Source organism: Pinus tabuliformis, chromosome 2_1 (assembly GCF_031772625.1).
Source record: "Pinus tabuliformis cultivar Carrire ecotype Pingquan chromosome 2_1, CPIR1, whole genome shotgun sequence".
NCBI classification, from domain to species: Eukaryota; Viridiplantae; Streptophyta; class Pinopsida; order Pinales; family Pinaceae; genus Pinus; species Pinus tabuliformis.
In genome coordinates, this window is record NC_142299.1 from 743,303,755 (window position 1) to 743,375,843 (window position 72,089).

The window sequence follows — 72,089 nt, forward strand, 5'->3', positions numbered from 1 at the left end:
TATGAATAAAATGTTGATAGAGATTCAAAAGAGTGGCAAATTCTTTCTCGAATAGTTCCTCCAAACAATGTAGACATCTCTGACCTTCATAATATTGGTAGAAGGGATTTTGATATTCATCAAAATTAGCAAGAAACAATGGTTTTGAAGGAAATTACTGAACAAGAAGTCCATTTTATAAAATATGCACATTCTTCAAGTGTTGTTATTACCAATTAAGTTGGGGAGACAATTTTGTTTCCTTCCTCTTTATCGGACAAGCAATGAGCTACTTTTGAAAACCAAATCGGCACTTTGTTGATGGTGGGAATGATGATCCTTTGAGAATGATTATTCAAGTAACCACCATAATGAGAAAGTCTTCTCTTATTCATTTCATTTTTCATGCTCTTTCTGCTTCAATAATGGATGAGAGAAGTTCATTATCATTGCTTGCTACAACTGGCATAATCACTTTTAATATACATGGAAAAACAATACACTATGCTTTGAAAATTCCTATAAAATATATTGAAACACTGAATGGATATGCTCTAGAAATATTTCAGGATGAAATTAGGCACATTTGATATATTTTTATTGATGAAATGAGCTTTATAGACCCAAGGTTATTCATGTAGATAGATTCTCGTTTGCAAGAAGCCTTTCCTGAAGAAAAAAAACTCCTCCTTTTGGTGGCAGGTCCATGATTCTTGTGTGTGGCCTAGGGAACTACCTCCTATTAACGATAAACCCTTGTATGCAAGCAGAACAAAAAGGAAAGTATTATGGAAAAGTTTCAACATTGTTGTCACTTTGGATAAAATTTATGGGAAACAAGGAGATGATTCAAGACAAACATATTTTCGCAATCTTTTAACGAATATTAGAAATGCAGAGGTTTTTTTGGAAGATTGGGATCTTCTTATGACACATGTTGATAAATACTTGGATCATTAGGAAAATAGTTTACTTGATTCTTTAGTTCACTTGTTTGCAACGAATGATCTCGTCAATTTGAATAATCAGAAAATGCTAAAATCATTAAATTTCCTAGTTGCAAGATGTCTTGCAGAATGTGCTACAAGATCAGAAATTGTTGACAGTGATGATGATGTCTTAGAACGTGAAGTGTTAATGTGTCATGGAGAGCATGTCATGCTTACATGTAATTTTTGGTTTGAAGTTGGGTTGGTTAATGGTGCACTTGGATATATTGAAGATATCTTCTATTCGCTTGGTTCAAAGTTATTGCAACTTCCACAATTTGCTACAATTATTTTTGAGAAATACAATGGTGTTCCATTTGACAAGTATTGTCCAAACATTGTGCCCATAAAACCAGTCATTAGAGGGAACCTTAAACATATTTCTTTGAAAATGGCATGGGCCTTGACTATATACAAGTCACAAGGGATTAGTTTGCAATGAGCCATTGTATATATTGGAGGTAAAGAGAGGTTTGGTTTGACATTTGTAGCTATATAAAGAGCGAAATCCATTGATGGTTTATAGTTTTCACCACCTTTTTCTTATCAACATTATCCAAAAATGCAAAAAAATTCTTATGTTACACTTAAGCTGAAAGAGGAGGATTGATTGAAGTCTATATTATTTTGAGGTTTTTAACTTGAATAGGATTTAGTGCTTTGAGATAGCTTTGAAACTAATATGAATGATTTTTTGTTGTTGTTGTTTTAACTTGCAATAAATTGTGTGGTCATAAATAAGTTATTTGTTTTACTTCTTAATCATTTCAAAATATTTCTTATTTACTAAAGTTATCATATTAAACAATTAGAAAAATACATGAGTAAATGATTTGTTGTTGTGTTATTTATATTTTAATGGTTAAATTATGGCTACTGTTTTGTTTTGTTGTCCTTGTTTTCAACCATGTTAAATTTACATCTCTTTATTTCTTTTAGTTAGTTCATGACTGATAGTTTATCTTCCACTTATATAGGTATGATTATACATTTGTGTTTGTGTCTGTGTTTGTACTAATTTTTACTCTTTTTTTTGTTTTGTTGTTGAAATACAAATAGTGAAAATAACGATGTCCAGTATTATTCCATAGCAATTTGTTCTTTTGTTGAAGAAATGAATTTTATTTCCTATATTTGGAAAAGGCTTGATAGAAAACTAGGGTTTCATATTGATTTTGTTGATGAACATGTCTACGTGTTAGAAGGAATTAAATCATATATGGAATACTTGTTGCATGTGCAGTAGAGAGAATCTGGAAGATAAACAAGAAGGTAATGGTTGGAATGTGTTAAGGGTCACAATCATTATGTTGTTGATTTGAAATGGTGTTGCTTTTGTCATCGTTTTGGCTGTGTTTTGGAAGAGGCTATTTAATAAATGCTTTGTGATGAAGTTTTTAAAGTTCATATTCCTAGTGGAATTTTTTTGATGTGAAGACAAAATAATTATTTCTTGATTTAAATTCTCTTCTTTGGTTTTAATGTTAGAAAAATCGATTTTTTGTCATTGGTGATATTATCTAAAACTTGTATGTTAATGGTCTTGAAATTTTTGATGGTTTTGTTTTTGTTACATTCCAATTTTTACGATTCAGATGTGTTTTTTTTCTTTCATCTTCCCACGTTCTATTCTTTGGAAATACAAATTGTTAGCTTATTCCATTTATGTTCCTATGCTTTAATAAAAATGCTTTGGTTTAATGTTATTCTCTTCTATTTGTAATTGATTGGGATTTTAGTGTCAACCCCTTTAGTTTATTGATGCTTGTGGTTTGTAGAAAATATTTTTGAGGTTTATGGTATTAATGTTAGAGCTTTATGTTTATTTAGCGGTTTACATTGCTTATCTTTCACTTTATATGATTTGGATTTAAAATGTTCATGTCATGGGTTTGTGACTATTGTTTAAAAAATCACCATGGTGAACTGTTGTTGATCATGGTCATAGATGTTCATACTCAACCTTGGTTAATGATGGTGAATCATGGTCGTGAATGGTTAAGTGTGGCTTTCTGATGGAGATTGTTCCAATATGGAAATTATCTATGGAAATGTCGATTTTTGACAAGGATTGTCTCATTCTCAAAATCAGCCATGGTGAAAACGATTGTGAACCATGTTTGTATAGGGGTTTGTAATATTTATCTTTGGGTTTATATATGTTAGGTTTATAAGATTTCTCCCTTCGGTTTGTTATTATTAACTTGGGTTGATAATTCCTTAGGGTCTTAATATTGATCCCCTTCTTTTTTTGTTCCCTTTCGTTAATGGTATCAATTCCTTTGATTTGTTCATGTCATGGTTGAAGCATGGTTAAGAAATGTCCAACGTCGCATTGTGACAAATATTGTATCAAGATGAAAATCAACCATGACCTTACATGGACGTGCATTTTTTTTTACACGACCTATAATATTTATCTTGGGGTTCATATACATTGGCTTTATTGTTTCATAGGGTTTAATATTGTTTCGTTGGGTTAAATAGTTTTGCCTTAGGTTTTTAATCATTTGAGTTTTAAGTATTTATTTCTTGGGTTTATTATTTTTTTTGGCTAAGAATGTCAATCATCATTGGGCGTGGTCATTGGTGAATAATGGCTAATGAAGGCCATCGAAATATTGTTCTTGGCCATGGCTAATCACGGTCAAGCATGGGCCAACGTCGCATTGTGGCAAAGATTATGCCTATATGAAAATCAACCATGGTCAACCTTGTTTGTTTAAGGGTTTTTATTATTTTATCTTTGCATTTATATATATTGGGTTTATAATATTCATCCCTTGGGTTTATTATTAATCCCTTTGATTCATAATCCCTTGCATATCATATTATTCCCTTGGGTTTTTAGTATTGATTCATTGGATTTATTATTGCCTTCAGTTTATAATATCGATCATGGACAACTGTGAACAATGATGGTAAACTGTGGTCTATTATGGTGATTTATGGGTGGCCATATTCACCCATAGTCAGCCATGTTATATAATTATGGTCAACAACGGTCATTCATGTTCAACTGTGCTCCAACGTCGCATTGTGACAAAGATTGTTTGAATATGAAAATCAACCATGGTGAAACATGGTCCTATGTTTCATTCTCATAAATATTGTCTCGATACATAAATGAATAAATGGTCAAACATTGATAACTATGGTTGCATATCGCATTATGACAAAGATTGTCTCAATAAGAAAATGTACCATGGTCTACAATGGCTAATCATGTCTGTTTTAGGGTTTATAATATTTTTGTTAGGGTTTATATACTTTTGGTTTATAATATTTATCCCTTGGGTTTAATATTGTTCCCTTTGGTTCATAATTCCTTGGGTTTTAATATTAATGCGTTGAGTTTATTATTCCCTTGGGTTTACAATTTCAATCCCTTGGGTTTATTAATGGAAGGGTTCATATTGTTCCCTTGGGTTTATTACTCCCTTGGGTTCATAATTCCTATGGGTTTTAATATTGACCCCTTGGATTTACTGTTCCCTTGGGTTTAATGTATCAATTTGTTGGTTATATTAATCTAAGAGTTCATATTGCAAAGGATTAATATTGTTCCCCTGGGGGTTAATATTGTTCCCTTAGGTTTAAATATTCTTCACTTAATAAAAATTATAATATACTTAATATAATTAAGGACTCATATTGCAAGGGCTTAATATTGTTCCCTTGTTTCTGTTATGAAACCAGCTCATAGAAAAGATAGATCAATGACTTAAAAATTATCCTCTTCGAGGGGAAAACCTCCTTTACATTACATAAATGAACAATTCTTGGATGATACAAATGACAAGATCTCCTTTGTATATATAGGAGTCCAAGGGTTCACAATATAATCAGAGCCTACATAACAATAATAATGTAAGGGCACAACAATAACAATAGTGGGTTTCTATGGAGCACAACAATAACAATATGGAGGATACATAGGCACAAAAATAACAATAAGGGAGCTACACTAACAATAACAATAAGGAGGATACACTAGTATTATAGGGACCTGACATGCCCCTCTCCATCAAAAAAGTGTTGTCCATAATTCCTGAGTAGTTCTAGATGCTTCTGTCTAAAATTCTCATCCTCCCATATGGAATCTTTAGCAGGTAAGTTCTGCCACTTAATGAGATACTCTAAAATTGATCGCTTCCATAGCTGTCAGGTTCTTGTTTTCGTAACTTCTTTAGGCTCAAATATTATTTTTCCTTCTTTGTCAAGTTATGGAAACACTGTTTGAATTGGAATCTTGTCACCGATAACTTTCTTTAATAATGAAACATGGAAAACTGGGTGTACTCGGGAAGATGCAAGAAACTCTAATTTGTATGCCAATGATAGTATCAATATTTTGCAACTCCTTGTAAGGACCGTAATACTCAGGTGATAATTTATTATCCTTCTTAGCTTTCTTGAGAGACATTTGTTTTGTATGGTTGTAGCTGTAAGAATACCCAGTCAACTACATCAAAACGTCTTTCACTAAGATGTTGATTTTCCTATTGTTTCATTTGATTATGCAGCAGAGTGAGGTTATCCTTTAAGAATTGGAGTACATGTTGATGCTCTATGTGATCTTCCACTACTTTAACCTTATAATTTTCTCTTAAATATGATGTGATGGATGGTGGATGATATCCATATAGTGCCATAAATGGGGTCATTTTTGTTGAAGTATGGAAGGAAGTGTTATACCACCATTCAGTCAGAGGTAACCACTTGACCCATTGTGTTTGTTTATCATATACAAATCAACAAAGATATCCTTCCAAACATTTGTTCACTATCTCAGTTTTCCCATCAGATTGAGGATGATAAGACAATCTATGAGCTAATTGAGTGCCAAGACAGGAAAATAGTTCTGTCTAAAAATTTCTAGTGAAAATGGGATCTCTATCACTTACTATAATATTTGGGTTTCCATGAAGCTTTTGAATTGTTTCCATAAATGACGTAGCAACTGTATTGGCTTTAAAAGGATGAGATAATGTAGAAAAGTGTGCATACTTGGAAAGTATATCAAATACCACCATGATGACACTCTTTCCTTCAGACTTGGGTAAACCTGTGATAAAATCCATTGAGACCTCCTCCCAACGTTGACTTGGAATGGCTAAAGGTTGTAATAGAACCAGGGTCTTAATCCTTCTTAACCCTATGGTAAGTTTTTAAAAATCCTGAGTGCCCTCCTAAGGGAGAGGTGTGCAATTCCAAGATAATCTTTTGTTTGAGTTGGGAATTCTTACAAAGATATAGCTGATATTTCTACCATAATGAATCATTTTTCCAACTAGATGTATCAGATGTATTGGGATCTTGTTGCAACTTTTGAATGAGTGTTCACACCTATTCACCATTCTTCCATTCATCCCTCTCTTCAGTTATCCACTCAGGTTGTATAGTAGAAATGACACAAAGAAATGCTTCCACATCCTCATCCTTTCTTGAGAGTGCATATACAACAACATTTTACTTCGCTTTTTTGTAGATTATTTCAAAGTCATAACAAAACATATGTGTGAACCATTTTTTCTTCTCTTCTGAAGATAATATTTGTTCCAAAAAGTATTTAAGAATGTGATGATCTGTTTTTACTTTGAAATGTCTTCCCATTAGGTAAGGTCGTCATTCCTTTAGTGTATGTAGTATTGCCAACATTTCTTTCTCATATATAGGTTTGTGTAGATAATTTCCTTTGATTGGACAACTTTAAAAAGTAATAGGTCTTCCTTCTTGCATTAAAACATCAAAATTCCATTTCCTCATTCATCACATTCCATAGTAAAGGTTTCTTTGAATTCTAGCGTAGCTAAGACTAGTGCTTGGCACATTTCCTCTTTAAGATGTTCAAAGGCCTTAGTTTCTTCTAGAGTCAAAGAAAATTCATCTTTATTTAGTAATGATGTTAGAGGTGTTTCTATTCTCCCATAATTATTAACAAACTTGTGATAATACCCTGTCAACCCGATAAATCCTCAAAGGTGCTTTATGGTTGTGGGGATTTTCCATTCCTTAATGGATTTAATTTTTTTAGGGTCTACCTTAACACCCTCATGAGATACAATATGACCCAAATAATCCAACTCCTGTACACCAAAGAAACATTTGGAGGTTTTTGCATATAATTTTTTCTCCTCCAATAGTTTGAGAACCCTGTCAACATGTTGAACATGATCATTCCAAGACTTGTTGTAGATTAGTATATCATCAAAAAATACTAACACAAATTTTCTAAGGAAGGGTTTGAAAATGGAATTCATCAAACCTTGAAATGTCGAAGGTGCATTATTAAGGAAAAAATACATGACAAAAAATTCATAATGATCCTCATGAGTTTTGAATGTGTTTTTCGGAATGTCTTTAGTCTTCATTCTAATTTGATGATATCGTGAATGAAGCTCTAGCTTCATGAAGTAAATTTCTCTATGTAATTCATCTAATAATTCATCAATGGCAGGAATGTAAAATTTATCTTTAATAGTGAGCTTTTTGAGTTCCCTATAATCCAAATAGATATTCCATGATCTATCCTCTTGCGCACCAATACTACTAGAGCAGAGAAAGAACTTTGACTAGGCTGAATTATACTTGCCTTTAGCATTTCTATAACCATGCATTCAATTTCACTCTTTTGGACATAAGGGTGTTTGTAAGGCCTGATGTTTGGAGGAACACTTCCTTGAACCAAATGAATAGCATCATCATGATCAAAAATAGGTGGGAGGCCTTTGGGAGTCTTAAACACCTGGGAATTATTCGTCCAATACTTTTTGGAGATCTGGAGAAATAGATGCTTTCGATGTTTGAACCTTTAGTGAGCATAATTGTGAAATTACGCCCCATTGTTCTTTCTTCAGAGGATTTGTCATGCCATTAGAGCTGATTATATTTCATGGTTTCCCTGCAATAACCCTTAATCCAACTTCCCTTCCTTCCCAAAAAAATTCAAAAAACATTATTGAAAATTGATAGCTATCGTCCCCAAAGATTGTAACCATTGGATTCCTAATACAACATCAACACCACCCATTGGAATGGAAAACATTGGACTATTCAATACATATTCCCCCATGGTTAGCTTGATATTTTCGCACTTTCCTGATAAATTTATAGTTACTCCATTTGAAACCATCACTTGATACTCTTGTGTTGGATATAGGAAGCAATTCAATTCCTTGGCTATCTTACAATTAATAAAATTATAGGCACTACCCGAATCAATCAACACTATTATCTTTTTATTCTTGATATATCTTTCTATCTTTGAGAGTTTGAGGAGTGGTAATTCCTACCAACACATTACAAGATATGGTCGGATTCATTTCTTCTTTCTCTGGGGTTGGTTCCTGGTGTATATCCTCTTCTTTTGATGTTTCTTATTCCTTTTCTTCCTCCCCTTCACAATATATTTGGAATAATTTATTATCAGCACACTTATGACCTTTAGTGTATTTTTTATCACAACTATAACAAAGCCCTTCTGCTCATTTTCCCTCCAATTGTTGTAGTGTCAATCTTGTAGGTTGTGGAAGACTAGGAGAAACAAAATTTCCATCTTTATAGTTATGAGTGGTAGACTTCCTTGTTGCCATAATTTTTCTTTCAATTTTTCTTGCCACCCTCAATGCCTTCTCCAAAGAATTAGGTTCCCAAAGATGAACCTCATGTTGGATGTTATATTTTAAAGTCCCTATGAAGACATCAATCCTATTCTCCTCTAGAATATCAGTTACCCTAATATTCAATTTTTGGAAGTCTTCAATGTGCTCCGCCATTGAATCCCTTTGTTTGAGATTTATCAATTAGCTAAAGAAGGTGTTTCTCTTTTTATCTTCATAATGTGCTATCATTTCCTCCATAAAAATTGACTAGGTGACAAGTGTTTTACAAGATCAAAGCCATCTATACCATGCAAACTGTTTGGGTTCTAAATATAAAGATGCAATATGTACCTTTTGTGAGGGTTGCACATCCTCTAGATCAAAATATTTCTCCATCTATAGTATCCATGTTACTAGATCCTTTCCATCAAAATTCCTCATATCTATCTTTAGAATGTGGTGATTTTTAAACCACACACTGGAGTCTCTAAAATCATAATTCATATTCCTTTTTTCCTCATCATGATTTTCATCGATTACCTTGTCACCCCCAGGAAGCCTTTCTTGCAACAACTTTGTCAACCCTTCCAACTTGACATTCATCGCCTCCATGTATACTGTAAAAACATACATGTCCCATTTTAAGCCATCTATGTTCCCTTTTAGTTCATCTTTGCTGCTCTTTGTGAGAGCGAAATTTGTTGCACTTAGTCCCATAATTTTGATATATCATGCTGCAATTCTTCCTCTTCATGCATCATAGTAGAGATTTCAGAGGGGTTAATGGGTGCAGAATTACTTTTTTTGGGAGGAATTTTAGAACCAAATACGGATATCTATGCTTCAATATTCCCTTTGAATTAGTTCAAACTAAAATTTTGAAACAAAAGTTATGCAAAATTAAAAAATACATACTTTTTTCTTTCTTCTTAGGAGCTCAATATTGAAACTATTGTATCTCTGTAGTTTAGAATCTCCCAGGTCTGGAATTTATTCCTGTGGTAGCCTTCTGAGTCTTATTTCCAACCCCACAAGTAAGGATAAGATTGGATTATTTAAAAAAGAGTTATTCTCGATCTTCCATACTGATTTGATTATAGAATGGTTCAGTAGATATAACTTGTAAGGAGTGCCACGTGTCACTGTTTTCACCTTCAGTCCTAGAAACGTTACAAAAGAAAGTAGAGATTGTACTCTTTCATTCATATTTCAAGAAATTCAAATCCGATACTCAGAGAGAAAGTTATGATAATTTTCCCCAGGTCACCTATTTGAGATTGAATTATGAAGCCTGCAAAAACCCTAACTTCCGTAGATCATATCTCCGAAAATGTAGTGATCCAAGCTCTGAAATTTTTACACTAAGTTCATCGAGATTTCATATCCATGTGGTAAAAAGTTCATCTTCTAAGGCTTCGTAGAAGAAACGTTATAGCGAAAATTCCAAGATGGCACGTTTGAAGAAGCGAAACCCTAGAATCCAAAGCTCTTTTTCCGAATGTTATGCAACGAGCTCACAACAAAAGATAGATCAATGACTTAAAAATTATCCTCTTTGAGGGGGAAACCTCCTTTACATTACATAAATGAAAAATTCTTGGATGATACAAATGGAAATACCTCCTTTGTATATATAGGAGTATAAGGGGTCACAATATAATCATAGCCTACATAACAATAATAATGTAGGGGCACAACGATAACAATAAGGGGGATACACTAGTATTATAGGGACCTAATAGTGTCCATTGGTTTAAATATTCTTCACTTGGATTTAATATAAACAATATTATAATGTAATATTTATAATCAAAATTATAATATAATCATTAAATTATATAATAATAATTTTATATTTACTATAGTAAAATATACTTATTTTTTTAATATAATATAATTGTTATAATTATAGTCTTATAATATTGTTAATTGTAATTTTTTATTTTATAATATTTATTTGTTACATAATGGTTTTTTTAATGTTATTATGGTTATTATTATATATTTTTCAATATGATTTTCAATCTTAATATTAATATTAATTGTATATTAATATACACTATAATATGAATATGAATATTAATATTAAATGTATACCATTAATGCTTATCGACATGTTTCAAACATATTTACTAATTACTAATGTGGTTGATATACACCTATCAATGTATATCAACCACATTTATTAATATGGTTGTACTAATTTACTTATAAATGTGTGAAATTTTTCATGTATTGCTTACACATTCAAACATTCTAAATATTTTCCCTGATGGGGTGGTAACCCCAGGACAACCATTGGTCACGTGATGGAAGCCAATTGTACAATGTTTAAGGCACGGGAGGGCAGGGAAACAGGCCCTCCACCACGCCAGAGTTAATTAATATGAGTCTGCGTGTGTGAACTGTTCATTATCTCATATCTGCATTTTTTTCTACGTGATGGCATCACTCCTCTGGCTATATTCCATCGATGGAAATTCCTTCCTAAATTCTAATGCTTCTTTGTGTTATGCACCTTTCTCCCTACTCGCATCCTTTCCAGCTTCTACTCTAGGGTGGTTCTCTATCCTGTCTTGCTTCGGTCATTCAAGTGTCGTCCTCTCGCTTGCTTCAGTTATATGAGAAACTTTCCTTCCTCAACCTTCTCTAGTAGATGTTGCTTCATTGGTTCTGGATGGCTCCAGACTTCATTTCCTTCTGCTCCCGGGGTTCTTCGCCTTGGTCACTTGGGGGATACTTCTGGAGTGCTTGGTGCAAGATCTCTAAATTTTACCTTCCCAATTTTGGGTCTACGGTAGTGTTGCAGCATTCGGGGTGGTGATTCTAGGTCAAGGGTGGTGCTGGTCTCTGGGTCTTCTCACATCCTTGCTATTGCTTTCTAGGGTTCCTAGTCTTAATTTTCCCCTCATTGTTCTTCTTTGACTCAGGTATTGGGTTTGTATTTCCTTTCAATTATGTCTCGGGTGCTCATTTCTTTCTACTTGGATCTCTCCCCTTGGGTTTCCTTCTTCCTCTTTGGCCTAGTTTGGCTATACTCGAGTGGCGAATTTTGGGTGGCGAGGCCTTTGATGTCGGTTTCCCTATTCTCTCTAGTTTGCAGTTGGTCTTGATTGTTTCTGGGTGGCAGGCAATATCTCTTTGGGTGTCCCTCTTCTCCAGCTTTGCAGGTTCCCTTTGAGTTCCATTATGAAAGCAAGCCCCCACTCCTCGCGCATAATTGCTCTGATGAAGCTGGAAGGTTCTACCCCCCTATCAGTCTCGAGGTGATGTTGTTTCTGTTTAGGGTGGAAGCTTCAGGTAGGGAATGAGATCCTCTCGTCGTGGGGGTCGTAGCTCGTCGGGTACTTCCAAGGCAGGTTTTCACAGTCAAATGGTCACACAATTTAGTCATGGTGCAGGTGTGGGTGGTCGTGGGAAAGGACATCTTCGTGGTTCGGAAACTCAGGGCCGCTCCAGCCAATGATGTTTTGGGTTCACGGGTCAGATGCCATTTAGGTGGACATGTACCTCTTTGGAAATCAATGAACTACTCTATTCTATCTCTGCTTGTTTGGACACCCTTGATCAAGCTCGTTGGGAGGAGCACGAGGCCGTAATGGCTAAATTTGAGCATCTCTAGTACTTTTAGTGCCATGTTTGGGAGAGGTAGGTCATGGTCTGTCACGGTCATAATTTTCTAATGGAAAAGGTTCAAAAACTAGAAACTTGGCTTGCTCACTTTGAGCACCATGCCAAATGCATGTATCGCCCTCCACCTCCTCTAAGTACTAGGCCAGACAATCCTGTCTCAATTACCTCCGACAATTGATTATGTTCACTGATGTGTTTCTTATTTTGTTAATTTTTTGGAATGTTAGGCCTCTCAAACTCTATACCTCTCAGTTGGCGATTTTTCTTTTTGTATGTTGTATGGTTATCCATTGATAAACAAACTTGATCGGAGTGAGATCACATGCATTTTGACATCCCTATATATACCTTCTTATTAATAAAAAAATCAACCTAAAAAATCATTCTAAATATTTAAAATTCGAAATATTTTATGAAATTTAGCATAGATTAATTAAAACATTAAAAAAATCTTGATTCTTCATTGTTAGCTCTCACCCTTTTCGCAAAATAATTATATCATGACGCATCAACTTTTTTTCATTATAGAGATTAAATTTATTGTATATCCATAAAAGTTAATCGATATGACAAAGACATAAAAATTAGATAAATGTGTGAGGCATGCATATTTTAAAGTTTCATAAAAGATACTTCAATTTATTGGTAAAGTGATAAAAAGTTAATGATTCGTAAAAGTTAGTCTATATGATAAAAAGTTAGAGTATAGGATAGAGCCATAAAAGGGAATAAATGAGACCTTTGACGATTATTTTTTAAATCAATGTAATTTAATATATATATATATATATATATATATATATATATATATATATATATAGATATATAATTCAAATAAAAATATTAAATAAAATTTCTATTAATGTGAATATTTTTTTATGTTTATGTGGTATAGAATAAATGGTGATAAGGTGTATGATTAAATCGCTTAGTGATGTGAAGGTCATCGGTTCGAAATTCTATGGAAAAATGTTTAACCATGTTAAGTGTTAGTGTGACTTAGACTAGGTGCGATCCCCAAGTGATTTTGATGGCTTAGATGCCCTTGAATCGCAGTTTCTCAAACCAAAAGTTAAACTTATAATCATCTCAAAACTCAAACAACTTTTGACAAATTAAACCTATAATCATCTCAAAACTTAAACAACTTTATAAGTAATTATTCAGATAATAATTTTATTCAACTAAAAGAGAAATCTATTTTTTTGATATAATTATTAGTTTTTTTTCACTCATTTCAAGTTTTATTGGTAAAAGAAAATCAAATATATACAAATGAGTATGGGATATTTTTTAACAATTATATTGAAAAATAAATTTCTAATACATATACAATTATATAAAGATAAATATTAAAAAATATTATTACAATCGTAAGCTTTCAATATAATTTATAATTGTATTTATTTTAAATTATTTGTTATATATTTATTAATTATTAGTATTAATAACTTTTATAATAATATGTTTTAAAAAAGTTTAAACACATTACTTTATAAAATTTAAATAACATTGAAATAATTTTTATATTAAAAAAATTAATTATTTTTTCATTCTTGGAATCGGGTGACAATGATGTAAAGGGTAGGAGGCGTGTTGTTATCATCCCACAAATTTACATGGTTGAGGGACATGGAAACATGTTCCATTAAGTTGTTATTATTCACCATACATAATTTGGAGATTGGCACATTATTTAACCACCCGACACATTTGGTAGTTAATTCTTATAAGTAGTGGAGGTTAATGAGGTTGGGAGAGGAGTACGAACATATTTGAAGCTCTAAAGGAGAGGTGTACCAGATTGCATGGTTAACCAGTTATTTTGAGACTATGCACCAAAGTGAACCTTAATTGGAAACAAGGGGTAGATGTTTGGGTTATAATTGCAATAATGAGACTAGAAAATCATCAATCCACTTGACACTCGACTTACTTTAGGGACATATCCTTAGGAATAGAAGTATTTCAAAATCCCATAATTCTCTATTTCTTCAAACTAAGTTGCCAGAGGCTAAGAGCTCACCTGCTTCTTCTCTTCATCATACATTTTATGAGGGCACTTGATAAATTAGGAATTTATTTCTAGGTGATTCAAACACATAACAACACTAGGTCAATTGTTTCCCTCAGCTTATGATTTTGCAAACTTATTCCAAGGGTAATTCTTTGGGATGGTTCTGTGAGTGTTGGTTTGTGTTGGAGTGGAAACTTCCTTACACACTATATGGGATAATAGTATCTACACCCTCCTTGATAAGCTGCAGCCAAAAGTCAATAACTCCAAGAGGCCTCGACATGCAACCAAAGATTTTCTATTTGTTAGTGGGTTTGAAGGACCATTAGTTGAGACCTTAGTATCCTTTGGGGGCCTTTAAGTTTGGTCCTACCAAATCAAATTTTCTCCCATGCTTCCCTCGACAAAACCACATACTATTGGAAGAATACCTTAGTTTGGGTGCTCCACGACCTTAGGGTGGCGAAACTCAACATGATTAGCGAGGTCTTCATAAGCTAGTCTAGTCATCTTCTCCAAGAAGATGCCTTTAGTCATTTTTTGCTCTAGGTGGCTCTTGGTCAATTCCTCTAACTTGTTATATCAATGACTAAGCATGATGCCTCGTTAGGGAGCAAGGGTACATTGAGGTATAACATATTACTAGGAAAATGGTCATTCTAGAGTGTAAATCTAGGCCAAGAACTTAACATATAGATATAGGGAACTCACCCCTTGGTTGGTTCAAGTGGAAATGACTCAGGTAGAATGGGAATTAGTTGACAAAATGTGCACTCTCATAGACACAAAGGCTCTAGTAGAAGTTGGAAACTGGGTTCTAGATGTAGGAAACATTAGAGGCTATTACAACCAAAAAATGTACACGATATTCATTCATTAGAGAAATTTTGAGGTCTAAAATGAGCATCAAAACAAAAATTTACAACTAAAATCAAGTTTGTAAGGACTAATAGCATCCAAGATGATGATGTCACACATAGGGGATGATTCACCATTTTTGGAGTAAAAAGGTAAAAAGATTAAAAAAATAAAATTACTTTTTCAAATTGTATTTTAAGCTTATCTCCCTACGATTTAACTCAAATGTCGAGCGGGAGCACTCTTTGGAAGAATAATTTAACTCCCCATTGAAGGAGTACCCATGTTGCATACTTTCGATGGATCCCGCTACATGAAAAATGAGAAATACATTAAAAACTTGATTGCAATAATGTTTTTTCATGTATTTCTCATTTTTCATATAGTAGGGTCCATTGAAAGTATGCAAGATGGGTACTTCTTGCATGAGGAATTAAATTCCACATCCAATGAGTTCTCCCAGTGGAAATTTGAGTAAAATTGTAGGGAGATATGTTGAAAATATGAATTGAAGAAAACTGTTTTTTCTTGTTTCCCTCTAAAATTTGATGATGTAATCTAATCCTATTTGATTATTTCCACTGTTATTTTATAATATTCCTTAGTAGACCCATTTCAGACCTCAAAATTTCTCTAATGGCATTTGAAATTTCTTTTTGGTAGAGTTCTTGTTGACATAAATAAGAACAAGGAGAACATATTCTTGATCGCGAATTAGATGCAAAGGTACATGATTACGATGGACCAAAGGCTCAGGCATATAGACAAGCAATTGAGAATCCCCCTTGATTATGGTTGCTCCCCAAGAAACAACAAGAAGCACATTCCAATTAAAGCCACAAATTCTGAGAGGTTCAATTGATTGTCTTACAAACTTTTCATTTTCTATTTCTATGTTTAAGGTCAATAGCTTTTTACCTATAAATTATCCTAGAAGCCCAACAATTATACTCAACTTTTTTGTTTCCATGACTGATGAAAATTCTTTCTTTTAAAATAATGAAACAATTAAAATTATATATCTAGTTTTATTTCCCACTAACAAATCAAAATAGACTTCCAAAATTATATATATATATATATATATATATATATATATATATATATATATATATATAATATTTAAAAAACAAAATATTTATTAAAAAATAATAATTATTATTATTTTAAATTTATTGCGAGAATCTCCAAACATAAAATCTATATAAAAGACAATGTCGACATTGGATAATATTGTTACATCCATTGCTATCATGTAGCATTTGATTGTTTATATAAAGAAATTGAATATTTATGCTATAAAAAAAAAAGTGCTTCTACTAGAAGGAAAGTGAATATTTATGCTGACTTTGTTGTATACAAATTTGAAATTTTCAAAAACATTCGTAAAGTGCTTCCAATAAAAGGAAAGCGATTATGCCGACTTTGTTGAAATGTCAAAAATATCGTGAAAGAAATTGACCATGCTGACTTCGTTGTATATAAGTTTGAAAGTTTATATATACATATACTTTTTTTTTAATATAAATATTTTTAAATTTTAATATTCCAATATTATGTATATATTTTAATAATAAAAAATAAGAAGGTATTTTATAAGTTTTTTATATTGTAATTCAAATTTAAATTTTAAAATTATTTGATATGAAAATAATTTTTTTATTTATTAATATATTTTTTTAAATATAATTTTATTATAATATAATTATATTATATTATAAAAATATGTAATTGTATTTTAATTTTTTTATATGATAATCAGAAAATAATAAATGATAAAAAAATTAATCTTTTAAATATTTCAACAAAAGTATCAAAATAAGATCTTACATTTTAAGTCAAAAGATATATTTAGTAGATTAGTTCCAATTTGTTTTTGAACTCGTTATAAATATCATTTTGCTAGAAAATAAGTAATAATCTTGAGGGATTCCCACTCTCTATTATCATGAAATAATACTATATCATTTACAAATAATTGATGTGATAGGAAAATATTGCTCTGATTTTGATACATGAATGAGCCATAACTTTTTGCCTCACCAAGAGCTTCTCTAAGACCCTCAAAATAAGAAATAAAAGAGGAGAAAGAAAGCATCTTCACCATAATCTGCTATCAAGTTAGAAAAAAGATGAAGCAAAACCATTAGCTAAAATTGCAAATGAAATAAAGAATATAAATCTCACTAAATAAATTGCAAATGAAATAAAGCATAAATAAATCGACATCCTCTTTAAATACATTTAAATTTCCCTATTAAAAGTTTTAGATGAGTTCAATTTTATAATCATGGAAGAAAAATTCTTTTGTTTTTATAGTATAACATCGCTACTAGACTACCCTCATAGCCTCATGAATCCACCAATCTAATAAGAAACTAAATTATTATTTGAAATGGATTCCAATAGCAACATTTTAACTCTTAGAGTAATCACTCTTGATATGATTTTATAAATGCAATTACATAATGAGATGGGCTTGTGCTTATCAAAATAAATCAAATTATTAGTGTCTGAAAAAAAGCAAGGAAAATAAAATTGAAGGTTATTAACATCTTTTGAGAGACTTTGAATTCATTAATAAACCTCATTAAGTCTTCCTTGGGAGTCTCATAAAAGCCCCAAAATACTTTTACAGGCTACCCATTTGGCCCAGTATTCATTTCTTTTTTAAGGTTATCCATACCAGATGGAGTTCATCCTTAAAAATTTCTTCCAATAGTCTCTACAAATAATGTGATCATATCAACCACATAAAATATTGTAACTCAAATTTATTCTTTGTATAAATTATTAAAAAAATCCATGCCTACTTGAGGACCTAACCGGCTTTGTCGACTAGGCCCAACAATTAACAACGTAAAGTTAGTCATCTGTGAAGGTAAGTGAAATATGCAACTTAATTTATTTGACCATTGGTTCAGGTAGACTAACCAGGGTAGTTAAAGTAGTTGTAACTACCTACTAGTTGACTCAAGGTATAAATACATGATATCATGAATGTAGATGGGGTGTGGTATTGATCATAGTGAAGATATACTTGTCGTTGGTCTCACCATTACTTGTTTCTTCCTTCTCTTCTTGTTTGTGTGCTCGTGTATGTTATTCCATAATTCTCTCTACATATTATATTGTTTGAAGTTATATTGGTAATTCCCTCATGTAATCCCTTAGATTACAAATTTGTTATGTTGTCGATAATACCTGATCCAAGACTATACAATGGATTATGCACATGTAGAAGTTTAGTTTCGAAGATATTTGTAAGTGGTTGCAGAGAAAAATTGATAGTTATTTGATGAATTTCACAAGAACAAATTGACTGACACTTGCACAAGAAAAAGCTTAGTTCTTCAGTAAATCCCATGAGAAGTTCCTCAAAACAATCCCTAGAGAAATAAAAAAAATAAAATGACCACACCACACATGAATAACCTCTCTACCAACTAATGGTTTATATCTAAAATTATCATTAGGGCAAACAAATTTATATGTATGTTTAGAGAAAATTTCTTTTGAATTTTGTGAAGATAATGCAATCAAAGAGCATACATCCCTTGATGATATGAAATGAATATTTTGAGCTGATCTCCATGATAATTTCCTCTACATTATACCTACACTATTGCAAAAATTTCTAATTAAAAATGGAATCAATCACATGACAGAATACATATCTCATCTTGCAACCCTAGTGAATTCCAACAAGAAGAGTGGCAAAAAGTTCTAAACACTAAATACAAAGACAATCAACGAAGTAATTTCTCCCAAAATGGAAGCCAAGGATCCATCATGATTTTTCATATGCCAAATTATATTCACATTATTTTGATGATTTTCAAACCTATAATTTTTTTTGTATTATCACTCCCTAGTGAAATAATAGATTCATGCTCTTAATCCTCCAAATTGATTCTTTGTGTACCATTTTTTTATCTCTTTTGCTCCAAACACTTCAACTCAATTTTAAAAACTTCATCATGGAAATGAGTATGCTCTCTATTAAATATTTCTTCTAATTTAGCTTCCACATCCACTAACATTTGATTATCCTTCAATTTTTTCTTTTGATCCAAATTTGTTGACTCTTTGGAATACTGATCAAAATGAGTTCATGAATCATTTAGAATTTATACATAGTCTTCCTCCCTTAGCCAATTTGAGCCAAATATAAATGGGTAAAATAAACTTTTTCTATTTTTTCAAATTCCAAAAAAATAAGCATAGAATCACACTCTCCACCTGAACCAACCCATTATCTAATTTTAATTGAATCATATATAAAAGCATCGCTAACCAAGAAATTATCATAGCATTCATGTCACATACTTGGTTCCCTTAATGACTTATAGAGGTTATGGGGTACCCAAAATTTTCTTTTAGTTTTTATAGCTTGACAATGAGCTTGATACAACTTTATCTCATACCCCTTCTAAGTTTATCCTAACCACACCTGAAAACAATTTATTTTAATCTCTCATATATTTCTTCAAACACTTTACATGTAAACCTTTCTTTAAATACTTTGTATACAACCAATTAAGTAGTCTTTTTCTTGTAGACATTTTGTCAAACATTTTTTATGAAATCAAATAAGAAACATTGTTATGATTCTACTTGTAACATACTAACTGAAATATACCATACATGTAATCCTTTCTTTAAATACTTTGTATACAACAAATTAAGTAGTATTTTTCTTTTAGAAATTTTGTCAAATACTTTGTTTCAAATCAATTAAGAACATTGTCCTGATTCTACTTATAACATAATAACTAAAATATAACACTCAAACATGCAACTTTTTATTTATGACTATGAGCTATTTTATCAAATAGTTTGTATGAAAATTGTAATAAAACACCTTTAACACATTCCTTTAAATGATTTGCATGAAAATAGCCATAAATAATCTATAACAATACTATCATACAACAATGCTAACATACAACAATACTATCTCCATCCACAAAATAACAACTTCATTGGATCATTTCATCAAATAATTTGTATGCAATGAATCATTAAATCATTTAGGTATTTCTTCAAACACTTTGCATGAAAACTAATATAGAAACTTCCTCGGGAAAAACTCCTTAATTATAGCATTCCAAGTTCTCAAAATTGGACTAGATGAATAGTGGGAGTTACACTCACCATGGTCCAAGTTTCAGCCTCTAGAACCTCCCAGATGGAAATTTATAGTAGAAATACTAACATGACCTGTTTGATGCATCATTTTAGGAGCATCTAGGAAGATCGAATTCCTTTGATAGTATCTCCTAAAATACTGCGACCCAAGATCTAAAAGTCAGAACAAATGATCAACATAATTTCCCCTCATTATAGTCCAAGTTTCAACATATGGAACCTCCTACAAGAAAAGTTATGGCAACATTTCCAACATGGCCTATGTAAAGATGCATTTAGGAGGTCAAACTTCCTTTGATCGTATTTCCTAAAACTTTGTGACATAATATCTAAAAATTGGACTAGAGGATAAATGATATTTTCCATCACCATGGTCCAAGTTTCAGCTTTTGGAACCTCCCGCAAGAAAAATTATAGAATGAATTCGAACATGGCCTATTTAAAGAAGAATTTAGGAAGTTTGTCTTCCTTAACCAGTTCTTTTACAAAATTTAATAAATATAAAAAGCTACAACCATAATAAATTTGTGAAGGGTAAATGCATATACATATAATCTTGTTAAAAATAGAAATTAAATAATCATGCATGTCCATAAAAAGTATATGCTAGAAATATCATTAACACATAAATAAATATTTATCTTTTGTAGCTAGAAAAATATTGGAAACTTAAGTAGGGTGAGTCATGTTCGACACCGCCATAGGCTCAATTGTGCTACAATTTTCACACAACTAGTTACACTCATGCCATACGTTGATTCCTTTAGGAGAACTTAACTTAGAGGTATTTCTCACACTCAGATTCATACTATCTTTTAGCACTAAAAGTGAAGGCCTTTCTCCTTCACATAACCACATGAAAACTCAATGATTAACCCTTCCACCTTTGAACAGGCTCACATTCGCAAAAATACCATGTAGGTTTGCATGGCACAAGGTATTCTTTCTATGATCTCTGCAGTCCCTCAACACTCACCTCTTTAGTACTCTATGTCACACACAAACATGACCGTTCCTAGTCATCAATTCCATCTAGTCCAAAGAAATAGCATTGCAAAACATTCATTCCTTGTCACATAAGATGTAACTCACAACTCATAACTAGTTATAAGGTTTGAACTTGTTTGGGTTATGTTACTAATCCCTTTTCCAATTCAAATTTTCGAAGTGAGAGAGAAAGAGAGGTGTATGTGAGAGTAATAGAAGAGAGAAAAACTAGAAGCTAAAGAACCAAGAAGAAGAACCTCTTTATTGATCCTCCCTATTATTTTTATAATCACATCTTGACCCTTCATCTTCCCAACCTTGCAGCTTCTTGGCTTCAAGTTTTCCACGTTCCCAAGGCATCCCAATTTGTTGCTTGTCCCATTTCTTTAGCTCTAATATTTTTATTAATAAAAATAAACATTACATCATATAATAGAGTTTGACATCATAGCATCAATGTTGACACCCCACCATTATATGTTCATAATTAAATTACAAAATTTGGGGTAATGAAAGGAGTGTCACAGTTCCGTTATTCCTCCTCCTATATGAATATTTCTCCATGTAGGATACAACTTCACCACCTCTTTGTCATATAGACACAATTCATCCTAAATTTTCTCCAAAAATACTCAAAGGGTAAAACAACATTTTTACTTTAACTCTATATTTGCCCCTCACCATTGAGAAATTTATATCTCCTCCAATAATAAGAAGCCTATGTATGAGAAAAATCTCAAAAAACACATTATCCCAATAAATCAATCATTCTACATGTGAACCATATATGTTTGAAACTATAATCTCTTCACTAAGATTTTGAGCATAGATCATTGTACCTAGACTTAAATCAAAAGAGAAAATATTAGTATTATTTAAAATTCTTTTCCGAAAATCAAACCCATAAACTGATATATAGGTCCAAATAGAAAAAAATCCAATATCTAAGACTCATATCCAATTGAATAACACATGTATGTCTATTCATCATTGTCTCTTACAACAAAAGTAAATGTAAATTATGAAAATATACTCTATGGAGGACTTGTTTCTTTGAGGGGTTTCCCATTCTTCTAACATTCAATGGAATCAAGATCATGGTGCACACTTTTAAGGGATATAGGATTCTTTAAGGTCCCCATTAATAAGACATTGTTTTCTTATCACAACCTCTTTATTTATTTTTTCTTAAGATATAAACATAAATGACTTCATTGTTAGGTAAAACTTGGCTCATTGAAAGAGTCAAAGTTTCTCGGTAAAAAAGTGCTGGTTTTGGGCACATGATTTTGGTTGCCCATGGATTGCATGTAATAAAGCCCTTAAAAGGCTTGTGAATAGTTCATTGTAATGTGCTAGGAAGGTGACTAGTGAGGGGTCACTTGGTTTGTTTGGCTAGGTTTTGGCCAAGGGACTAATATACTTTTGTTAGTTGGTTGGAATTTTTCCATGATAAGAATGACATACATACATACATACATACATACATACATACATACATACATACATATATATATATATATATATATATATATATATATATATACATATATATATATATACATATATATACATATATATATATATACATATATATACATATATATACATATGTATACATATATACATATATATATATATATATATATATATATATGTATACATATATATATATATATATATATATATATATACATATATATATATATATATATATATATATATATATATATATATATATATATATATATATATATATGTATATATATATACATACATATATATATTATTTATATTTTTTTGGTGGTTTTCGACACATGGTTTTTGCTAAAAGTGGTTTTTGTGGTGCATGATGTTTTCTCCCATGGTTTTGTAATTTCGCTTAAGGAACTATAGTTGTATTCTAATCTAGGGTAAATGGATTGGTGTTTTATGGATCACGTGAGATATATATTGTATTGTAGTGGGAAATAAGATAATATATATTAAAACATCTTGTTGGTTTTACCAATTTGGGTTTTCAAGATAAAATATCTATGTTAATGTGTGTGTTTTCAATGCATCCCTTTTTTTAGATTAAGAATTTAATTGTAGTAATTAATTGTATATGCTTAAAAACCACATTTGGTGTTAGAGAAGTTTTTTCTTCAAAGGGACACCTTTTTTTCTAAGGGGTTTGGATTAGGCCTGTGTATACCCCAGTACAATGGGAGATATGTGGAAGTGATTCTTATGGTGAAAGGAAACAACAAGAAGCTCAAGGATAGAGATCAAGAAATTCAATGAGTAGATTTTTGAGATGTGGAAGCTAAAAATGGAAGACTTGTTGGTGGACAACAATTAGTGGATCATTGTGGATCTAGGGATTACATTGTTAAGGATGTTAATATAAGACTAAACCAATGGATTGAAAGGAAAAGAGTACAATATGGTTACATCTCTCAAATTCAGTATTAGTGAATGTTTTAGGGCAATCTACAAAAAATGCTTTGTGGAAAAAAGGTATTTGTATGAATATAGGTCCCTGGTGAGCAAATTGTTCCTATGGAAAAAGCTATATAACTTGAGCATAAAGGATTGGGACTCGATGACAGAGCTTCTAAAAACATTCAATATTGTGGTAAGCTATTATATATTTATATCAAGATTTCAAATAAGGATAAGTGCAACAATTTGTTATGCTCTCTATGAGAATCATGCGATAGTCTGGTTGTTATAGGTATTAATGCAACTAGTTTAATATTCGATGAAATGGTATCATATTTGTTATGAAAGGATATGAGAGTAAAAATCATGGAAAGGAAGAATAGAAATTCCTTGTTTATAAGAGCATGCTCCTATAATAGAAATAAAAAATTCCCCAAGTAAGATATCTAAATCTATAAGAAGATATAAGTCTCCAGGAATGATTGTAATGATGTGGAAAAAAGGGGCATTATAAGAAATATCATAGATCTAAATATGCTCCTTCTATAGAAGAAAAAAACCTCCTCAAATGAAGGAGTTTTTGTGTACTTGGATTCTTCAGTTATACATGTAGATCATGAGGCATGTTGGTCGAAGCAAGTACATCCCTTCATATGAATCCTCACAGGGAATGGTTTTGCAAGTATGTTAGATATGATGGTTATGGTGTTTTCCTAGGATATGTCTCAACAACTAGAATTATAGGATGGGCAAAATTCAAATTGAAGCTCATGGGTGGAAGGATTAGAACACTCCTTTATGTACTTCACATCCTAGGATAGTCTATAAATTTGATTTCTGTAGGCAAGATGAGTGATGTAGGTGTAGAAGCAATTTTCAGAAAGGATACCTACAAGATGGTTTGAGGAGAAATGGTATTCCAAAGGGGAGTTTGGATTGGAACTTTGTATAAGATATTGGGAAAAACTATTAGTGATGGGTGCAAAAATTACATTTTTCATGAGAGTGGAGCTAAATAATAAAAATCTCCTATGATTTATAAACAAAAGACAATTTTGTGGCATCGAAGGTTAGTACATATTAGAGAGAAGGGTCTTTGAGTACTACATGGTAATGGTATCATAGAAGGTATGTCTAATTTCTCTCAAGTTTTTGATTTATGTGAACATTGTTTATATGGGAAGCATAAATGAGTAATATTTTCCTCTAGTTCTATGAGGCGAGAGGGAATATTATAGCTAGTGCTCAATGATGTTTTTGGACTTGGGTTGGTTCCATCAATGGGTAAATTTGTGTATTATCACATTTATAGATGAGTTATAGAGTAATACATGGATTTATTTCCTAAGAAGAAATCTAGATTATTTGATAAATTCAAATATTTTAAGGCTCTTGTGTAAAATTAGACAGAGAATAAAATTAAGGTATTGTGGATAGACAATGGTGGAGAATTATGCAGGAATGAATTCAAAAAATTATGTAAGAAATGTAGTATAGCAAGGAATAATACTACTTTATACACAACAACAAAATGAAGTTGGAGAAAGGATGAAATAGATATTAATGAAGAAGGAAAGGATCATGCTCAGTGGTGTTAGGTTAGGATAGGAATTCTAGGAAGAGGTAGTGGGTATTGTGTGTGACCTAGTAAATAGATCACCCTTATCAATGTTGGATGATATTATCACATGAGATATGGAATGATGAGAAAAATCCTCTTAAACATCTGAGGATATTTGGTTGTGATGCTTATGTACATGTTCCAAAGGAGAATAGGAGTAAGATAGATAAGAATGTTGAAAATCATATCTTTATTGGATATAAGGATACCATTGGAAATAATTGGCATTGATGTCAATAGACCAAGGCCAAGAAGGTCAAACCAATCCGTTGATCAAGAAATTCAAAATGCATATTAAAAAGTTCAAACAATCTCATCAAGCATCATACATTAGAAATCAAATATCAAACCATTAGTATGTAATCTATGAATGAAATAGCCTAGAAGGCAAAGGGTTGTGGAGGTAAAGCCCCTAGTGATTTCTTCCTGTCATAGAGGAGAAACAAGCTAGTTCACATGGGATAAGATCCCATTGGACATTGGACCATAGAAGCGAAGATTAGGAGGGAAACATCATCTACAAATCCTAAGATCCAAATTGCGTTGTCGCAATAGAAAGCTTAGGAAAATTGATAATAGGAGGGGGCCCAAGCCTATTCAAAAGTTAATAGGACGATACCACTCAATAATGGAAACCATAAGGTTTTCCCTTCGGTTATGTGGGAACTTGTGATTGGCTTATGGGACCCCTTTTCTCTATACAAAGACTAGGAAGTCTCCCTCCCCTCCACGATATCAACAATTTTCTTAAGGAAACATTGTATGTGGACCCTAGATGACAAGGATGCCAAGTGACATTGAAAAAGAACACAGATGGTAAGCCATGTGGTGAAAATGACATAGATACTAGATGGCAATGTAGGTGATGTGGAAGCATATGGAGATGACATGTGGCAAGAGATTTCAACACTTTTGATAGGTGAAATAGACTATTGGAAAGTGACAAATGGAAAGCACATATGAGCATGTGGACACGTAGTAAGTTCATATTGGAAATGACAGATGATGTTTCAGGCACAATGATAGGTGATGTGGCAATGGACCCCATCTTGAGACTTCAGTCTTGGAGTTTGGTGTTACGACCATAGAAGGATTTCCTGAGAACCTGATATCTGAGAAGCTTAATATAATGACCACATCCCCTTATCACGAAGGGGTTATCATGAAGCGGACAGGAGATTATCTTCTTGGGACATCGATTTCATAAATTTGGCTTGGAATTTGGTGTTTTAAAGAACTATTACCTCCAAAATTTGAGAAGGGCATAAGAAAACAATTACAACCTTCAGTCGCAAATGGTTTAACAAGAGATGCCTAAGAGTCTATCATCTCGAAAGTATGGCATCAAAAATGTCATTTCATAGTTTTGAATTTAGAATGTCAAATGATTTCTCTGATATCTGAGAGCTAAGATGGATAAGACCACAATCACAACCCCTAGTTGCAAAAAAATAAGTGCTTGGAGACTATTCTCATCGGGCCATCAGCCATTAGGCCATAGAAACATGTAGAGAGAAGTTGTATCCTCAATCCTCCAAGATCCAAGAGAGTTATTTAAGCCTACGATATCACCATAGGTCATGTGGGGCCAAGCATTAAGCACTTAGGCTAGTTGTGATCACCTAAAAATTTGGTGTTTCAAGCATCAAATTTATTAAATTAGGCCAGAAGAGTTCGATGCCTACAAATATAAAAGGAAACAAAATGACATGAGAAAGTAGGTGTTCCCATGTGGATTACGATTTGTGTAACTGTTGTCAAGGCACAAATCAATGGAAGTTTTTCTGGATGAAAGGCAAGAGATCTGAGTGCCAAATTAAATATATGGAGTGAGAGCTAAGTAATGGGTGCAAAGTGTAGAGAGAAGAGTGTGTAAATGAAGTCGTGGTGTGTGTTGTCAACTTATTGTGTAATAAATGAATTGTAGATCTGAAGATTCTGAGGGAAATCATTATTGATCTGAGACTGTTTATGTAGAGGAATGCTAAGTAAAGGTAAAGAGGGAAAATTTATTGAGAATTGAAGCTGCTATGCAAAACAAAGGAAACATATCTGAATTGGTGAGAAATTAAAGGACAAAAGATAAAAGTAAGGAAGCATATTTGAGAATTAACATTGGTGTCAGTGTCATATTTAAATTAAAATTCCATAGGCATGAGTTTGAAAATGTATGAAAAAGGAATCTAAGTGGCTGAAGCAAGTGGGTGCTTGCATATCATGGAATTAGAGTGTCCTTTAGGTTGGTTCATGTAAAGATAAGGGGGTTGGTACCTCCAGCAAGTTGATGCTTGCAAATTTGAGGAGGTTGTTGCCTCCTATAGGTTGGTTCTTACAAAATTTAATGTAAATTAAAGTTGGTGCTTGCATTTCCATTACAATTAAAATAATATTTGTGGTTTTCTCTTATATGGGTTTCCACATAAATATCCCATGTTCAATATGTTAACAAAGTTACCAGTTTAATGAGAACTATAACCTCAAAATGAGAACTCTATCCAAAAAGCCCAAAAATGATCAAAAACAACCCAAAAATGAAAAGTGTGTATGTAGGAACGACATTTTTTTGGGTAAATTTTCAACATTTTTAAAAGTGGCAGTAAAAAAAATATGTTTTTCACAAAAAACATGAATAAACACCCCTAGAAAAGAAAAGTGTTGATGCTAACACATGATTTTTTTTTTGCTCGGGGTAAATTTTCAACATTTTTTAGCAATGGCATTAAAGATAAAATAGCATGACTCTAAAAAACCTTAAAATTCCAACAATTTCTAGGCACGACATTAAAGATAAAATATTGTGTCTGTGGAAAGCCTTAAAATTCCAACAATTGTTTTCCACGACGTTAAAGATAAGATACCATAAATCTAAAAAACCCTAAAATTCTAACTAGTTTCGACCATAGCATTAAAGAAAAAATATCATGACTCAGAAAAACCTTAAAATTTTGACAAATTTTCAACCATGGAATTAAAACCAATTATCGTGACTACAGAAAAATCTTAAATTTTCAACATATTTCAACCATGGCATTATGAACAAATTATATGACTAAAAAAACTTTAACAATAAACACCTGAATGAAAGAGTCATTATACCAAGATTAATTTTTATTTTAAAGGATAAAAGTATAGCTCTTTTCAAATCTTAGCCTAATACAACTTATCCCATTGTAACAAAAAGTTAGAAAGAAACCTTCAAAACGAAGTATCCCTTTTTAATGGGGATTTAAAATTGCAACATTCTTTTTAATCATGGTATATCAAATGATAATAGTAAATAGTATTATAACAATATCACCGTATAATTTAAAAATTCAACATTAATTTCTAATATTTTTTTAATTTTAATCAAAATATCAATACTAGTAGATTGAATGAAGCATAAATTATTTTTAAAAGTTATTGTTGAATAATGGATATTATAAACAATGATTTCTTCGTAATTAAAACAAATAATCCAGAAAACATAGAAATGACTCATAACTTCATGTAATATCATATGGAAGTCAAAACATTTATTTCAAATTACCATGCAAACATCATTTACATAAAATGTCTTAGAAAATTATTCAAAATCACTCATAGATTCTAGCGCACCATCAAAATTTACAGCATCTTCAGATGAAACACTGGATGCAGATGAAGATGACCCATATTATTATCTTTCACTAACTACTTCCCCATTTGATTCAACATGCATGCCCACCATTTCAGATTTCAAAATTCTTCTAGATCTACGACTAGCTTCAACACACTCCCATATCAACACAATTTCGTATGGTAGCAATCTCTTCATAGTCTCTATGGTCCTGAAGTGAAGAGTTCCTCTATTTGTTAAATTGAAGTCCTAAATAAGCATGTCAATATCCTCCAATTTTAAAAGGTCAGTATGATGATGATTTATATGTGTACCCTTTTTTTTTTTATCTTTTTGCCAATTTGTTTATTAGCTACCATCTCTTGCTTGTACACACCATTGAATGGGTTTGTATTTGTAGCATACCAATGTACTTCAATTGTTGTAACATCTTCATTTTATTTAATGACCTTTATAACCTTGGAAACCTAGAATGGATAACCATGTGTATCTCCATTTTCTAGAACTGCAATTATGAAAACCTCCTTAAAATCCTACATAAAACCCCTGTAAAGGTCTTCCATGGCTTCATGTTGTGCACATGATATTCTAGAACCAATATACATTTTTCTTTCCGCTACCTATGAGGAATTAATAATACCATGAGATTTTTGTTGTTCAACAATGTTTCTTTCCTCATGTTCATTTGTCATATTTTGTGGATAAATAAATGGAGTCATCAAAAGTGTATCTTCATTTCTTGATCCTGAAATGATGTCACTTTGATTATTGAAAAACAAAACCCCACCAAACTGAATTAGAAACATCAAAGTACTCATATGTATTATTTTTTAATTTCTTCCAAACATTTAGAATAATTTATATCTCTCTTATGCCTTCATGCATTATGGATTTCAAAAATTGATTGCAATAAAAATATATTAGATGCACATATTGGATGGTCTGGAATGAACTTCAAAAATTCTAAACCTGATGACGACCCCCATTCTATAACAGTTGAGTACTTCTTACCCCATATAAGTGTTTACCGTCAATTTTTTTGATATGAAATTGATGTTGGAAGCTAATGTCATTAATTTTTTCAACGCATTTCTCTTCACCATGTGATCCCAGAATAAACCTTCACACGTCAATAGTTTATTCCAACATGTGAAAAATAGGCTCTAGAATGTATGAGTTCTTAATATATTCAATTAATGATGGTAGGCTCCCAACATCGTCCCTCATCAATGTTACTGAAAAATGACTGAACATACGATCAATGTGGTCATGGGTGTGCCCAACAAGATGGAAAACAACCTTTACATTTTGAAAAATTCCCAATTCAACAAACATGCTTAGATATTGAAAAATAATTTGATTTTTTATTTCATGGTTGGTCTTGTCTAATTGCAGATACAAAACTTTAGGAGGATTACCAGACCAATGAGAAAGCACATAATGACTTATGGTTATGGTTAGATTTTCATCATTATGAATATTTGGAGTTGTGAAGTAAACCCTTGGACACATTTTCCCATTAAATATTATACAACCAACCAAGTGAAATTGAATAACATTTCCCTCCAGGAAATTTTTTTGTGTGCGGAAAAAAGGTGGTAGAAGTGTTTTATTATACTCCATACCATCAATTATCAAACCCAAATATTTATTTGGATTATCATAACACTTCTTTCGATGTTTATACAATTTTTTCCTTTCACATTTTGGTGATTGTGATGCTCTTGAAGAGATTTGACAATGGAATTTTCATATAACATAAAATAAACGTATTAATAAACTCATTTTCATAGTTGATAAGTATCCAATTTAAAAAATAATGTTATAAATGCATAAAATTTTCTGCCCCTTGACATTTATCCCTTTTTTATTTAAGAGAAGAACATGTATTTCAAACCCGCATTCTTGACTTCTTAGGAATGCGAACATTGTTGAATTATTTCCTCTACATCCTTGTAAAATATGCATATGTAATAAAATTACTATCTCCTTTAACACCTTCTGCATATTATTTGCATAAGTTGTAGATTTCTTGCTTTTTGAAATTATCTGGGATATGTATTGTGTCTTTATTTAGCATACACTCTCCATGCTTTGAAAAGAAATCTTGCATCAATGACATTGCAGTATTTGCAAATTTGTCAATATCTCGTCTACAATGAACTTCTGAATAAAATGTGGGATATTTTTCCAACCTTATTTGAATTAATGATGGATGAAAAATTACCAATTGAATGAAACTTTTTGAAATTCATTCTACAGAGCAATAAATTCCCAATATGATAATCATAACCTGCCAATGTAGATTGCATGCACCCCAATAAATATGAATTTTGCATGCTTTTATTTAATGAAAAATATCTCTTCCTTTTTCTCCAATGCAAACTTGAAATCCATATGTTCCAAGAAATCCTTTTGACAACATTCACTTGAAATAATATCAGTGATAGAACTTCTTCTCATGATATATTCTTTCTTATACCTTGTATAACTAGAATGTCTTGGATTTATATAAGAAGGTCTAGCCCTACTCCTAGATACATTATTTTCTTGAAATTTCTCCATCATTTCATTATCTTTATCATCATTAGGAGGAATATTATCCTCACTATGATCATTCTGAATATAGTCAGGAAATTTGTCACCATCCTTACTTGGAAAATATTCATTACCATCCTCACCTGTAGGATTCAATTCTTCACTATCATCATCTGTTCTTTTGAAATCCTTTCTTAGAGTAAATACATCATAAGGATATCCATATTCATCATTGGTGCCTTTAAAAGCCTCGCCTAGTGGAAATCCTTCACCATCCTCATATATGATTTTGAAATCCTCGCTTGGAGGAAATTCTTCACCATCTTCATTTGTGTTTTTAAAATCCTCACTCAGAGGAAATTATTCACCATCCTAATCTCTTCCATTGAAATACTCACATAGAGGAAATTATTCACAATCATCTTCAGTTCTTTTGTAATCCTCACTTGGAAGAAATTCATCATTGCCATCGGTTCTTTTGAAATCCTTGCTCAAAGGAAATTATTCGCCATCCTCCTTTCTTCCATTGAAATCCTTGCTTGGAGGAAATCCTTCACAATCATCATTTGTGCTTTTCTAATCCTTGTTTGGAGGAAATCCATCATCATCAATTCCTACTGAAATCCTCATTCGGGGTAAACTCTTCACCATCCTCATGTTTTCCACTGAAATCCTTTTTCAGAGGAAATTATTCACCATCATTGTTTGTGCTTTTGAAATCCTAGCTTGGGGGAAATTCATTATCATCATTTCTGCCTTTAAAATCCTTGTTTGAAGGAAGGATACCTTCAACATCCTCATTTGTGCTTTTGAAATCCTCGCTCATAGGAAATCCATCATTATCGGTGCTTTTTAAATCCTTGCTCGAAGGAAATTCTTCACCATCCTCATTTCCTCTATTTAATTCCTCGTTCATAGGAAGCCATTTGCCATTATCATATGTTCTTTTGTAATCCTTGGTCAGAGGAAATCCATCATCATCATTAGCGCCTTTGAAATCCTCGCATGAGGGAAATTATTCATCATCCTCATTTCTTCCATTGAAATCCTCGATGAGAGGAAGTACTTCACCATCATCATCTGTGCTTTTGAAATCCTCGCTTGGAGGAAATTCATCATCATCGTTTATGTCTTTTGAAATCCTCACTTGGAGGAAATTCATCATCATCATTTGTGTCATTTAAATCATTTCTTGGAGGAAATGCTTCACCATCTTTATATTTCCTTTTGAAATCCTAACTCGAAGAAAATGCATTATCCTCACTCATGCCTCTAAAATGATCATTTGGAGGAAATTCTTCATCCACCCCTTCGTTAGTGGTTCTCTCATAACATTTAGGATTATGACTTTATTTCTTAATATGATCAATATCACTACTTTAAATTTCATCAAACTCCTCATTAAGTGAAAAATTTGACTCTCTATTCATAGTGAAAGAATTTATGTTCTATCCATCAATATGAATAGAGTTGTTGCATGAAGAAGAAATTGAAATGACCTTTCTCAAAAGATATTGAATGATACAAGTGCACTCTCTCCCAATGAAAATATATAACTTAGAGAATGAAATTTTTCGTCCAAAGTTTCCCTCGAAAAATTTCACTCCAAACTTTCCCCCAAAATTTTAAAAATTTCCCTCCAAAAATTTTGTTTGTAATATATCTGTCAAAAATTTGTTTCAAAATATTCTATTAAAATCTAGCGTTAAACATTTTGACCCTACTTTCTATTCAATTTTTTCACATGAATTTTCCCTTAATACTTTCTTTCAAAAATAAAATAAATCGTTCACTTCAATTATTTAAGATTAGCTAGGTAATTAGGTCAATTTTTATAATTTCTATTTTATCTTTTATCCCACATTTAACAAAACTTAATTTAAACCTATAATATTAACTATATATTATTTTTTTCTTAATTTTAATTTTAATCCCACATTCAACAAACATTAAATTAATCCCATAATATTCCCTATATAATAACTTTCATTGTTTATATTCCTCACATCATATCAAATATTTTGGAGAATTTGCTAAAACACTTGGACCAATTTATGACGGAGCTACAGTGTCATCGAGAAGACATTACATTCAACCAGAGAATCTCACAATTTTTTTTTTTGACCATTTAAAGAGAAATTTGGGTAAACTCACATTTAAAAGGTTTGTTTTTTTTACCATTTAAAGAGAAATTTGGGTAAAATATGTTGTTTCATTATGTTTACACAAAAAAAGAATTTTTTTATTATATTCCTTTTTTGAAGTTTTTTGATATCATATTTTAGGGGGGAAACTACAAAAAAATGTCACATTTAAGATTTTTATAGCAAAAACTACCAAAAATACCCATCTTGTAGGATTTTTAGGAGAAAAATAAATCTATAATTTTTAGGGCTTTGAAATGGAAAAACTAGTTTTCAGTTATTTTTTTAATGAAAAAATAATTTTTTTTTTGTATTTTTCCATATATATATGTAACTTTTATTTAAAAAAATAAAAAATATAATTTAGGAATTAAAAATTAAATAATTAAAAATAAAATATAAAATATTTACAAATTTTAAAATTAAAGTTAAAATATTAAAAAAATTACAAATATAAATAAAAAGAATTTAAAATAAAAAAAATAAAAATTATTTTCTCCCCCAACTAGTGGAGAATCGACCCTCCACTAGCCAAGGGCTAAAAGGTTGTGGTACAATCACAGGCATTATCTAAGTCACTGCCTTTCGTCCCCCGACTGGCAGAGGGCGGATTGGCCACGACATGACAAGCGAAGTAGCGTTGTTATTTTAATAACATATATATATTTTTATTATTTTTTAAAGTTTTATTATTTAAAATTATATTATTTTATATTGAAATTCTTATTTAAATTTTAATGTTTTTTTATTTAGATTTTGTTTGTTTGTTTTTAATTTCTTAATTTATGCTATAGTGTTATTATTGTTTTTTTTCTCTTTTTTAAATTCATAGTTATTTATGCATTTTTTTTTATTGTTTTAATTTTGAATTTATATTTTTTCTTTTTCAAATTAAATTCGTTAGCATAAAACTATAATAAATTTTCAATATTTGTATTTTAATTTTTTAAATTTTTATTTGTTAGTTTTTTTATTTTTTATTTTTATTTCATTTTTCAAAATGTGGTTTGAAAACAACGTTATTATTATTTTTTAAAATATTTTAGCTTTTTTTAATTGTTGTTTTATTCTTATGCTATTTTTATTATATATATATATATATATATATATTTATTTATTATAGTCTTATGTTTTCTAATTATTTTTTTTTTTAATAGATTGTATTGATTTTTCATTTACATTTTTATAGGATGCTTCAATAGAGTGATTTGTTGTAGCTTGAAAGGGGAGGTGTCCCAAAGAATCACTAAGAAATTCTATCTACCATTTTTTAGGATAGTCTATATTGGGGTTGTGATCTTTCCATTTAGCTCTATTGTATTCAAGACAAAGAGAGAGGGATTTCACGGTTGTAGTTCTAGGAGAAGAGGTTGTGTTTTTGAAGATGATATTATTATGGGACAACCAAATTTTCCAATAGATATATTTTGGGAGGGAATACCAAATCCATTTGAATAAAGGCTTCTTAGAGATGGGGTTGGAGTACTTTATAGACCAAGTGGAAAAAAGAACCGAGTTGTGTGAGGGCCTAATTATCCTGGGAAAAAGGGAACCCAGAGCACAAGACCATACAAGAGATGGAAGGAGAAGGAAAAGAACGTATGGGAGATCGATTCCAATTTTTGGTTGCACAGAGAGAACTTTGACAAGCCATTGATAACTCTTTTTTGGAAATTTTCTGAAGCCAATATCTTTTTATGAGTGAGTTTTATACAAGAAAATACCTCCTCATCAGCTCATAGGAGAAGATCATATTTTTTATTGGAATACACCATTGTTTCATACCTTTTGAGGCTATAACACACCCTGTATGACTACACCATAGCATTATAACGTTGGCCATAGACTAGTAACCTACATTACCCTATCTATTAATGCATTGTATCTTCATGGAGCCCGCGTTACCAAAATTTCACATAGCCACGAGAAAAAATCATGAGTTGACTCATTGTGACTCCATTGTTTACTCAAGTAAACTCTAGAAATGTGGAAAAATATTGCCTCAAGATCATCCATTGATGTTTCCTATCCTAACAAAGCATACTAAAGTGGGAGAAATCAATAAAGTAAAGGAAACATCTTCCACCCTATGGCTTTTTCCCAAAGTGAACTGAAGGAATGATTCATAGTATTTTCAACATCCCCTTTCCTATATATTGAAGGATAGGCCATTGATATTGGGATCAGAATTCATGTACTATTATTCTGCCAAGATATTCTTTGAGAGAGATATTAAAGAGCTAAGAGTTGGAGGAGGTCATGCTAGAACTACTTATGGTTGTAATCTTCCTTCATTGACTGAATATATAGATCTATTTTTGTTTCATCCATACCATTGTATAATGATTATGCTTCATATGCTTATGTTGTAATGATTTGGAATATGGTTTTTGGCTAATGTATTTAATGCTACCTTGTTGCTTATTTGCTATTGTTTTGAATTGGTAAATTTTATATGTTGTGAAGATCACATTTGTTTGCTTTGTGTGTAGATTTTTCTCTTGGATTTGGCTGAGGACCTTTCTAAGCTACACTAATTTCTCCATTTGATCCAACTAATCTGTGCAAAAGTATAAGCAAGTTATCTCTCACTTATGCTTTATCAATTCCAACTTATTACTTGTATTAATATATCCAGCCATATTACAATATATCCCTTGATGTGTCTACCTTAGGTTCTGGGAAAACCTACAACATTTTCTTGATTGTCCATCCAAGCATAAATCCCTATAGTAGTGAGGAGCCAATAGAAAGTATTGACCTTAGGGAACATTTAATAACCACAAATTTTTCCAAATAGAGGATTTAGAGGGGATCCTTTCAAAAAAGAGAAGTTCTTTGTACCCAACCTGAACTATATAGTGATGATATTTCCACCCCAACTTGTCCTCATCATATATATTCAAAGGGGAACATCCAACCAATCACTCCGTAAGATTATTGGGATTAGAATGAATGTTGCCTAGACTCCAACGAGTCCAAGATCTAGAGTTGTTACAATGAGATATTTGGGCTAGTGATGAAATCCATTGATTGGAGAAGCATTGTTTGAGAGACCTCAAATCATCAAAATATTGAAGAGGAGGGCATTGCATTATGGAGTCATTCTAGAGGTGAATTTTGTAGCCATTTCTCGAAGTCCAACTGAGGTTGTTTTTAACAAAACCATACATAGAAGAAATAAGTTTCCATATAGGGGAGGGAGTTCTTAGTGCATAGGGAAGATAAACCCCATTCATTTTATCTTGTTGCACATATTTAGTTGTGAGGACCTGCACCCACCAAGCATCCATATTAGCCTTGAGCTTCCATGCCAATTTATCTCCCATTACATGATTCATCAAAAATGGGTTTCTTATTCCAAGTTTGCCATGTTCTTTGGGATCACATATTGTTTCCTAGTTGATGAGATGGAATTTCTTAGCAGAAGTCTTACTACCTCCCCAAAGAAATTTTTTGATCATATTTCCAAGAGAAGGTAGAATGTGTTGATGGGCTAACAAGGTAGGAAATTGGAACAATGGAAGAGTTGATAGAACTAACTTAACAGTAAAATTGTGACCAACAAGATTAAGCCATTTGGCTTCCGAAGAATTCAATTTAACTTTTAGCCTAGAAATAACAATGTTCCAAGCATAAGGGAAGTGAGTTTTGAGGAAAATAGGGATCCCCAAATACTCAATTTTTTTCCAATTTTAGACTAAATTGAAGCCAAAAACCATCCTGATATAGAGTCTCTTGGCAGTTGAAATGTTCCAGGTATAAATTTTGGACTTGGTTCAGTTAGATAATCATTCAGAAGCTTCAAGGAAATTGTCAAGACCAATTTTAAATCATTTGGAAATGACAACAAAGCCCACTCCAAGAAGAATGATATCATTGAAAAATTGCAAGTGGTTCATACTTTTGATAGGAGGATAAACATGAAGGTCTCAAAGGAAGCCATATCTACGCTCATGTTCTAAGCGCCTGCTCAGAGTATCAACTAACAAGATATACAAAAAAGGTGAGAGAGAGCACCGTTTCCTAGGACGATGATTAGCTTGGAAGAATCTAGTAAGGTTTTCGTTCATGAGGGGCACTATCCAAGGGGATCCAATACATAGAAAAAATCACTATATAACGATACTTTCAAACCCAAAACTATGCAATACTTAATATAGAAATATATGTTGAACTCTATCAAAGGCATTAGACATGTCAAGTTTGATGGACATTCCTTTATGCCCCATGGAGTGACTAGAGATGATAGCTTCCTATATGAGGATAATATTGTTGAATATTTTCCTTCCTAGTATGAACCTCACTTAGTTTTCTGAGATGATAAAAGGAAGAAGCACCTTGTTGTTCATCCAAAATTTTAGGGATAACTTTGCAGAACACATTACATAAAGAGATTGACTGAAATATACTAAAGGATGATGAATTGTTTTATTTTGGGACTAGAGCTAGAAAATTTGAGTTTATTCCACCTCTAATGTAGAAATTATTTAGAGAATACCGAATCATACTGTAACACCCTCCTCCCACATCTACCCAAGCAATCGACCAACCGAGGTAAACATGTGACGATAGGCCACTATGATAATATTCAACCTCCTTGGTGACTTTAAGGAAATGGAATTGATGGAACATCACATACAGTCATCTAACATCATACAAATAACCTTCAAGAGACAAATCATCCACTTAGACTACCTATCCTTGGGTTCCACTGATGTTTGAGAGACCTAAGAGCAGGCTAACGCTCCCTAGACAATGCCCAGGCGAGTTAGTTTCAGCACTAACACTCCCCAGACACTGCCCAAGTGCTTTATAATGCTTCCCAGACACTACCCATGTGAGTTAGTCACAACACTAATGCTATCATTCCGGGATTTGATCCACCCTTTTAGGTCCAAATATCTTGAAACTACGCAGAATGGAGTGATCACTTAGAATTAGTAAGGATGCAAGGAAACAATGATGCAAAAGCAATAATATGAACAAGATCATCACCAGACCCCTACTAGCCATGACAGGCATTTTGTCAAACATATCATCAACATGTAACCTACAAGTGTAAACAACAGAATTAAGTGTAGGGATCTCATACTTATCTGAAAATAACTATGAACCATTGTTCCCTCATTCCATTTGTTGCATTATCCTCCATTAACTCATAAACACATTGTCCATTCATATACAAGTAAAAACATGGTGAGAGCCATACATAGTTATTATCATGAAATGTGCATATAACCAACATAATAGGAACATAAATACAATAAACATATTAGCCATCAAATCCATAAATACATCAATACCTTTACACATGAAAATCAAGGGAATGGATTTCTCATTAATGAATAAAATGAACCAACCAGAGATGGGACTACCACATTCCACCCGACCATAGAATGGCTGAGCTAAATCTCTCTTCATCCATTCACCCCTCGTGCCATATTCCAAGCATGAATGTGGGATATCATAGAACACATCAATCAAAACTCATCCAGGGCTTCCAGAGGCCATCCACCTCAACCCATCAAACAATGATTACACATCACAGTCGGACATCACCAAAAACCACCATCAGATTGGTCTCCATTCAAGCCTTCCAGGGCTTCTAGGTAACTCAACCCATAGTTTATGTAGGGCTTCCAGAACGTTTGTCCAACCAAGGCTTCCAGAACTAGTAACTCAACCCACAACTTATACAGGGCTTCCAAAGCATTTGTCCAACCAAGGCTTCCAGGACTAGTAACTCAACCCACCAAGGGCTTCCAGAGCGTTTGTCCAACCAGGGCTTCTAAGACTAGTAACTCAACCCAAGCTGTTACATGACTTCCAGTACTAGTAACTCAACCCAAGCCATTACAGGGCTTCTAGAGTGTTTGTTCAACCAAGGCTTCGAGGACTGATAACTCAACCCAAGCTAAGGAAACATGAGAACCAACCAAACCAAAGAAACAAAAGTAAACCCAAAATCACCATGGATATCCAGGAAATGGCAAGGTTAGGCAGTCCACTGTCAATCTAGGAAATCCCCCATGCCAATGACAGATCACAACCATGAAACCACATGCATGTGCCATGCATGCCAAAAATAGGGAAGAAACCATACATGCAACTCGATACCTGCAAGAAAATTTGATGTAGCTACTGATGCCGATGCCCTCTTTCACTTTCTTGCTCTTCCTTTGCCTTCTTTCTCCAAGAATCCAAGTATGCCACACCCTCCATGAGTGCTCCATGAAAACTCCAAGTAGCCAAGAGTATAAGAGAGAGAGAGAATAATGAGAGAGCTCCAAAATTGAATTGAAAAAATCTTGCCAACTGATCCTCTTAAGAATTTTTATGAATGAGGCCTCTATTTTCTTCATTTTTCATTCTTTTCCTTCATTTTCCTCGTCACATGCAACCTGTGACCTTTCACCTTCTTTTTCTCCTAATTTACATTATTTTAATAAATAAATGTGCCAAAATTCCTTTTAATGCCTTAGCCATTGCCTTGGCCAATTTCCTTAGCCACAAACAATCAAATGAACACCCCCTAGGATGTCTAGCCCAAAATTTAGCTCTGAATACCTGTCCCAATCATCTGTGGTTATTGTTTTTAACATTTATTACATGGAATTTTAACCATAGATATTACAAAACCCTCCTCCTTAGGGGACACCGTCCTCGGTGTTCAATCACACATATACCTGAACAACCTGGTGATAGAAGACATACTGTTCATGTAGCTTTATAACCCAACTCGATGTAGTATTTACAATGAAAGATCTACTCAAGACATAACATCATGAAAAAATGACAACATACTGCATATTGGAAATTTATAACATAGCTCATTACAATATTTACAATGATCATCCTGCTTAAAAACTCATTTGACATCATAACATCATGATAACATAACCACATGATAGCATAATAACATAACACCCATAGTGCATAGTTGAGCCTTATAACACAGCTCGTTATGGTATTTATATCCATACACGGGTGTACATATAACAACATCATCAAAATATATATACCAAAACATATTCCAAATCATATACCAAACATATATCAATCATACACTAATCATCATATAGCATCTCATTGGTAGCTCATCAATAAGGTACATTTGCAATCATGTTCGCTTCCTGTCACAATAAGTCAAACTAGCATATTTGACCAAATCAACATGTATAAAAATATCACATTAGGTTAGCTCAAAACATAACCATCAAAATCATAAATGACATATAACCATCATAAATCAAAATCATAGATCACATGTAATCATCATAGACCATAATCATAAATCACATGCATACTAAAACCAAAATACAATACTGATACTTATCCTTTCATCAATCCTTAGCTTCTACCTTCGTCTTTATTCTGTAAACACTCCGGATCAGTTGCTACACCCGACAAACACCGAGTGCCTTCTCCTCAACCATGTGCATAGACACATAGTGTGCAACACACACATAAAACCACACGACATACCACACCATGCAATACATGCATCTACACCTAACATACAACACATACACCTACACCTAGTATATACAATACAATGCATCCATCTATACCTAATGTGCAATACCACCCAATACATGTACCTACATAGAGTACAACACAACGAGTACATACATTGTAATGCCATGACTACATGATGCACATACATAATACCATATGCCCATAACACAACATTGATGACATGAACACAATACCACATGTACATCAATACCATATGTACAACATGTACACAGTACCACTGGTACATCGTACCACCTACACAACGTGTGCACAACATCACATGTACATGGCACCACCTACATAACGTGTACACAATGCCACATGTACACTACACCACTATATAATGTGTACACAATACCACATGTACAGAGTACCACATGCATTACATGTACACAGTGCCACATGCACGTCATGTACATAGCACCACATCCACACAGTGCCACTTGTACAATATGTACACAGCACCACATGCACACGACACCTCTTGTAAAATCATGCACACCACACCATATGTACATAGTACCAATGTACCACATGCACGCAACACCACTTGTACATAACACTACATATCCAACACGTACATAGCATCATCTGTACATAACACTGCATATCCAACGTGCGCATAGCACCATATGCACACAACACCACATATCCATCATGCACACAATACAATATGTACACAATACCACATATCCAACATGTACATAGCACCATTTATACCCAGTATTGAATATGTAACATTCATACAACACTATCTGTACCATCTTGTACATAACACTACATAAACAACATGTACACACACTATATATACACAACACTGCATGTGCACACATCATATATGAAACATGTACAACATATACAGTATATGCACAATAGTAGTACCACACATCCAAAACCATACTGTCCTTACCAAGAAACCTTGCTTCCTGTGTCTTATCCATGCTTACCCTAGCATGTCACAAACCACACTACTTTCACTTTGTTGATGTATCCTTCAACATTACCTATCATAACATAAACATAGGCATAACACAAGTATACAATACCAAATAATATCCACATGATACTGACCTCGTATATTTGTGGTGACTACTCTTCCCAATTGATTTCTCATGAACCAAGAATCTCTTCATGCCATTCACTTGCATAAGAAATCATTCCGCCGCCAGAATGATCCTGACAACCATGTCAAACAATGACATAGATACATACATAGATACATACATAGATACATACATACATACATACATACATACGTACGTACATACATACGTACATACATACATATATATATATATATATATATATAATCATTAGCTTAAAAAAATCATCATCCTGTCAAACAACAACATATATAAATACATAAATATCAACATAATCATGATCATAACAAAATTTCCAGATAACATAAGGTCTAGGTTAAGAGAAATTCCTTCACATGCACAATATTGAGAACAACAGTTCCCAACATAGACAAGGCATATGATGCCTCAAATCCATTTACTTTACCTTTTCATGTTACCTTCCTCATGACTATACTGCTACTGTCCATTTACCACAATGGACCCAACCGGTCCAACTGAAAGTCATAGTCCTACCTTCCGTTGCACTTACTCATGGACAGAGCTTCATCTGATTTGTACATCGCCTATCAAGTACCATATAGCTCTCCTCGAGCTACATTAACTCTTCCTCTTTCCCAACCAATTCCCAAGACTCAAAACACAAAAGGCAAGACAAGAAACAAACAAGAAGAAGACCATAAAAACCAATAACAACATGACTCCACAAACAAAGTGGCATAGCTATGCACCAGACACAATCAAAATTGCAAATCAAGCACAACAATTGCAAAATACCAAAAGCACAAGACTAACAACAAACACCCTGACTCAATCCCCATGGTTCCCAAGGAAAACTCAACCGAGTCTTCTTCAAGATTTCATGGAAATTTCCTTTGCCATGCAATCCCCTGCATCATATTTCCATAAACACATAATTTTAAGTGCATATATAACATAACAATACACTAGTTACCTTATCTTGTTGTGCCAAGCATATTGCTTGCAACTGAACACATCCACACTATCTCTCAAGGGACTCCAATCCTTTAACAGATCCACTTGTAGCTAAAGACTAGCTAATATACCTGTCAAGTACATGTTCATGAATATAGCACATATCCACATAATGTCAGACAAAATCAAGGTTAAGAAGACTTCTTGTGTGCAAAGAACTCATTCGTTTGGAATTAGGGTTTCCAAACATAGTCAAAGGAATTCTTTCCCCATTCCTTTCTTTTACCTTTTTTTTACCTTGTTGCAATTAAGTCTTATTATGCGCTATCACATCATCCAACTGTTAGTTATGTCATCACATCAACTATTACCTTGTCACGCTAATACCAAGCATGTTTCCTGCAACTTCTCACACATGTCAACCACATGTTCCAAATATCAAGACAATCATATTTATCAATTTGAAATCAACATTTAGCAAGATTGACAATCATGTCATAATCCATAGTCAACCCATAGTCATCAGACATAATGCTACAACTATCACCTACTACACTTAAGTACATATCAACTATCTCGACACCCATGTGTTAGTACAATCATCTTAAAACAAGATCATTGAAACACACACTTATATTATGCAATTCATAAAACATTCAAACAACTTAAAAGCATACCATGTTAAATAAATCAACTAGACGACATAATAGGCACCAAACACTCAAACACCAAATGGATGTCATAATCAAACAATCAAGCACAAGGTAGATGCCATACACAAGTTCATACCTTAATGTATCTCAGAGGGGGAAATATTTTCTACACAATCAATCCATATTAGCACGATATATCTTCACAATATATTAACCCGAACATAAATAAGATCATGATATCCAAAAATTCATTAACTAATATGTTTACATCATAACTCATACACAATTATCAGTTATGCATAGCAATCACCTATGTACGATCAATCTAGATTAGTACAACACAATGCAACATGATAAATCGACTCATACCTGAATGTCGTAACCCTAACCATCTGCATAGGTCAAACCAGGTTAACACAATACATATAACATCAAGATCTTCAATGAAATGAGCATAACCATCATGCATATGACCAATCCAAATTACCACATCAAGATTTCAATAAAATAACCTTAATAATCAAGTTAATAGCATATAAAAACAATAAGCTATATATCATGCTCATCAACAATATATAACATAATCATCAAGTTATCTAACATGAACAACAAAAGCAATGCATACAACCATAGGTTACTATCATTCATTACTATTTGACACATGTGCATATAAATACACTAACCATCTAACATATATCATGAATGTAACCATAACATTAAATACATGTTCATAAACCTAATGTATATAACCCTAATGCATATAATAATCCTTAACTTACGTACCTGCATGCCAAACATACCATACCTGTATGATGATCTGCTCTTATCCCAAAGTCTAATGTCGCAATATCATTATAATGATCTACATCTCCTGCACTATCTCAGCCAACACATTATCATCATAACAACCAACAACATCATGATGGCCTAAATTGCATACAATGACTTCACAAGGCATGTTTGACCTACTATACATGCATAATCATAACCAAGACCATACATGCATAACAACTGCATATACACATAAAAAATGAGTACCAAACCATATACACATCATTCCAGCTGGAGTCCAGTCATCAATGCATGACCATATCAACTACACAAACCATGACCTCATGCATGACAACAACCATTACTCCATTGTACACATTGCCACATGCAACCAACAATATGCATAAGCAATTCCAAATCAACTACACCTATGCATAAACGTATGTAGTCGAACATAAGTGATCAAATCTTGTAATCAACCTACAAGACTGATACATGTAATTAAAATATTAAAAAATGTAACCTAACATACAAGGATGTAAGTAGGTATCATGAAATCAACATGTAAGTGACATATAATCCATACACAGTCAATCACATACTTATTTCAAATACATTTCATGAAATCAATATCAAATTCTCCATGACAACCATACTACAACCATAATCAATCATCAAGCTAATGCAACAAGCACATGAAATGCAAGTATAAAAGACACACATGCAACTGACATGCATGCATGACCAACACAAATTCAACCCATTCAGTCTAAGAGTTGAACCATGCTCTGATACCACTCTATAACACCCTCCTCCCACATCTACCCAAGAAACTAGCTAGCCAGGGTAAACATGCGACAAGAGGCCACTGTGATAAGATTCAACCTCCTTCATGACTTTAAGGAAATGGAATCGATGGAACATCACATAAAATCATCCAACATCATCCAAATAACCTTCAAGAGACAAATAAACCACTTAGACCTCCTATCCCTAGGTCCCACTGATGTTTGAGAGACTTAAGGGTAGGGTAACGCTCCCTAGACACTGCTCAGGTGAGTTAGTCTCAACACTAATGCTATCATTCCCAGATTTGAGCCACCTTTTTTGGCCTAGAACCGGGGACACTGCCCAAAATGGATTGATCACATAGAATTAGTAAGGAAGCAAGGAAACAATGATGCAAAAGAAATAATATGAACAAGATCATCACCAGACCCCTACTAGCAATGACAGGCATTTTGTCAAACATATCGTCAACATGTAACCTACATGTGTAAACAACAGAATTAAGTGTAGGGATCTCATACTTATCTGAGAATCGCTATGAACCATTGTTTCCTCGTGCCATTTGCTGCATTATCCTCCATTAACTCATAAACACATTAGCCATTCATAAAAAAGTAAAAACATGCTAAGAGCCATACATAGCTGTTTTCATGAAATGTGCATATAACCAACATAATATGAACATAAATACAATAAACATATTAGCCATCAAATCCATAAATACATCAGTACCTTTACACATGAAAACAAATGGAATGGATTTCTCATTAATGAATAAAATGAACCAACCGGAGATGGGACTACCACGTTTGACCCGACCATAGAATGGTTGATCCAAATCTCTCTTCAACCATTCACCCCCATGCCATATTCCAAGCATGAATGTGGGATCTCATAGAACACATCAATTAAAACTCATCAAGGGCTTCTAGAGGCCATTCACCTAAACCCATGAAATAGTGATTCCACCTCATGGTCAGATGTCACCAAAAAGCATCATCAGATTGGTCTCCATCCAAGCCTTCCAGGGCTTCTAGAGCATTTGTCCAACCAAGGCTTCCATAACTAGTAACTCAACCCACAACTTATGCAGGGATTCTAGAGCGTTTGTCCAACCAAGGCTTCCAGAACTAGTAACTCAACCCACAACTTATACAGGGCCTCCAGAGCATTTGTCCAACCAAGGCTTCCAAGACTAGTAACTCAACCCACCAAGGGATTCCAAATAATTTGTCCAACCAGGGCTTCTAGGACTAGTAACTCAACCCACGCTGTTATAGGGATGCCACAACATTTGTTCAACTAGGGCTTCAAGGATTAGTAACTCAACCCAAGCCGTTACAGGGCTTCCAAAGTGTTTATTCAACCGGGGCTTCCGGGACTAATAAATCAACCCAAGTTAAGGAAACATGAGAACCAACCAAAACAAAGAAATGAAAGTAAACCCACAATCACCATGGCTATCTAGGAAACAGCAAGACTAGGCAATCCACTATCGATCTAGGAAATCCTCCATGCCAATGATAGATCCCAACCAAGAAACCACATGCATGTTCCATGCATTCCAAAATTAGGGAAGAAACCATACATGCAACTTGATACCTGCAAGAAAATCTGATGTAGTTGCTGATGCTGATGCCCTCTTGCACTTTGTTGCTCTTCCTTTGCCTTATTTCTCAGGGAATCCAAGTATGCCACACCCTCCAAGAGTGCTCCAAGAGAACTCTAAGTAGCCAAGAGTATGAGAGAGAGAGAATAGTGAGAGAGCTCCAAAATTGAACTGAAAAAATCTTACCAATTGATCCTCATAAGCCTTTTTATGAATAAGGCTTCTATTTTCTTCATTTTCCATTATTTTCCTTCATTTTACTCCTCACATGCAACCTGTGACCTTTCACCTTTTTTTTATCCTAACTTACATTATTTTAATAAATAAATGTGCCAAAATGCCTTTTAATGCCTTAGCCATTGCCTTTGCCAATTTACTTAGCCATAAACAATCAAATGAATACCCCCTAGGATGTCTTTCCCAACATTCAGCTTGGAATATGTGTCTGAGTCATCCGTGGTTATTATTTTTAACGTTTATTACATGGAATTTTCACCAGGGTTGTTACACATACGACCCAAGTCTCTCCTAATTTTTCCCAAAAGTGTTGATAAAAGTGAGAAAAAAAATCCATCTGGCCCCAAATATTTATCCAGGTGGAAAGATAATACTATTTTATGGATCTCTTCTTTGATAGGGGGGAGCAAAATTTTATAGTTCATATCTATCGTGATTAAGTAGGGGATCTTCTCGAACATGTATTCCTCGGTCATTGCAAAAGAGGGATCCCTTTGAGAATTTAGAGAGCTGAAGTGTTTTACTGCTTCTTATTTGAGTTTATAGAAGCCTTCAATCTTTTTATCATTCATTGTTATTCCCTAAATAACTTTTTACCTTTCCCAAGTTTTTGGATTGTTTATGAAAAAAATGTGCTGCGATCTCCAACTTGGAACCACACACTTATCGATTTTACTCTATGATGCTCTTCTTCTTCCTTCAATAGAGAATGATCTTTTTCAAACTATGATCGATATTAAATCAACATCTCAACTAAAACTAGATCTGCAGTGATTGAAGAGTTAAGGAGGGTTATTCTCTATTTCATATCTTGAATAGAAGTTTGTCTATCAAATTTTAAATATTTCACCCATGATTTGATGCAAGTTTTGAGTCTTGTAATATTGTGTTCCCATATTTGGATTGGACTACACTCTACCTAGGGGCTCAAATATTGGGTGACAACATCATGAAAATAAGACTGATGGATCCTTATTGGTTAAAAAAATGAAAAATGGCAATTATTCCCTAACCGGGAAAGGAGCTCATGTAAAATCTGCGAATTGTAATGGTTGATTAGGCTTTGCCCAACTTGAATTTTATCAATAAAACACAACCGTTTCAGTTAAAAAAAAAATAAGAAAATAAAAAAAATGAAAGGGATACGTTGATAATTGGGAGTGGTTGACAAGCTCAGGCTACCATTCCAGGGGAGAATATTAGATTTGATGTAGAGATTACAATGGGGAAGTCATGAGAGATAAGAAAGAGATAAATTCTAGTGACTATGTGATTAGGCCTTGATATTCTATTGTTTTAGGTATACTTGAGACCAAATTGCTTTATATCCATTAATTTAGAGTGTGAAATGAAGTCCTCCATTTGTTCTCGAAAGGGATCTCTGACTGGGGACTCACATTTTTTTCTCCCAATTGTGCAATGTTGTATTAGAGTCACCCCCAAAGATGCTAAATGCCTTGGACTTAGAGTCCTTAAATCCTTAAAGGGAGGCCAAAAATTCCTTTTTTTCATGAAATTGAGTAGGAATACATATATTCATAATAGAGCATACCTGATTCAAAGAGAGGACAAGAAAAGAGATTGTGATCTAGTGAACGTGCTTATGGGAGCTTAGAAGTTGGACTTGTTACAATCCCATAGTGTGCCAATGTCTCACAATGACCCTCTAGCACTCACTGTAATACAACCACAACCATTCCAAATTTGTTGTTGGTGAGATATTACTTATTTTCCTCCCATTTTAGTTTCCTAGAGAAGATTGATTGAAGACCTTTCTTTCGTTTATTAGGGATTTGATTTCCATTCTTATTTTTTTACCCCAATTCTCTATAATTCCAGGAGAGGACTAGTATTATTCACTTTTTTATTGAGATGCCCCTTTGGAGGGGATAAAACCTGAACTTATTTTGCTTCCTTTGCCACCCAATTCTTTGAGTTGAATATTTTTTAGAGTGGGTTGGTGGACACGTTCCTTTTCCTTCTCTATTTGTTGGATACCGATTTCTCTTTGATTTTCTTCTATATCTGCGGTTGCGACGATGTTTCTCCTTTTCTTTCTTAGCTTCAAAATTTTCATTGTCTGAACTTGCGAAAGCAATTCCAACATTTCCTTCTCTTGGTGAAAGGAAATATCCTTCTTTAGCGAAGGATTAATCTCTCAGAACTTCATGCTCTTCATTGAATTTTGGATCCGTCATGGGCTCAACTGCTCCCTTAGGGGCAAGGGTTAAACTGGTTTGGATTGAAGATGGAGGGTATTAAGAAAGAATATCCCATTCTTCTTCTACAATGGCTAAGGCATCAAACCGGTTACCAGAAGCTCCACCACTAGTTGATTTTCTCATACCTTCACTATTTACCAAAAACTTGCTCTTAGGAGAAGACAAACTAGATCCCCATTGAGGAATAAATCCCTACTACTGATTAGAATTGGTTTGTTTCTTCTCGGAGTCTTTCCTTATTTTGGCTTATTGCCATTGTTCCCCATATTCACTTTTTTTTTTTAGGTTCTTCTTGCTTCTTGGTGCAGTTTCTGGAAAAATGACCATAATCATGATAATTCTTGATTTTGAATGGGAGTTTATCAGAGTCTACCTCTTAAATGTGCATCAAAATATCCAAGCTAATATTGATCACAAAAGGTAGGACTTTTTCTAGATATACTTTGACACATATTCAAGCACAAGAAAAGATACCATAATGAGGCTCAACATAGTTGATGTATTTCCCCAGGCCATTCTGGATTTTATTGAAGGTGGCATCATTCCAACAGTGGAGGGGAAGAAAGGATAATTTCACCTAGATTGGGATGGAGGTGGGGACATTGAATTCTAGATTAAGTCTGATGCTCCATCGATCTAAGTATAGATCCTAAGCAACCATGAAGTATGAGCTGCTAAGAAATATCATATGATGATCCGCTTTGTTCTCAAAGTAAAATGTGAAGAAGCCCTTGTTGCAAAAGGAGGATGTGACCTCATCTTTGATCAGTGATTTCCAATTGTTCTAGATCCATTGGTAGACAATTTTATGAGAGGGCCACAAACCCATTAACTTTCCAACTAAACCCTGATCTTCTAACTTAAGAGCACATAGCCTCGTCTGAGGAGCCGAGATCTCAAATTTCAAGATTTCATCTAGTTTTTTGATAAAGCAAGATGAGAGCTATTTTTCGAACTTAGGGTAATTTGAGACCAAATAATTAAGCACAATAATTTCCTAGTCAAGAAGGGAAGGGGAAGCTAGACGAGTCATTATTGACCCTCTGGCCTAGGTATTTCCCAACAAATTGATGAATCAGAGATCAAAAGAGCGATAGTCGATAAGGCTATAAAAGGGTCATCGTGAGGTTAGAGAGAAGGGGATAAACAATATCAGAGGGGAAAGGAGTGAAAAAAGGGTTTGTCCAACAATAACACATCGACCTGTAGGGCCACTAAGCGCAACAATAATGAACAAAACACATCAGGGAGACTCAAGGATGCAAATCCTCAAAGCAATGATTTATTGTAATACTTATAATAATTTTTTATACCAATGCCTTTTTCAAATTTATCCAACATGCACGTATCTATTAAAACCTTACCACCATCTATCAAAAGCCAACTTATCTTCAAATAACCCAAACTATCCACTATGGTTACATACTTCTATACCTTTCAATTACCATGATGTAAGAGATAAGAAAGTAAATCCAAAAACATATAAGCCTCATCCAACAAACCCTCTAATTAATTCATGATAACATTATACACCATCATCTCTATAATGACAAAAAAAACTAGAAATAAAAACACTAAAGCCCCCTGGAAACCTAGAAATTAGCTAAATGTAAAAGAACATAACTCAAGAATATATTATTTTTTATAATCAATTATTAGAAACATTAGATATTATTATCATTAAATAATCAAATCCTTACTTCAAAAAGAATCAAAATGTGAGTTTCATACTATTATAAACAATTAAACTACTAATTTAATATTAATTATTAAACATGCAAATATAGATGGTGCATGTATGATAAAGTAATAATTATTTCATTTGTATATAATATAATATCAATCCACACACACACACACACACATATATATATATTATAAAGCAATGCCATTATCTAGCAACAATATGTTTTATCTCAGATGTAAGACACCTAATTTAAAAATAAAAATCTTCCATTATTGAGACTTGGAGATTTTTATTTTTAAATGGGTTGTCTTGCATCTCAGATAGAAGATATTGTTGGTAGGTAGTGATATTGGTTTGTAAAATATATATATATAGATAGATAGATAGATAGATAGATTTGAATTTTTTTATTAACATTTAATAAAATTTAAAGTAAGTTTAAAAATAATAGTGACAAGTTTAAAATAAATATATTTTTTAATTATTTTAAATTTTAATATTAATTTTTATTATAATTTGACAAAAACTTTTATATTATATTTTATATAAAATTTAAAGCCTTTTTCTCATTCTCCATCTCAAATCATCTTAGTTTTACATTCTTATGGTCTTAATTTTACATTATTATGTTTATGATCAATTTCCAAGTTTTTAGACCAATAGTGTACTCACACTCTTTTTAAATATGACAGAAATCTTAAATGAGAAAACATAAATGATAAATATAATCCTATTCTCTTAATGTACTTATATGATTCCCTATTCTTATGATAAATCCTACATTGACCAAACTAGTAGGTTTATTAGAACCTATCTCAATGGACATATTACTACCCATTTCATAACCTTCTTACCAAATCTATTATAACCTAGCTCTCTCATAACACAAAAAAAAACTTGTTTTCCTCGATCAAACCAAAATTCTAAACACAACCCCCCGTTCTCTTTTAAGAAAGCCTTGAAAAATATATTAACAACTTTAATTGAAAAGACGATTCCAAAATTAACCAATTATGAAAACCTATCCTTCATCATCATTGTCATTAGACAATGTTCCTCTGAACTTTCTCTTTCCTTTTTTTTTTTTTTTTTTTTTTTAATTTATATGATTCCATCAAAATTTTTATTTTTTTAAACCCCCTTCTTATCAATTAATTAATAAACTTTTTTTTTTCCTCTTTTTGTTTGCTATCTAGGCTACACCATCCTTTAATATGGTTGGATTCTTATGGTATCTCCTCCCAATTATCATGAGTTTCAAACCTCCTTAGCCATATTACAAAACCACTAATAGAATTTCAAAAGACATAAGAGTGGGCTTTGATTCACTTATGTATGCACACATCATGAGGCTATTTAATATCATATATCTTTAAGTATAACCATTTAATATAATATCTTTGGTTATAAAAGTAATCAAGCTCAACTATTGCCTCAAAATATCTCTACTAGAATTGAACCATAACATTTTTATAATTTATTTGTACTTATTTAATTTTTTGTCATTTAAGATTTAGTTCCTTTATATTTATTTTTTAATTTAAAATTTATCTCTTTTATTAATTGATTTATTTATCCATCTTTTTTTATTAATTAATTTACCATTTATAATTTCTATTATTCAATTATAAAATTTATACAATGTATGAAGAAAAATATTCAATTAAACAATACATGAAGTAAACCTTTGAGTACCAAGTATACGGATTTTAAATAAATCTCTTTGACATGTGATCAAGTACTATCGTAGTTATGGAATTTTGATTGCAAGTTGAGTAGAGTTTTCCATAAAATATGCATTTCACATGCATAATTTCATCAAACAAAGTTGCACCATGCATCAAACTTTTTACTAAAATAAAAGAAAAGAACGATCGTAATTTTTTTCCCAATTCAAGAAAAGATTGATCATAATTCTTTTCCCAAGTGCTATATGATTTTCCTTAAATTATTTTTGAATTTTGTTTATTTTTTTAAGAAAAAATTATATATTTGTATTAAAATTGTTTGGTTTGAAGGCAAAAACTTTTTACATCTTGAACCAAAATTTCTTCTATAGATGTCAAAAATCTCCAAAAGGGATTGACACAGTTAACACACAGCTACATGCAACTATTCTGAACTAAATTTCTTCATACAACCTCCAAAAAACACCTAAAATCGCTATATAATTGCATAACATAACAAAATTGACTAAGAGATCACTATCCTACTACATTTCCCCAAAAACAAGGTTGGCTTGATTTTCATTTTCTTCTGGATTAGGCTAAGAAGGAGGGGAGGCCTGACCTCCATTAGTTTTGATATTGATCTCCTCCTGCAAAGTTGAATTATCCCGTTGCTATGCCAAGGAATCATTGATATCGTCGCTACATGCCTCGAATGCATATTCCTCCATTGTCGAGATCAAATTGTCCACATATAAACTCAACATTTCTATTGAAAACTACATTCTATCCATTTTTACTTCCATTATGCCCAATTTCTAATTCAATTGCTCAAAATGAGCCCATGACTCAGACAATATCATATCCATGTGCTTTGAAATCAGAGAAATGAAAAAATCCATGGCTCCTGTCATTTACACTAAGTAAATACTCATGCCTTCCTCTCCAGCACTGAAAATTCACTCCATTAAATTAACCCAACTCTAAACCTTTTTTCTACCTTGGGGGATTATGTAGCAAACAATTAAATCTAACATAACAAGGTAGCTCCATGTTTCTATATAATCCTTCGAGCCAATTCTCCTCGATTTGAACCACAAACAATAATCAAACAAGGAAATCCATTACCATTATGGAAATAATGTTGTCTGGATCAAAATCCATTGAAGGCAAGGATCTCATGCATGTATTATTTATCTCAGATAGAGAATCATTGGATTCACAAATTCTATTAGTTTTATTAGCCTCAAATGTTATCCTACATCGGACCACTAGTCGAAGATGCATTCTGAACATAATCCAAGTGGACGCATGGTCTCATCCCTTAATGTAAGGAGGTTGTCACCACTGCATGGGGGGGAATTATATCATTTAACAAAATTTCAAAGTGATCATTGATAGGGAGGAATGTTGTGTTGCATCACATTCTCCTGATATTAAATTCACTTGATAACTTAATCAATTTTATTCATGTTGTAATCCTCATGGAATTGGTTTATTAATAGGATCCCCATCATCAAACTTCAAGACTCCTTGTTCTAGTGTGAATCCTTGGTTGGCTAGGGAGTCAACCACCATATTAAGGTTTCCCTTCACATGGAAGAATTTGATTATTTCAAATTTTATCAAAAGAATCTTGATTCGATGTAGAATAAGGGCTAACATCTTCTCAAAGTTCCCTTTGACTTTCCTCACACACTGAATGACAATCGTTGTGTCACTAAAAACCATAAAATGATGATTTCCCTTGGAGAGTGTCAGTTTCAAACCTTGCTATAAAGCTATATATTTAGCTTGGTTATTAGATGAAACCCCTAGCCCCTGGGAAAATTAGATCTGCCTTTCTTTGTTGGGGTGAAATATAACCCCTCCCACTCCTGTCTCCTCATTAAAATAAGTATTATTAATGTTAATTAATCATTTTTAATTGTTGAAAAAGAATGATATAAAAAATGTAACATGTTAAAAAATAATATGTATGATATAAATTTATTTTTTTTGTATCCCAGAGGAACCCAATAGCCCACCTAACATGTAACTACTAGTAAACCTATTGGGGTCTATAGCCTGTCCTCCTGTTCATAAACCAGGTGACAACTGGGGGGATTTGAACCTTGGATCTCCCAGTTTTCACGGATTTCACATTACTTCGAACACCAATTGAGCTGCTCCCTTGGGACATGTATGATATAAATTTAAATACACACAAACACACACACACATACATACATATATGAATGCTATTAATTTCCAGAATAGCCTAAAATACATTTAATTTGTAGGACACATGAGTAACATTATCAAACATGAGATAAGGGGGCCTTTGAGACTAAACAAACTTTCATTAATGAACTCTTATTTATGGCATAGAAAAAATAATGGAGCCATGGCATCAAGTGTTGTATCATCATCCACCCCAATCACATATCTAAGAAGACCCCTCATCACCAAAAACTTTACAAGTTTACATAAGCATTCAACATTCCATTAAATTGTTTCCATATGAAAACCATGGTGAGATTCCATAAGCACATCAGCATTGACTTCCTTGAAGATGATAATGGCAGTGATAGGTTTAGGTCTCAACATTCACAAACTCGTCATGAAAATTATACCAAGTTGAGATAGTTGTAGGGTCTTTATAATGATTATACTTGGATATGAAGCATTCGTGTGTGGATAAGTTTGACTTGGTGTTGCTAACAAATTCAAAATTTGTAGTGTTGTATGGTTGAGATAATTGCATGGCATTTATAATGATTAAACTTAGATATGAAGCATTTCTGTGCAGATAAGTTTGACTTGGTGTTGCTAATGAAGTAAAATTTTTTAGTATTGTATGGTTGAGATATTTGCAAGGCCTTTATAATGATTAGACTTGGATAGAAAGCATTTATGGGCATATAGGTTTGACTTGGTGTTGCTAATGAAGTAAAAGTTTGTAGTGTTGTATGGTTGAGATATTTGCAGGGCCTATATAATGATTAGACTTGGATACAGAGCATTTATGGGAATATAGGTTTGACTTGGTGTTGTTAACAAAGTATGGGACTGTAATTTTGTATTAATGATTAGAATGTTATCGAAGGTTACCTTGGAAAATCAACGTCGTACAAACACAAATTATCCCATACAAGGAAATAAATCTTATAGTAAAAAATACCTTACAATGTAATTACTACATCCCAATGGTTGCAACTTATTTGCCACACCGTGGAAATAATTTTTCATACTCTTTAATTGGAAGCTCATCATTCAAATATTCAATTTTATTTTAAAATTCTCTTACATTATTAAATTTGATAAATGTCAAAAATTTATTTTTTATATATATTATAATAAAAAGTGAGCCTTTAGGATAGTTCATTTCACAAAATATGTAAATATGTTATGTAAAATATTATGAGGTGTTTGATTTGATCCCCAGATCAAAACTAGTTCATGTTAGGTGCAAGTATGGTGCACCTAGTAGTTCTAGTGATAGAGGATGAAATTGACACCTTGTCACACAACTATGAGACCACTGCTCTTACAGATTCTACTAAACACCAAAAAATAAAAAAATAAAAATTATAATAAAAAAGCGAGAGACCTAATATTTTTGTATTTATCAAAATTTCACAACTTACATCCATTAGGATGACAATTTTCATATTTAGATATAATTGTTAATTTTTAATTTATAAATTATATTATTAATTTTTGTATTTTTTATTTTTTTTTGTAAATTAAAATACTTCATATTACTTTACGAAACAATGATACATCAAAGACAGGTGGACATCCAAAGGGAGGAAACATGTCTTCACCTATTACACTTTATGGAAATATTACATACTAAAAAAATTAGACACACAGACCCTAATGCAACTAACAGCCAGGGAACCATAATAATCATTCAAAATTCTAGAACAAGGGCCAAGAAGAGAAGCATGTGCTTAATCCATAGGCCCAACATCACCATCACATAGATAAACATAGAGAGATGATATACACACCAAAATAGGAGAGCTATCAATTGACAGAGATAATACTTCATTAACCAACAAAATCCACCACTCGCACCATCCCATACATATTTCTTTCAACCAAAAACGTCATGCCCACCACTGCATGCCTCAGAAACAAAATCCAACCTTAAGGGCTGAGACTTGGCATCATAAGAAAAAAATTAAAAGCACACGGTCATGAACCACATATGTTGTCATCATCCGTTAGAAGGAAGAACCATCACAAGGGCTTACAAATACTAAAACAAGCACCAGGAGAGACCCAGAACATACTCACCATCTCTACCACACACTATTCATTTTCAGAAGAGGAAATATCGGTCGAGACTCGAGCACTCGAGGTAGGGGGCTCCAAATTTTCTCCCACATCAAAGTCAAAAGCCATGTGGCTCTCCATGTGCATTAGCCAGGTGTCAATATTGTCTACACAAAACTTTATGTTACTCAACATTCTCTTTAAATCTTTAATATATGTAAAGATATTGCATTTTTCCACCTGATTGTCCCTCAACACCAGCCCATAAGTGTTTTAATTTTCCATTGGAGTGCTACTGAGTTAAAATAATTCTTATTCCTTCCCATGGTATGCCCAAGGTACAAAACCCACATTGGCATATATTTAATTAATTCTGAGTCTGAAAGAGGTTGTATCTCTTCACCTGCTTTTATCTCCAATTCACGAATCTCATGACTAGTCTCTAGAGGAATAACATTAAAATAAAAGGCACCATAGAATCATGGGGAAAACACTTTGCACCATGTTGGCCTAGATGTGGTCTACCAACTCCCCCCCTCCTGCTTCTCCCCCTCTACCTTGGTGGCATTGTAGATTCACATGAGGGTTCTTCAATCTCTTTGTAGGGGTTTCCTCTGCCTGCAAAAGGACACAAAGTATGACTTGACCATAAGTCAGCTAAACCCAGATACCAATAAATAATTTCATCACAAAAACACTAGAAAAATTACCTAGCTTTAGTTGAGTACCCAGCAGTTAGGGGCACATAAAAAAATTCTTCGGCTAGGATTTAATCCCCTTTACCATTGACAACACTAGACTACATGTTATGACCTAGAAAATTCCCCAACCATAAGCCGTATACCATTAACTTGACCCATCACACAACAAAAGGAAAACCTCCTAAGAAAGACACTAAGACCACCCCTTTGGAACAAACCCCATTACCCACTCTCACACAAAGAAACTGACCCCATGGCCGAAGCGAAGACAAATTAACAAACTCAATGAAAACTCCAATACAATGGATACAATCCACATCTATTGATTCAGACTCTAAACCAAAAAAACTATGCTCACAAAATTACCAAGCAAGACAATCAAAAGTAACCAAGGTCAGGCCAACATAGGCGTACTGGGCTTACCACCTTCGAGAGCCAGCTAAAAACTCCAATTGGAAGCATTTTTCCCCTCATGAGCCCACACAAAACCAAAATCACTCTCCGCCGGTATCCAAATTCGAACAACTTTGAGAAAATCCTCGCTTATGGACCACACCAGCTCCATTTTTACCAAAGAATCACCACCAAAAAACCTTGCAGATCAACAAAACCAGGGCAATGAGGGACTCACATCTCCCTCATACCATATTTCACAAGTTCCTTTACCGCCCATTACATGGCCCCTCTGTGTTATGAAACCAGCTCACAAAAAGATAGAAAAGATAGATCAACACCTTAGAATTCAGCCTCTTCGAGGGGGAAACCTCCTTTACATTACACAAATGAACAATTCTTGAATGATAAAAATGAAAAGACCTCCTTACTATATATAGGAGTCTAAGGGTTCATAATATAATCAGAGCCAACATAAAAATAATAATATAAGGGCACAATAATAACAATAGGGGGCTTCTATGGGGCACAATAGTAACAATATGGGGACCACATGGGTACAACAATATAATAAGGGGGTTGTACTAATAACAATAAGGGGTTACACTAGTAGTATAAGGGCCTAACATGCCCCTCTCCTTCAAAAAGTGTTGTCCTCAATGCTTAAGTAGTTCTTGATGCTTTTGTAAAAAATTCTTGTCCTCCCATGTGGAATTTTCAGCGGGTAAGTTCTTCCACTTGATGAGATAGTCTGAAATTGATCGATTCGTAGCTATCGGTTTCTTGTTTCTGCGACTGCCCCAGGTTCCAATATGATTTTTCCTTCCTCTTCAAGCTCTGGAAATATTGTTTGAATTGGGATCTTCTGCAACTTTTGAATGAGTGGCAATACTTCTTCGTCCTTCTTCCATTCATCCCTTGCTTCATTTATCCAATCTAGTTGGATAATAGAAATAGCACAAAATAATGCTTCCACATCCTCATCCTTTCTTGAGAGTGCATATGCAACAAAATTTTGCTTCCCTTTTCTATAGATGATGTCAAAGTCATAATCCAACATATTTGTGACCCATTTTTTTTGTTCTTCTAAAGATAATAGTTATTCTAAAAAGTATTTAATACTATCATGATCCATTTTTACCTTGAAGTGTCTTCCCATTCGGTAAGGTCGCCATTTCTCAAGTGCATGTAGTATTGCCAAAATTTCCTTCTCATAAATAGATTGCTTGAGATGTAGTAGTAAAAATACCCAATCACCTACATCAAACATTTTCACTATGATGTTGATCTACTTGTTGTTTCATTCGATTTTGCACCAAAGTGGTGTTATCCTTTAAAAGTTGCAGAACTTGTTGTTGATGCTCGATGTGATCTTTCACTGCTTGAACCTTTTTCTTATTGATATGTCCTTCTATCTTGAGATTTTGAGGAGTGGTAATTTCTTCCAATGCTTTACAATATATGGTCGGATTGATTTCTTGATGCTCTAAGAAATATACACAGGAAACTAGAGTCCGTCCTCTTTCTGTAACTTCTTACGAAATTTTAATCTGATGCTCAAAACAAAAGTTTTAAGATTTTTCCCAGGTCACCTGTTTGAAATGTAATTCAGGAGTTTACAAAAAGACCAACTTCCTCAGATTATATCTACACAAATATAGCACAAAAAGCTCTGAAATTCGGACCCAAGGTTCAACAAAATTTCATATCAAATGGGGTTTTTTGTTTGCTTCTGAAATGTCGCAGAAAAAGAGTTATAGCAAAAATGCCACGATGACCTATTTGGAGCAGTGAAACCCTAGAATCCAAATCTCTGATACCAAATGTTATGAAACCAGCTCACAAAAGGATAGAAAAGATAGATCAATGCCTTAGAATTCAACCTCTTCAAGGGTGCAATCTCCTTTACATTACAAAAATGAACAATTCTTGGATGATAAAAATGAAAAGACCTCCTTTCTATATATAGGAGTCTAAGGGCTCATAATATAATGAGAGCCAACATAACAATAATAATGTAAGGGCACAATAATAACAATAGTGGGCTTCTATGGGGCACAATAGTAACAATATGGGGACAACATGGGTACAACAATATAATAAGGGGGTTGTACTAATAACAATAAGGGGTTACACTAGTAGTATAGGGGCCTAACACTTTGCTAACTGAAGGCCTTCATTATTATGGATGTGAGATGCAAGGTGCATCCTTCCTCCATAAAAGAACAATTACTTGGACAAAAGTGGTGGGCATGAAGCCTTACACCCCTGTTCTCTCGATAATACACTCTTATTGGGGATTGACCGATTTCCTTCCAAAACATGATTGATATCCTCATTCCAATCATAATCCATGTGGGCAGGCCAACAATCATTGATATCCATAATTATACCCTAAAAACATAGATTAGAAATAAAATATGCCATCATATTCTCGGATCTAATGGAATGATGAAAAATATTATATTCAAAAAATTTGAGAAGAATTTGGATACTCCTAGTTAAGGTTTCAAGTCTGCAACTCTTTACTACCTTCTTTAGGGGTTGACGTCTTAAAAAACCACAAAGGTAGTTGATTTCTAGCAGCAAATCCCTATCCACTTGCAATGATTTAAAACCTTCTCTTATTGCTATAGGGAGCCCACACTCTAGTTCTTATAATTCTTCCACGTTGTTTCTCATGGACCCAAAAATTTGAGCAAACATCCTTAGAGATTTGGAGTTACAATCTCTGAAAAAGCCTCCCACGACTACCAATCCTTGATTACCTTTTTACGCCCTGTCGAAATTTATCTTGAAAATACCGGCTGAAGGTGGAGAGAAAATTATTTCCACACTATTGATCATCCCCAGAATTGGCTTCTTCCTAAAAGTTCCCATACCTTCATCCAGATCTAAATTTCTAAAAAATATTGTGTCCCCTTTGTACACTTTCCAATCTTCTTCCAACCAAGAAGAAACCATAATTTTTTCTCTGACATTATGTATAATATTGCTACAAATCTCCACCAACCTTCTTCATCTACTCTTAAAAATCCTTGCATTCCTTTGCTTCGAGATATTCCATAACACAAAACCTCCCACCAATTTTGATGCTTTATTAACTATCGGATTCACATATTTCATCTTGTTCCATTGTTTAAGAAGGAGTACATTGTCTTCCTTGTTTTGACTTATTTGACCAAATATTAATAAGATCGACCTACATACCTCCTCAAAATATTGATAGACACTAGAAAATTTCTCCATTGATTCCTCCTAGTATTGGCACATGAAGCAAAGGGATGTGCTTGAGAATCCCTTACTCCTTATATGCTCCCATATTAAAATATTCCCATTCACTAAAATCCAGAGGAATAACCACACCTTTAGCCAGAGATTACGAGACTAGACCACCAGGAAAATTGGGTCCTTCTCTAGCTCCTTATGCCCTACTACCACCGAATATGCGTATTTTAATGTAAACATGCCTATAGGATTGTAACCCCACCTCAATTTATATTGATCTTGGGTTTTTCAAATTTTCTTTTCTGCTAGCTCTTCACTAAATATTTCTCATGGTTCCTTTGTATGTGAATCTCCCCAATCCTCCTTATATTTCCAAGCACACCAAATAGAGGAGTCATGGATTTCCTTTGAAAATTCTACTACCTTTATACCTCCCCTTGACTTAGTGTAATTTTCTATCTCCTACCATTCTGGATTAGCTTTTAATATTGGGAGATGTTACCACGAATCCTCCCAAAAAAGTGCCATATCCCCTTTCATTACTTCCCAAAAAGCATGATGTCTTATTAAATTACTACTTTCTTGCACCCACATCCAAATGGGAGATCCTAGAAAACAACTAAGGTCCCAGAGGTGATATTCTTGAGAAGTTTGAGGCTTGTATTTTCTCTCTCCAGATTTTTTTACATAATTCCTTACCTCCCATCACTCGTCTCCACCACAATTTGGTCCCAAGGGATTGAATAAAATTTTCAGGATATTTCAACCAAAGACCTCTAACTCTTTTGGATAGGAATATATTTTCCCATGCCATCAACACCCATTTCTTTAATTTGCTCAATCCTTACCATAGGAAATTCCTCCAGCTAACTATGATTATTTAATAGTCCATTTTAGAATAGGCTTCACTACCATTTTATATAGCAAGATGGCTTGTGATGCCGATTTAGTGAGCACCACTCTCCCAACCAAATTAAGAGCTCTAAATGCCTAGTTCTTTACCTTGTTTTCTAATTTCATCATGAACTTTTGCAAAGAAGATGATTTATTTGAATTTAGCACTAGCAAAAATCCAAAAGACTTAGTTGGAAGGGAGGAAATCTGGAACTCCATAGTCATTTATAGTCATTTCAAAATACAAATCTTTACAATTAAAACATAAAATATTCAACTTATCCTTGTTTATCATCATGTCTGAAGCTTCCATGAAAACTAACAACATAGAGTGGATCAATCTAGATTCTTTGAGAGATGGGTGCCCATACAAGAAAACATCATTAGAAAACTATTGATGTGAGATTAAGAGATACTCTCGAAAAATCCTTATACCATTAAGAACACCTCTATTGGTTGCATCTTTAAATAACCTTCTTAATCCTTCATCTACTAAAATAAACAAAAAAGGGGGATAAATTATCTCACTATCTGAGTCCCCTTGATGGATTAAAAGGGAATGATAGGGAGCCATTAACGAAAATGGAGAAAAAAGGCATCAAAACAAGAATTTTTATCCACTAAATCCATTTCCAGAAAAATCCATAAGTATCAAAGATATGAAGTAAGAAGTCCCAACTTAGCCTGCCATACACTTTCGAGAAATTGAGTTTGATCACCATGCCTAGCTTCTTTCTAAATTTAAGGGAATGGAAAACCTCTTAAGTTGTAATAATACCATTAGGCATTTCGTGCCTTTCCATAGAGCTAGTTTTCTTAGGGATTATCAAGACATTCTAAAGAGGCTTTAGTCTATGCACAATCACCGAGGAAATTATCTTATATATCACATTGCAAAACACTATCATTCTAAAGTTGTTGGATCCTCAATTTTACCAACTTTAGGAATGGTAGTTAAGAAAGTAGCATTAAGCCCTTGCCATACCTTTTGTGACCTTGTGGATTCCTCCATGACATCAGATAAATCAAATCCTAAGAAGCTCCACCAAGATTTTAAAACATTCGAGGTGAATCCATCTAGACCAGGGTCTTTGTTTCTTTTCATTTCCACCACCATATCTTTGACCTCCTCCAAAGTAACCTTCCTATTTAATGCTTCATTTTTTTCCTTAGTTACGATCCTTGGAATGCATCAAGTGATATTTTTCATGGCTTGTTGTCTATTCATGGGTGTTTCTTGCATAATGTCTCTATAATAATCACTACAAGAAGAAAGGACATTGGTGAGGGGCGAAAAATGTCACCATAAGCTCATTGGTGATGGTCAAAAGAGCCTTTGTGACCAAAAATGAATGTCACCAAAAGTGGCGTCATGAAAAGTATAGGTGTTGTAGTGACATTCAAAGTCCGCCACCAAAAACTAAATGTCACCAAAGGTGGCGTCGCCAAAAGTATAGATGTTGTAGTGATATTCAAAGTTCGTCACCAATAATAATTTATAATGATAGATAGCAACCATCACCATTTCATATGAGCAATGGTGATGGACCATAGCCTCTATCACAAAAAATTGAACATCACCAAAGGTGGCGTCACCAAAAGTATAGGTGTTATGGTGACATTAAAGGTCCATCACGAATATTGATTATAATGATGGATAGTGACTGTCACCATTTCATATGAACAACAACGATTTATTGTGATGGATCTTTCATGGCTGTCACTATTGGTGCATATATATGGTGACGTTCGTTGACCCTCACCAAAAGCCGCATTACCATAAGTATAGGTGTTGTGGTGACATTCAAGGTCCGTCACGAATAATGACTATAATGATGGACATCGACCATCACCATTTCATATCAACAACAACGATTTATGGTTACAGACCTTTGAGGTTCGTCACTATTGATGCATATATATGGTGGCGTTCGTTGACCGTCACCATTTCATATTTTGGTGACAATTGTAAAATGTCACCAAAGCTCATTGGTGATGGTCAAAATCTCATTCCATATGGATCATGTCAGGACACGATGGAATCGAACCACCAACCTCCTGTTTTTAAAGTAGGTGCTCTTCCATTGAGCTAGCACCCTTTAAAGAATTATACTTTTAAAATTAGACCTTGAAACTTCATAAATTGTAAATTCTACAACTTTCAATAAATTAAAGTCTCGACAATATTTTACTAAACAAGCAAAGCAACATCGAAGCTACAAGTCCCTACCCAATGGTTATGGAAGTTATGAAAAGTGGGTGGAGGGAAAAATAAGTATGTATAAGAGAATCAATATGTTAAGTTGAATACTCAATTAGAAGTGAAAGTCTGAAGACATTTATAATCTATAAATGACCTATAACTAGAAAATGCACCAAATATTGCAAAGGAAATGTCATAAGTTGATAACATATGGAAGAAGAACATTGACAAAGACAGATGCAATATGTTATAGGTTGAGTGAAAGAAAAATCTCAATGTTGTTGTTGTTTGGTGTTTAGATATCTTAATGATATCTAAACTTTTGTGCAAATGTAACACGGATCTCCAGAAACCATGAATAACACATGATAAAAAAAAATGATATATATATATATATATATATATATATATATATATCCCCTTTACATAAACCAACATGCAATTTGGAATTTCACAAGTCCACACTCAAAACATGATAGCAACCAACAAATAAAAGAAATTGACTTGGACAGAAAGCAATAGCTTCACCTTCATTCTTGAGCTGCTTTCGTTTATTTGAATTTGACTCATGACATTCTTTATTTGACAAGGAATCAAAATCATCACTATATTAAATTCATCCAACACGGACTTTGGATATCCCACTAACATCTTCATTTTTGTTACCATTCCTGAAAACCATGGAGTTTCCTGTTGATAGTAGAATAAGATGTGTGCCTGCTGCTCAAGAACACATTCCTTATTAACCATTGTTACCTGACAAAAGCCAAAGAGACAACACAATATTAATGTACACAAAATCCCCGACCGAAATATAATCATAGCTTAGCAAAGAAGTCTAAAAGATGTTAATTAATAAACTTTGTATTTGAAAATACTGTTTCTTTAGTTTTAAAAAGGACTATGTTGTACAACACTTTTGTCTATTTATCCAGGCAAGTATATCATAGCATATGTCACACAGTAGCAATCTACAGTACCTAAAGTAAAAAATACAAACTTTCTCAAGAAAATATATTTAGAAAAGAGATTTGAGAACTATAAGTTTGTCATCAAAACTTTACTTCATTTAACAACAAACTAGTTGGAGTTTGAAAATCAAAATCATTCATAGGAAATGAATAGGACAATGGCCAAAGTCATTATTCATACAAATAAAGCTAGAATCACTATTTCCATTGCAGATAACTAAAAATTTGGGAAGTGGTCTAACAATTAGAGCTTATTTTCTGGGAATACTCATCAATACCATCATTTTTTTCCATGGTCTATTGTGTCTCTAGATCCAAATTAGATAGCTTGCCATTCTCAAGTTCTACCTTTCAAGTACTAATTTCTGGCTCACCCTTTAAAACATAATTCTACCACTCCATATTATTTTGTTTTGTCAAGAGAATTGGCAGGACCTTCCCATCCTCTGTTTTACATAATCAATAACCATCCATCAATGATATAAAGAATAATAGATACACAACAAAGGCCAAAGATGTTTTTGTTGTATACCTATGTTCTAGGACTCATATGACCTTACTAGTGCAAAGAGCTCACCCTGAAAAAATAACATCCACGTGGAATTTAGAAAAAATAAATAAATCAAGCTCCAAGTAAACCAATCAAAATATGAACATCCTTTTAATCAATAACATTTTTGACTTAAAATAAAAGTGGCCTAAAATTGAATGTTATATCAACCATTTCAAGTAACTAACATCAGGTGAGAAATACAATCCATGCATATTAGTGAAATAATTGATTTGGTAAAGCTAAAAAACAGATGACTTAGAGCTAAGAAACACAAATAAATGACTTAGAACTAAGACATGAGGTTGCCCTTTCAACCTTGTCATTAAATAACTCTTCTTTATGTCACTTACCATTAAAAAAAATTGATACCAGGTGGAAGTGGTATTGTAACATTAACCTCTGATAATATGTTTCCATGACTACTTCTCAAGATCCGCTCCATTACCAGCATTTGGGGCTAGATAAGATACATGCAAAAACCATCAACATGAAAATCAAATCTACATCCTTATAAAGAAATGGGAGGAAAAAATAAGCCACAAATTGAAATACACTGTAGGATACCTCATTCCTGCAACATGATTATCTTTTCATGAACAATGAAAAAATAAATCAGGAGAAATGTAATTTTTGCCACATTTTGACAATGAAATCCTTTGCATATTCTATGAACCATTGATGAAAAAGGTAAGCTAAAACTTGTCAGCATCAGGATTATAGTAAAACATAAAGGAACTGCTCCAACACATATATAATCCTAAACATAAGTATCTATACATATAAGTATTTATTGAGGACATTGTATTTTGTGAAAATATGGAAGTCAAATATTTGAAATAACACAATTTATGGTACCACTGCCTTATGAAGTCCATTCAGGAATTTATTCAAAGTTCAAAATTCAAACAATTAATATGTAGCCTAAAAAAACTCAGATTTGAAAAGGATATAACCCAAAGATGTAGAGTATATATCTCACATTTATATATCCTAATTTCCAGACATTGAAATTACACTTTTTAGCATACTATTGTGAATTCAGCCCAAAATGCTAGAAAAAAATATTGATGGTTATTTTGCTAATATAGAAGTTTTATACATGCGTTCATTTAAATAGTTAGCTTGCAATGTCAAACATATCTAAGGATACACACAATATGTTGCATCTTTAGCACTGGTGTGTGAACTTGAGACAACGAAGTCCAACATTAACGGTTTTCCTACAACATGCACTAGCAGAATAGGTGAACAACAGTATTATAGGTATGTGTTATGAATATATGTATTACAGGCCAATAAGAGTATGGTTGAAACATTCATGTCCAACCCATCCAAATTTTCCTATAATTTTCAGTAGTCTAGTAGGTGAACAATAGAATTATACGTGTGCATTCTGTATCACTTACCTAAATCCAACACCTTCAGCATAGAAATTTCAAAGAATATGTCCAGAAATGGTAGGTAAATTGCAAAATGAAAGAGTTGGCTTGATTGTTTCTAGAGAAGACTAGATTCTTACATTGTTTAATGTAAATTCATGACAGTTTTCCAAGCTTAGATGGAACAAAAAGGAACCAAGCTAGAAGGTTATTTAAAGAATCCTTACTTAGCTAGGGTAAAATGTTAGCCCTTTTTTGTCAAAAAGAATAAATGTAAAAAATTTAAGAAATTCAGTGAAGAGACTGTAGAAATGTTGTTATCAAACCACTAATGTAAACAAAGCTAAGAAATATTGCTTTGTAGAAGAGATATTCATGGTCAACTTAACCATAAAGTGACCTTTTAGCATAGTTAATGCACTAGTGCTCATGTCATAGTGTCCCAGGGCATGCTAGGGACTACAAGGAGTGCTCATGTACATCTAGAGAAGAGGTGGGGAGACATTGAGTTGTAGTCAGGAGGACTGCAAGCAATGAGGGGTAGATACTTGAGGTACCCAACCTCTTGGATTATACCTTGCTATGGGAGCCCTGAAGAGAGAGTAGCAGGACTGGAAGATGTGGGTAGAGACGGATGTGGATGAAGTAGCAGAGAGTGCTACAATGCAGGAGTCCTCTGGCGGCGTGAGGCTAGCAGGCTTCAATAGTGCGAGCCCTAGTTGCAGTCACAAAGGAGCCCTAGCTGCATTCATGAAGGGATACCTAGGTGCAGTCTTGAAGGAGCACTAGCCACAACAAAAAAAGGAAGCCCTAGCCATAGTAAAAGGCATCCCTAACCGTAGTCAAAAGGAGGCTTAGCCACAACAACGGAGAGGCCTAAGACGCAGTCTAGAGAGAGGCCTGAGATGCAGTCAAGAGAGGCATAAAGACGCAGTCAAGATAGGCTAGATATGCAGCAAAAGGAAGTATCTTATCCACTGCAAAGGAGGCCTTAATCCATAGCAAGAGGGAGGCCCTTATCAGCCATCAAGAAGAAGCATATAGTCGCAGTCAAGGAAGGTCTAAAGCAGCACTCAGAGAGGCCCTAGACATAGTCAAAGGGAGGCCCTAGCCATTGCAAGAAGTATCCATAAGACAACAAGAAAGAAGCCCTAGAAGCAACGTGGAAGTCTTATGCTTTGCTGTAGGTACAAGGTGTGAAAGAGAGGTTTTTTTGAGTGTTGTTCTTGGGTGCTCTTATAGGGAGAAGGGCCGAAGTTTGAAGTTTAAGATCACAGCAAGAAGAGGCATTCAACGTGGGTTAAATAGGGTTGTTCTGTAGCTATTCTAGGAAGACTGAAGGGTTGAAAAGAGGCCAAGTATCTTGCTTGAAGCTTCAACTAAAGGATGACTTATCTTAAGAAAGTTCGTGATGGCCTTTTACAATCATATACTTATGAGCGAACCCAACTCTTATGATTGGGACTTATCCTAGTGTCCTGATACGTGGGAAATAGAGGAAAAATATGATCTCCCTTTCTCCATTGCATTCCTCCCACCTTGAAAATAAAAAAGGGGACATAATGAATTTCATATAAACATACTTAATATATATATATTCCCAATCTCTTGCCATCTACTAGTTGTGCTTGCTTGAGCTAGGTTCAAGCAATTAGTCAATCCAGAGCATGCATATCCCTACTTATTCTCCTCATGCCTCTGGGTGGATCCCTCTATCCCTGTAGTGCCAGTAAAAGGGTTTGGGTATGGTAAGGGTTGCTAGCTAGTTTTTTGAACCTTTGTATTTACATCTATTTTCACCTGGCCTTACCCTACTCCCATCTCTATGTATTCTCAAATTATACCAACTACACAATCAGAAACTTTGTTCTTGAATGGTATCTCAAAATGCTTTTCAAACATAAAATTAAAACATATTGTCACAAGGAGACTAATCATGGTTTAACAGATCAAACTTGACTTCTTACATTAACAATTTCCTTTTATGTGATGTCAGTCTTCTGCCCATGCCTTGGAACCATGCCTAAAGGGGTGTACTACATGAATGGGGGTTTGCACTGCTAGTAAACTTAATTATAACTATTTATGAGAACAAGATAACATTGTTTATATACCAGATTGCTTAAATTAAAGATTAGCTTCATGTATGAATTACAGTGCACTGATAGAAATAGAGAAAGTTTCCAACAAAAGGAACCCAAAAAGGCAGCAAAAGTCATAGGAAACACTTATTTCGCTTCTTTGGTGCTGGAATTTGAAGACCTCCACCACCGTCATCACTTCCACATTAATCCTCCTACACCTCAAGAGTTGCAGGTACCAATCAGTCCCTATTTCTTGAAACCTCTCTGATAGGAGTCTCTGTAGCCTTCTTAGAACAAGGAATCATAAGTGGATTGGTTATGTGAGGCATCAAATCCTCACCACTTTCAACAGCTTCCATCATCAACTTCCAGTCTTTAAAATCAAATCGAAAAAAAATTGGTTGTAAGAAGCTTCTTTAGATGCCATTTTTGTAGCTCTAGGAGCATTTTTGGGGACAACAAAATGTTTTCCATTTTCATCGACATTTATTTCAACTCTACCATCCTTTACTAGAAATGATAATGCAAAGATTTTTTCTACTGTCTGGGAAAATGATATTCTATTTAGAACCAAATTCTCTAACCTGGCTTGCTTTTGTTTTTGTAAAATGTTAAATATGCTTACCATATTCTTATTTGTTTTTTATTTTCATCTTTCAGGGACTCTTTCACTACTTCAGGTCGAGTGCTTTCTGTTGGCTTAGTCTGTTTTCTATGTACTATAGCTTCCCTTTGCTTGGGTTCATTATCCATTGGTCCAAGCATAGTGCAAATTCCTGCCACATGCTGGAAAATAGAAGCATCTAAAAGCCCAATATTTATCCATGATATTTGGGTTTGATCGTCATTTCCCTCCAAAGACTTGCTTCCATATGCTTGGTCACTATAGTTTCTTAGAATATCGCCACTAATAAAATCAACTGGAGTATCACCATCATTGTTTTGTGATATGTTAATAGTAACGAGGAGTGTGGATGTGAGATCAAAGAGTGTATCAGCATCTGTAACTTGCTCACAAGGTCTCTAAACAAAATTGTGCAAGCTTTCCAGTTTGCGAATTATAGCCTCAATATTGCCAGATTCTGCTTTTGAAATATTTTCTCTCTCCTTAGCAATCGAAGTCTTAAGGGGATGATAATGGTACCTTAATATACAATGTTTCACCATACTCTGATTGTTACCACCGCATGCAGTAGCATCTTCTTTCTCTCTCGGGGGCTTACTGTGGCCTTGTTGTGATCCTTTTACCCCACGAGAGGAATCTTCCAGTCTCTGACTCAATGTTTCTTCCTCTTTAACTCTAGATTGGGTACCAAGCCTTCTACCCATCCTTTTTATCACCTGCTTTTGGAGTTGATAGAAATGAAAATATTCAACCAAATCTGGAAGGAAGGGCTTGAAATTGATATTTTTGATTGAAGAACTGCCGTGAAATGGAAAGAGAGCAAAAAAAGATTTTGGTGTTGCATTGAAATGACGGAGGGCAGGGAGTTCTGATTTCGCCTACCCTGAGAAGTCTTCTTTGTAATAGAAGAGGGATGAAGACCCACTACAGTGGATATAAAGTCCCAAGACATACGCATTGTCGAATGAAGTGCGTAGGTGGAGTGTGCCAATCAAGCGTGAGGATTAGGAGAAGTGACACATGTCAGAGAGTGCCCATATTATTGAAGATTTGTTTACATTGAGGAAGGACACCATTTGAATATGGTAAGAATGTCAATTCTAACGTGGAGAGTTTCCAACACCACTTTCTCATGTACATGAGGGAGTTTACAATTTGTATATCTTTGTCTCAGTCCCATGGTGAATATATTAGTGTGAGGATCCACTGTTTCATGATCCATATGTCGGATGCTTTGCTGAACTTGAGCTTTATAAGGATATCTCTTTAGATATCCAGAATGCCTCAGAAATTTATTTGAACAATTAGTGTCTTGCAACAATGTTTATTGATGATAAATTGTTTGGTAATATACGCATGTATAGAAGAGTGTGACTGATGGAATGGATACTCGGCCTTTCGGGTCAAAATGGCCACTTCTAAAGATAATATTTGGAATATCCTTTGAGCCTTTCTTTGAGATGGAATCCAAGAAGTTGGAGTGAAGACATCAAGGAACTCTATATTTTGACATATTCCAGCTGAATCGCCAAACATGCAAGAGAAACTAAAACCAGGGTTTATATAAGTAATAACCCAAGTGTATGGGAAATCCAGGCTTTTAAATGAATATTTATGCATTTAATAATTGGATGAGGATGAATATTTCTGTTACACTATGTGTTGTTATTGATATGTTTGGATGTTTTGGGTGAACACTTGGCCCATCTTCAAGAACATCCAATAACGTTCGAGTCCAAGACAGATTTAAAGAGATCATTTATCAAATTAGTTGTCCAGCTATGAAAGACAATCAAGTTTTGGAAGAGATACATCGTAGTACTATCAAAGTAGATTGTGGACCATGTTAGAAAATGGATCAAAAAGGTTTTCAGAATGTCTACTAAAATTTGACATTTAGCATTGTCTTAGCATTTTCTTATCAACTTTCATGGAGGCAAAAAGTGACAGGAGAAACTTGCACAATAATGGCGGCCACTAGAATGAGAAACACAATGAATTAGCAAAATGGAATCTGTTGCTATGATGACACATGGGAAGATACTTATTACTCTCAATGTGGTTGTACAGGA